This window comes from Telmatherina bonti (genome assembly GCF_933228915.1).
Source record: "Telmatherina bonti genome assembly, chromosome: 4".
NCBI lineage: Eukaryota > Metazoa > Chordata > Actinopteri > Atheriniformes > Telmatherinidae > Telmatherina > Telmatherina bonti.
The window spans coordinates 21,286,982-21,359,070 of NC_136622.1; the positions used below are offsets into that span (position 1 = coordinate 21,286,982).

At 38.5% G+C, this 72,089-nt stretch overlaps 5 protein-coding genes across 6 annotated transcripts; 1 reads left to right on the plus strand and 4 right to left on the minus strand.

Moving 5' to 3' along the window:
• Positions 1-4,834: 4,834 nt before the first annotated feature.
• Positions 4,835-10,416, minus strand: lamtor5 (late endosomal/lysosomal adaptor, MAPK and MTOR activator 5). The gene is made up of 4 exons (XM_079238843.1): positions 10,288-10,416; positions 10,127-10,188; positions 7,874-7,991; positions 4,835-5,248 (listed from the first exon to the last, which is right to left on the minus strand). The coding sequence occupies exons 1-4, from the start codon at positions 10,320-10,322 to the stop codon at positions 5,188-5,190; spliced, it is 276 nt and encodes a 91-aa protein (XP_079094969.1). The 5' UTR covers positions 10,323-10,416; the 3' UTR covers positions 4,835-5,187.
• Positions 10,417-14,142: 3,726 nt separating this feature from the next.
• On the plus strand, positions 14,143-15,668 carry prok1 (prokineticin 1; the record flags this gene model as incomplete). Its single annotated transcript, XM_079238852.1, has 3 exons — positions 14,143-14,220; positions 14,998-15,123; positions 15,549-15,668. The coding sequence occupies exons 1-3, from the start codon at positions 14,146-14,148 to the stop codon at positions 15,666-15,668; spliced, it is 321 nt and encodes a 106-aa protein (XP_079094978.1). The 5' UTR covers positions 14,143-14,145.
• A 5,846-nt stretch (positions 15,669-21,514) lies between these two features.
• LOC306755331 (zinc finger protein 335-like) lies at positions 21,515-34,345 on the minus strand. Of its 2 annotated transcripts, none has more exons than XM_079239688.1 (28): positions 34,228-34,345; positions 31,597-31,790; positions 31,217-31,493; positions 31,019-31,096; positions 29,684-30,805; positions 29,399-29,581; positions 28,979-29,143; positions 28,636-28,885; positions 28,368-28,545; positions 28,173-28,285; positions 28,069-28,087; positions 27,274-27,390; positions 27,095-27,171; positions 26,785-26,945; positions 26,486-26,706; positions 26,261-26,360; positions 26,077-26,165; positions 25,713-25,966; positions 25,451-25,565; positions 25,144-25,341; positions 24,784-24,926; positions 24,459-24,598; positions 24,159-24,256; positions 23,958-24,035; positions 22,632-22,715; positions 22,501-22,542; positions 22,291-22,396; positions 21,515-21,986 (listed from the first exon to the last, which is right to left on the minus strand). In XM_079239688.1, exons 2-28 carry the CDS (start codon positions 31,786-31,788, stop codon positions 21,865-21,867), a joined length of 4,722 nt encoding a protein of 1,573 aa, XP_079095814.1. In that variant the 5' UTR covers positions 31,789-31,790; positions 34,228-34,345; the 3' UTR covers positions 21,515-21,864. The 2 variants fall into 2 exon arrangements, with proteins under 2 accessions (XP_079095814.1, XP_079095813.1); XM_079239687.1 differs by having other exon boundaries at positions 22,501-22,545.
• A 2,971-nt stretch (positions 34,346-37,316) lies between these two features.
• Positions 37,317-40,346, minus strand: mmp9 (matrix metallopeptidase 9; the record flags this gene model as incomplete). Its single annotated transcript, XM_079239599.1, has 12 exons — positions 40,180-40,346; positions 39,917-40,065; positions 39,696-39,824; positions 39,432-39,605; positions 39,140-39,313; positions 38,871-39,044; positions 38,608-38,763; positions 38,315-38,522; positions 38,084-38,223; positions 37,784-37,934; positions 37,554-37,657; positions 37,317-37,441 (listed from the first exon to the last, which is right to left on the minus strand). Exons 1-12 carry the CDS (start codon positions 40,329-40,331, stop codon positions 37,317-37,319), a joined length of 1,836 nt encoding a protein of 611 aa, XP_079095725.1. The 5' UTR covers positions 40,332-40,346.
• Positions 40,347-51,652: 11,306 nt separating this feature from the next.
• Positions 51,653-54,720, minus strand: adora1b (adenosine A1 receptor b; the record flags this gene model as incomplete). The annotated part of the gene is made up of 2 exons (XM_079238490.1): positions 51,653-52,451; positions 54,380-54,720. 2 exons carry the CDS (start codon positions 54,718-54,720, stop codon positions 51,653-51,655), a joined length of 1,140 nt encoding a protein of 379 aa, XP_079094616.1.
• Positions 54,721-72,089: the final 17,369 nt, after the last annotated feature.

A 72,089-nucleotide genomic window follows, 5' to 3' on the forward strand; every position in this document is an offset into this window, starting at 1 on the left:
TGCAAAACGTGTTGGTTGGACACATAAAAAATGTGCATAAATCCCCTGCAAGATTCCTCTGTTTGTATACACCCTTGTTACGAGTACTGGAAGGTTTGGGCCAGCCACAGATGACCCATTTGGCACTTGACTGATCAACAGATATGTCAGGATGAGTTTCTGCAGTCAATGGCAATGCTTTCGCTACAAAACATGGATCCACCTTCTAGGAATGCAATGCTCTGTTCCAGTGCCAGGATCATCACATGGCTGGAATAACCTGCCATCAGTCTAGACCTCAATCAAGCTGAAAACGTTTGGGATGACCGTGGGGGTGCTGTACATGCTAGAGGATCCCAAACAAACGTGGAGGTTGACATATAACAACTCCCGGTTGCCACACCACAGTAAAGTGTGACCAGGCTGCCAAGCTATTGTGGCTTTATATGGATCCTCCATAAATTTCTGGTTTCCTGACGTTGTAAAATGAACATATCATAAAAGTTTTACTATAGTATGTCTCTTTGTTTCAAGATATTACTGTTGAAAAGTGCAATCATCCGAACAAAACAATAATGAATAACCAACAGGAGAATTTTATTAAAAAACAACAAAAGAAAACTATTGGTTCATAAAACCCACAGGGCATCAGTAACTTTTCAGCATGTAGAGTATGTAGAATATGTGATCATGCAAATGCAACCACACCTTTGAAAAGGTCGGAGGTAGCCCTGGGGGATCTAAAGACCCAAGCTGTCAAGAGCACAGAGCATGAATCCAGTAACTACACAACTAATGACCCCACATCCACCCAGAAGGCAGCAGAAACAAACTCCTTTTGCATAAGTTCCAAGTCAAAGGGCCAGAGCAAGAAAATGGCTTTTTGCTAAGCTTTGTATTTACCGACTGGATGGTAAAAGTGACAACGGACTGGACACATTATAACTGCTTTGTTTGTGTGACAAGTAAGAAAATAAATATTTTGGCAATAAAATAAGGATTTTTTTTTTTTTTTTTTTTTAATTAAATTATACAAAATTTAAAAATCTGTATGCAAATATTGGTGAGCAACTGACCAGAGTACAAAGTACAGTAGTGAGTGAGGGGTTTACAACCTGTTGCAAACCTTAGGTCTCTGCGATAAACAGTGTCTAACATCTGTAGAGAGCTGACACAAGCGTTAAGGTAAACAATTTCACCACAGTCAATAAGGTGTCAATAAGAAGCTTTTGTCTGATTTTAAATGAAAACAATACATTTATAAAAAATAAATAATAAAAAAGGAGCCCCAGTTCTAGTTTAACTTTCATTGCAGGATATTCAATATGGGGCTTTAAAAACATTTTTACAAATAAAGAAGAAATTATATAATTGTTTAGGTGTTAAAAAGAAGCCATAAGCTCGGTAGGTGCCTTGGGACATGGGAAGAACTTTTATTGTCTGAAAAAGGCTTTGTCTGTGTTAAATACTAATGCAAAAATATGTACAAGTGTAATTTGCATTAAGATGTAAAAATGTATTCATGATATGAAATAATTAATTTCAATCAAGAGTGGTACTTAACTGAGCCTTGAGGTACACCTCAGTGTGAGATTTTACAACAGTTTACAGAACCGTCTTCAGCAGTACTAACTTAACTTTTGCTGTATACCATTATTCATCTCTCATGCATTTGGGCCACTCTTTAGATTGTTGTTGCTGCAGCCCCCACTAAAAAAAAAAAAAAAAAAAAAGTTTTTCAATCGAGTTGAGGTCTGGACTTTGGTTGGGCCGTTGCAACACCTTGATTATTTCCCTTATCACCATCTTCTTGTAGATTTGCTGCTGTGCTTGAGATCATTGTCCTGTTGCATGACTTAATTTTAGCTACTTTAGCTCTTCAAATGTGACTGATTACTTTGGTATACAGAGGAGTTCATGTTCAACTCAATGGCTGCAACATTCACTAGTCCTGTGTTTGCAAAACAAACCCAAATCAACACCTTTCCATTGCCATGCTTTGCAGTTGGTAAAAGGTGTTTGTGCTGTTATGCTGAGTTTGGTTTTTGAGAAGCATGCTGTTATGAATTATAGCTGTATTGCCAATAACTTGAACATATAATGTGTTAAGGGAGGCCTGAACAGTGTGAGATGTGCCTCTGGATTGTTTTATATTTTGGAATATGATTACATGATCTGGTCTTGACTTTAGCTTGCCAGTTTGTCTGGAAGAGAACGTAAACTGTTTTCCACTTGTGAATAATATTTCCCAAAGAAGGTGATGGATTCAAATAGTTTGAGAAGCACTGTAAAACCCTTCGGTGAAATGCATCATTATTGGTGCCTTCCTCCTTGGCATTAGTCTGAATGCTGCAAACCAGCAAATGCTTTATTTATCCCAAAAGGTAAATTGCAATTGTGGTTAGATCCTATTGAAAATGCCACAGCTAAATGCAATTTCTGGCTAGTAAGTTAAATGCACTTTTAGATTTTGCATATTTCTTGAAAAAGCCTCTTATGAGTAAAGGCAATCTGATTTTACATCGAAAAAAAAACACTGAAATGATGCATAAAATGGCTGTTATTATAAAACAAGCCTGTCTGTGCTGAATTAAAAAAGAGCAGTTCATACCAATGGAAATCAAATTAGTTATAAAAAATACTTGATGAGAAATGACTGATTAAAATCTTTGATGTGAAAATTGCACCAATGGAAAGGCTTACTTACATTATACACTTGCTCGGACATGAATAAACACTTAAATAACACTCCATCTTAAATAACAAATCAAATCCAGACAAATGTGTGGACTATTGCCATGTCTGAAGTAGAGTATCGATGTGTTGACACCTGCTCACCAGTTTCTACAGGTTTTCAGACAGTTTCTTCCTGCTTACTAGCCTTATTTTTAGCAAAAACACATTATGTTTGCTTACATACATATATTCAAACAGCATCAAGAAGTTTCTGTAGTTACACTGATCACACACGTCATTGTTTTAACAAAACCTGCCGGAGTGAGACCGGACTGCTCAAGCCTGTCTTCAGATGCATAAATGCAGCTCAAACAGCATGATTAGAATATTGACAGAGCTTTGTTCTTTGAATGGGTGGTTCTTAAAGGCTTACAGCTAAGACAAGAAAATCAGCTTCTTGATAGAGAAACTTGTTCAAAAAGTGGGTCAAACAAACTGCAAACTTCTAAAATAGTTCACATTTTACTCCAACACTGCAAAAACATTCAGAGCTGCGGTGGGTTAGAGTCTGAAAAACTGAGACAAGAGCTCATTTATCAAATCTGCAAATCTCACTTTAATAGTAGACTCATCAAACAAGACTGCAAAGATTGATCTTCTTCCCAAATACAACATTGCTGTTGTCAAATGTAGCCTGTAAGATGTATCCAACATTATAAGTCAGTTGCCTGACAGTTTACAACAATGAGTAAAGATTAAATGTAAGATCCAAACCCTTTAGGTGATCAAGTCTACTTTAAACCTAAGTGGAGCATTTTGTTCTATGGTAGGTGCACTTCAGTCAAGAAAGGGTACTCATTTACTTACATGGTAAAATTATGAGGATCTGAGCATGTTCCAGACCCCCAGTATCCTTCTGTGCAGATTAAGCATTGATGGCTTAACAATTTCTTCTCCAGGATCTTGTTTTGTAAGCTGCACTAATTTTCTCCAGAGAAAGGGTCACTTGTTCTGTTTTTTTCTTTTTTCTTTAACATAATTTTGAAAGTTACTCTCTGCATCACATCCATCTGAACCTCTAGCAAACCCCGAAACCACATGGAGTTGTGACAAAATCTATACCTCTACATCAGTCCTGGGGAGTTGTGGGATTATGCAGTAAATGCAATGTTAAACTGTAAACTGTGGGCTCAGTCCTCCTTCAGCGGCATACACAAAACCGCATTATTGTGAGGAGAAAACATGGTGTTCTTACTGTGTAGCTGAGAGCCAGTTCTTATCTTCACTTGGCAGGCCTGTTGCATTGTACCCCTCGTTCAATTCAACACTGCGGGGAAGGCAGGAAAAACAGATACTTAGGCTAACAGACTCTTTTAAATGTCGGTTTCAACACGATATTTGGCCCGAAGGCGAAGACAAACTGACGCAATGGTGTCAAAAAGTTTTCGTGAAAAACAACTTCACAGATGATGAGCTCTGTAGAAAAGCAGTTGTTATATGAAAGTCTTTAAATTTACTCACATTTAAAACACTGCAGTAAAAATAAGTATAAAAGCAGCACATACCTGTTGTGTCTTTCTGTCGTCGTTGACCTAATTATATAAATTATTTTCTTTCTTCTTATTTTTTCAAATTAGACGTCAAACTAGTACGATTTGGCGGATATTTGGTTATCTCGCTGCAGGGCTGTGCGTCTCTGCAAGGCATGCCCGGAGCCAGTGCGGACCTTGGAGTGAAACTGCTGCGCGACTCTTTTCTCTGAGGATGACCGTGCCATAACTTCGCTTCTACGTGTGGGACCCGCCAGGTTGCATCTCACATCTCAGCCTCAGCATCGCTGGCTGAGCTGAAGAGCCGCAGAGAGCAAAGCCCTTACAGAGGAGAGAGCCACGTGACTCCGACGTAGCAGCGAACCCGGTCTGAGAGCTCAGAGGGTGGGAAGAAAAACAACCTCTGGAGCCACCGCACTGCACATGCTGGATAGGTGTGTTGTTAAAATAAAATAAAATAAAATAAAAGTAACGAATATCTTTGTGTTTGATGTCTCATTATCAAATCTGGAACTAGTTTTTCTATCCCTGTAGTAATGCACCTTGGGTGCCAAAGAAAATTAATTGGTTAACCATGTAAAAACGAGCAAAGGGGAAAATAATGAATACTTAACACATAAGAGGGCAGCTCAAAGTCAAGTTAAAGTTTATTAAGGTTTGTTATTCTGAATATCACTGTCTAAGATTGGATGACTTTTGAACAAGAAAAGACAAGACAGGCAACCACACAAAGTATTAATGTGACTACATATTATATTGTATGAAGCTGTTCCGTACATGGCATCAATATAACTGTATTGCGCACAATTTGCAAGCATCCTCTGGTTTAAATATGAAATCAGAATATAGAAAAAACACAGCAAATGACTGTGGAAACGACAGTTTTCTCTCTGATTAGTTTGGATTGTGTGACCATATGTTATCAGTTCACATGTACATTTTCTTTACAAACACAAAACTTCTCAGATACTTCTGGGGTTCGTCAAGATGCAATCTTGTGAACTGCTACTGTGATGGTCCCGTGGCTCCTCACCAGAATGTTTCTGCAGAACATTAAAAGACAAAATGGTAATGCACTCAGATATTCATCATCCATAAAGTAATAATGCTAAAGGCAAAGTGGGGTCAGTCAAAAATAAGGTGCAAACATGTTCTGGTGCACTTGTAAATGTTCTCAACATGACAGCCTTGTGTGACTATAATATAGTATGCTGTGAGCTAATATATCAATAATTATTTCCACTTCCAGAAGATCTGTGACTTCTGAGGCTTCTTTTAAACATTGCCCTTATGGTGGTGGTGGGCGTGGCTCCAGTCAGCTGCAAGAAGGAGGGGTGAAGCTCAAGTTCTGGGAGCAATGGCAGGTGAGGCAGACTGGTGCAGCTGTATTTTATATCTAATATCTATCTTGGTTTACATTTGTGAGCCGAAGCCCAGAAAGAGATACAGAGCTAGGACCAGACTGAGGCCTGTACTATGAAGCAGGATGGTCTCTTATCCAGGTAACTTCAGGGTTAACCCAGTGTTTTTTTTATCCTATGATGCTGGTTCACTTCTTACTAGGATAAATCACAGAGGCAACTTTTGCTGAATAGCTAATCTTCTCTGGAACTGGTTATGTTCTGAATAAGACGAGTTTTAAAGCACCACCTCCAGACCAATCAGTTCTCTTGGAAAATGGCCAGCCCATTTTTAGATCATCCTGTTGACGTCGTTGCGTGAATCGTGAAAGGAACGCTTGGAAGACAGGTTTTTAGACAGAAAAGCATACTTTTGGTGAAGAAATAAATCCTTCTTTTTCCCAAATCTGTCCATCTTCACTAGCGTAGCATTGGAAATGAAGCAAATAATAATGGTCTTAAATGGCATGAATGCAGAATCATAAATCTGATTAACAACTATTTAAGCCATCACAGGGAGGAATTAATATTCCAAAACAAGATGCGCTCACTTGAAGGCAGGGGGGGGAAATAAACTTAATGGAAAATATAAAGGAAAAAAACTTCCTGAAACATCAGTGCTGTAATAAAGTGACACAGCTTAATTGGGGTGCTGTCCGTTTATACTGTCCTGTGAATTACTGTATAATCAAAATGTATGCATTAACAGACTTGGCAATTTGCAAGCATTTCTTCCTGGCTGTTGCTGTGGCAACGGTGTTGCTTTTTGGCCTGAATGATGTGTTTGAATTCTTCATATATTTGAAGAATTTTCTGCTCCTCCATTTAACGTAGGGTGCTCTGCAGGGTTCCTCAATGTTTCAGATCGGTCAGAGGCTGCAAACTCCATCCTTTTTATGTGAGCGCACACTTCTCCAGATGGCAAACCCTGAACTGAATTACAGCTTCGTAGCAATGTTTATCAGGAGGTGTGGAAGTTTGCGTATGACAACTCAGGTAATGGAGCGGGATCCCTGGTATTTTAATCCCATTTTGTAGAACATGCATATCGTCTTTCCCTCATTTTGCACAATAAAAACCTGATAAATCAGAAATACATTTGAGGTGTTGCTCTGCTGGCTGAGTTCCTAAAGTAGTAACGCTGCTACAATCTTAATGAGGAGGAGAGTTGATGGTGCCAACTTTAAACAGTAATTTATAGGCAACGCCATTCTGACACAAACCAGTTTGCTTGTCAGGAGAAAAATTATCTCCCCAGGGGAGGATCTCTTGTCACATTCATTTAAAATGTGGCATTTGGCCAAACTGTCAGCTCACCAATTTATGCCCTGTTAACAAGCCGCCATCCAGCTAGTATGGAAGAGAAAGTACCAACTTCATCCCCTGCTTGCATGCAGTCACTCCAAGGTCTTATTTTAAATTACTTAAAATACTTTAAGAGATAATTTAGTGAATTTAGTAAAGCTGATGTCATGTTGGAGTCCAGAAGGTGGCAGCAGAGCCATGAAAATAAAATCCCAGACTAGTTGGCTCTTTGAATCCATGCTTTATCCTAGTCAGCATTATGTGAGCGAAGTCTAAGCCATCGACTTTAGAGAAAAAGGCCAGCAACAGTAAACAGTTTGCATACTTGCACTAGCTTTAATTAAATTCAACAATTCACTTTAAATGCACGATTTTTGGGTTAGGTGAGGCAGCAAGAAAACACAATGAAAAGGAAAAGGGAGGTAGGGGGACAGTAAAATGTCCAGGCTGAGGTTGGACCAGGAACATGTTTGCTGTTAGGAGACAATTAACCATTGCACCACTGTGTAACCTAAATTTCAAACACTGGAAGCTCATTCTGGTTTCTGGATCTCTAGAGCAGGGGTGCCCAAGTCTAGTCCCCGAGATCGACTATCCGTCCGGCAACTTCAGATGTAACCCTAACCCTAAACCTAACCCTAACCCCTTCTCCAACACGGATGAATCAAATGAATGTCTTGTTTCCAAGCCTCTGCAGAGCTGAATAACATGCAGATGAGGGAATAAGGCCATATGATTACAGTGTGTTGAATAAAGCTAAAAGTAGAAAAAAAACCAAAACAAGCTGTAGATCTCAAGGACCGGATATGGGCCCCCGGCTCTTAAAGGGTCCTCTAGAGTTATTGATCTCCCCGCACATTAATGAAAACACACAGTCCTACTTTAAACTGACTGAAACAGAAACATAGAAGAAAAACTACAAGTCTGTCAGGCAAAAAAAAAAAAAAAAAAAAAACCGCTCACCCTGATTCAGACTCCAGGCACACTGTTGGGGTATCTGTTGGGTCTTTAGTGAGAGCTGCAGCCTGTTTGGCCAAAACAGACACAACACCGCCATGTTCATCAGACAGTGACCCCCGACCTGGGAAAACAAACAAAGAGAAGACATTACACAACCAAAAAGTGCTGATAACACTTGCTTCTGCAGATGTTAGAGTATCTTCTTGTCAACTTCGATTGGTTTTCCCCCAATGTTGTAAACTACACTCAAAATTTGAGAAGCCAAATCAGTATTCTTCACTTAATCACAGCGCTTTGATACAGGAGACAATAGAAATGTATTGTCTCTAATGTTACTTCATCTGCCCCTTAAAGTAAACCCAGTTCTTTAAAATGATTGGTTTGGACATTAAGTGGCTCTATGTGCTCAGGACAATGATCATGTGTGCCTTTTCTGGTATTTAATTCACTCAAGTCTTCTTCAGCCAGTGAATACTCACTGTATTTATATCTCCGGCACAAGGCAAAGCATGACTGAGCCACCCCTATGCTTTGCCTTTAGAGGTCTCTGGTGTGCTCTTCACAAAAGTTTTTTTTCTTTTTTTTTTTGCTCAACGCTTTTGTGTATAGCAGCTAAAGCAACCAAACAAACAATAGAAAAAGTCAGTTAAGTTTCAAAACTAATAGTTTTGAGGGAAAAAAATTTGTTTTGAAACATTATTGCCAGAACAGATGAGGTTTTACATATTCATTTGTAAACATGTGGTGCTGAAATTTGAAGATGCTGGAAATTTTGTTTTTTCCGCCTGGGGTTACATTTATGTCTAACTATCTGCATAGTGGGATAGTGAACAAGCATTTTAGTCTGATGAATCATCCTGAGAATCTTTTGAAGTCGAACAGGAATTGTGATTTGCCTCTTCAGTTGTTGTAGCAGCGAGTCTGTTAGACAATTGTTTCTGGACTTGTATTTGACCTCCACCATTCATGCTTGCTGTCATTTCTTAACTGCATTATGAACTGAGGAAATAATTATATCCTTATATGACATTAACCTGCTTTGTCCTCATGAATGATTTCAGTTTTTGCATAACAACTGCTGACTCCAAGGGGAAAGTTTGTAAAGGACCTAAATGACTTAAATCCACATCATGTGGGCTTTTTCAATCTCTGCAAACAAGCCAATAAAGACCTAAGTGTGCCAAGCTAAAATCTCTTCTTTGGTTTCTCTAGACCTCTGCTGGATACTGCTGCTTACTCTAAAACTCTTCAAAACATAAAATAAATCTGTACTATAGCTATATGTTAAATTAAATGTTACATTATTTAGACACTAACTGTTGAACACAATATTCTTGAACTGTGTTTCGCTGAGATCCGTGTGCATTTTGCATACTGCATTCACAGTATCAAAAAAAGGACAAAAATGTTCAAAATGGTAACGATATCAAAATAGAAAAAAAAACATAAATATTGTTTCTACATTAAAATTTGATGATCTTTAAGCAAAACAAGTTTTTTTCCAAATCAATTTTGTTCTGAGTAACACTTCAATATTTTTTCTAGCTAAAGGTCTTGTGCTAATTTAACAGGGGCACACTGAGTTTTCCCCCCCTTCCTTTAGGTACATTGTACATAAACCCAAGTGTTGTATAGTTGTATTTAGTGAGTACTGATAGAAAAGTGCAAGTGTTCTTAGTTTAAAGCAGGGGTGCCCAAGTGTGATCCTTGAGATCTACCGTCCTGCAACTTTTAGATGTATACCTTCCTTCTCCAACAGACCTAAATCAAATGGCTGCATTTCCTCATCTGCATGTCATCCAGCTCTGCAGAGGCCTGGTAATGTGACATTGTTTTTTAGATCTCGAGGAGGTAGGCAACCATGTGCCTTTTGCTCTGCCGGGACACCATTGTTATCAGAGCAGATTATATCCAGTCCATTTGTGTCAAGTTAATAAATTAAATCATCAGTGATTAATTAGAGGCGTTTGATAACAATTTAAACTTTGTAAGAAATTAAACAAAAGAAAACAGTCGATGGTCCACTGTGCTGTATTTATACCTTACTTTCATTCAGCACTAGTAAAGACTCTATAAGAAATAGCTGCACGATAACTAAAGTCATTCAATGCAGTTATTTCCACCGGATAAACAGTTCTGTTATTAATGTTTCCCTCACAGACTCTGTAAACTACAAGTCAAGTTAACTGTCAACGGGGTTGAACGTTTTCCCATCTTAATTTAATTATGAACAAAAGACTCATCATGGTATCTTACAGCCCAGGTTGTGACCTTGTTGGTCCGCGCAGAGCACACCGACAACTGCTGGATTCTTCATGCTGCCAAAACAAAACCACAAGGAGCTAAAAAAAAAAAAAGTCGTCTGTACGGACACACAACTTCAAGTACAAACACATTTTTGAGAGTTTTACACATACGTATCATCGAGATGCTGTTCAAGGGTTGACTCCATCGTTCACAAATTGTGAATCGCAGAGAAATGCAAGATTATTGAAAAATTGTTACTGATGTTGTCTGCTTCCTTAGCACTTCCGGGTAGAGTCAGCTGACCGTCACGTGCACTCAGAGCTCCAATGAGGTGAAGGATACGAAGTTTTTATCAAATAATTATTTCAAGACGGATCAAGAAAACGTGACTCTAAAAAGGCTGTGGACTATTCAAATACATTAGACCTGCGCATTATTGATAGATAGATAGATAGATAGATAGATAGATAGATAGATAGATAGATAGATAGATAGATTGTTGTTCCTAGTTCAGTTAATTATATTTACTAAATTGTGTTGGTTATGTACTGAAGCCCTTCTGCTCTATATTACATCAATGGTCTGTCACTCTCTTCATTCCACGTCCCTGAAAAATGGAAAGTATTATTAAGAACTGCATAAATGCAAAATCAGATTACGTTAATTATTTTTTCTCTTTAATACAAATTATATGGGTAATTCAGTTTGCTCTGTGTTCTCCTGGGCTGTACATGCAGTCATATTCAGATGACTCATTATAAATTGTCTGAAATATCTGATGTTACATGTTCAGCAGCCTTGGAACAGTTATAGCTATGAGGTGTTACAGAGAAGTGAACTCTAGCCATCTCAATGAGACCAGCTAAAGTGTCATCATTATTATTTTTTTAAAACTATGAATCTTTCAGTCTGACAATTACTGATCTAATCTGAACTAAACTTTTTTTTTTTAATTGAATACAGCACATAATGTTCATTTTATAAGTTAAAAGAAAATAATCTTGATTCTTGCAGATTCCCATTAATGAACTTTGTTATGTGCTTTTGCTTAAAGTTAGCTTCTGACCTGAGGCTTCACCTTTCTACATTATTTCTGCTGTCTGTCCCAAGACGGTGAGGCTTCAGTGTTCTTGCTGACAGGGCAAAACTTGGTGAATGTAATTATGTGACCGCTGCATTGGAGAAATCCATCACTGCTCAGCAGCAGCGTAATGTCCTGCTGACTAACCCATGGGCTACACTCCCCTCCTTTCTTCTAATTCTTCTCTCTTATACTCTCCTCTTCTTCTACACATATTTCTCTTTTTGCATCTTAAATCAGACCCTCCCCGCTTCCACTGACAACCAGCTGCCTATAAATGTCTGAGGAGGCACGTAGGCAAACATATGTACAAGTGCTAGCTTAAGCACACAGAATAATTAACAAGCGCTACATGTCTTTGTGCCTATGCTGGTCACATGCTTGCAGGTTTATGCACACAAACATACAAATGCATGCAAGGAAATCTTTATTATTTATAAGAGGAGGCTGGCTTAAATTTGAAATCTTCTCACTTTTACACAAGTCCACTTTGCAAGTCTGCAAATGAACCCAAACAGAATTTTGACCCAAAGTCAATACATTTTCATCCTTATAGCCACTGTTCTCCTGGAAGCTCAAGACTCATTATTCATATTCTCAAATAATTTAAACAACTGCTTGATAAGCATTTTCCCTAAACAGTATTATAATATTATGTTCTTAAATAAATCAGCAAAGTCCTGACCCAGAACCTGAGAGATATCTCTGACTCTTTTGATCCATTTCCTGTTAACAAAAGCTGTAAACAAAAGGTCAAGAAGGAATGGAACAGAGAACAAAGAAAAGGTTCAAATTATAAAAGAACTGAACTGAAAATCGACAATTGGTTCTGTGGAGCAATTAATCCTCACTGGAGTCTTGGCAATCACTGGTTTAGTGTGAGATAATCTGGAAGAAAGAAACAAAACGCAGACAACATCCAATGAAGATGGTAAAATGCCAATCTAGAATACTGGAAAATTATATCAGAAAACTTTATAGAAATTTGAAAACTTTCCTAAAAGGGTCTAGACCTGGGCTGTTCAATTTGATCCTACAAAGGCTACAATCCTGCAGGTTTTCAATGTATCCCTGATTCAACATACCTGACTCAAATAAATGGATTAAGTTTTTATGAAGTTCTGCACAATGACTCTTTCAGCTGTGTCAGGTGTGTTGGAGCAGGTATACATTGAAAACCTTCAGGACTGCGACCCTCATTGAACAGTCATAGTCTAGACTGTGTTGAAGAACAAAAGTGGTCATGATAAATAGTGACTTTCAACCTTGTTAGAATGGTGCACACTTTGTTTTTACCTTATATGCTGTATTTATATTTGCAGGGCAGCAGTGCTTCAGGTGGTAGAGCCGCTTGTCTTGTGACCTGATGGTCTGCAGTTTTTTTTGTTGTTGTTGTTATTGTATCTCTGCTCCAACACACCTGATTCAAATTAATGAGTCACTGTGCTGAACTTTGTAGACAGTTGGATCCATTTATTTTGAGTCAAGTGGGTTTGAGCAGGGAAACATTTAAAACATGCAGGTCTGCAGCCTTTGTAGGACCAAAGAAATATGGTCGACAAAAAAAATCCTGCATAATGGTGATAGTTGGTCACTGAAATGTTTGGTGAAATTAAATAGAATAAAAACAAGAGTAGAACTCTGTATTATGTTTAATAGTGAAAGTAAGATATTTTCCAAATGCACAATGCAAAGAGAACTCATGGGACTGGTCCGAACAGCAGATTTGCTTTTAGAAAACCACTAATCAGTGAGGCTAACAGAAGGAGGCCATGTGGTCTGATGAATCCAGACTTACTCTGTACCAAAATGATAGGTGCATTAGGAGGCAGATGAAGTGATGCACCATCATGTCGAGAGCTTAATGTACAAGACTGTCGGGGAAGTCTATGATCTGGAGTTGCCACAGTTGGTCAGGTGTAGGTTCAGCTACATTATGTGCCCAAAGAATGAGGTCAGCTGACTACCCAAATATCTTCAAGCTTCTTCCAAGATGTATGCCAGGATTAATAGGGCTTATAATTGTGAAAGAGTATTTCAGGGAGCATGTGACATCATTTTCAAACACTACATAATCCAGGCCTTAACCCCACTGAGAACCTCTGGGATGTGCTGGAAAAGGCTTTGCACAGTGGTCGGAGTCTCCCATCATCAATGCATGACCTCAGTGAAAAACATATACAACACTGGATGGAAAAGATCTATTGATATTGCAGAAGCTTACTGTAACCATACAATTCCACAGCGACTGTGAAAGTGATTGCATGCCATAATCAAAGCTCCCAGCAGTCCGATTAGAGTGTGTGTTTATTGTTTTGTTTTGTGTTTTTTTGACCAGGTAGTGAATAATGATAAAGGAACATCACACATCTGCCTGTTATTTGAAGACTCGTCCTCAAGTCAGTTTTTGGTTGAAGTCATCCAACTTTGATTTGTAATTAGTTTATCCTTGATTGTTTTAACATACTTTAATAATTCTAAACTTGGTGACATCTCTGCTTTTTCTTTTTTTTCACCTTCATTTCAGTTTGTATACATTTAAAGAGCTACTGAGCTGTTTGCTGTGTATTTTTACTGAGTTTAAGCTACACGAGTCCAGGAAACTATGACAGCATGAGCCTCAGAGTTAAGGAAACATAAAATCAAACCTCATGCAGAATATACATGTGAAGGGCTACAGAGAGCTTCCATCATCTGGACGAGTAAGATGGCGAAGCTTTTGAGCTGACGGGTAGAGAGGGCGTGGGGAGATTTCAGAAATGAAGAGGGAGGAGGGAGAGGTGGGTGGGGGTCGCAGGTAGATAAAGAGAAGGAGAGAGAGAGAGAGACTCTCTCTTACTGAGGAGTTCTTCAAACCTTCATGACTGTTGAAGAGTCTAGGACCCAGTGCCGCAAAGTCTGTTAACAGCTGAGAGTGTTGAAAGAGTCCAGTTGTCCTGTTGCTGTCATGGACCTCAGCGCAGTGTTACTGTCCTTCCTCCTGTTGTCTCTGAGCTGGTCCAGAGGAGCTGTCATCACAGGGGTAAGCAAGATATTTATGGCTCTGATGCTTGCAGTTTTCATCTTCTTTTTTTTCTCAACTATTGACAGTCAATGCTTTACCAAAAAATAAAATATACTATTTAATCTGAATAATCTTTTTATTTTTGTAGATTAAAAATTATGCTAATCACTGCTCTGATCGTAGGAGCAATGCATTGCTCTTTGCATTATAGTTTGCTTTCTTATTCAGTATTAAAGTATATTTACATATTGTCTTTATTTATTATCATTTGTGTACTTCATCATGAAGTAAAGATAAGTTTAATAACTCTATCTATCTATCTATCTATCTATCTATCTATCTATCTATCTATCTATCTATCTATCTATCTATCTATCTATCTATCTATCTATCTATCTATCTATCTATCTATCTATCTATCTATCTATCTATCTATCATGTTAGATTACAGTGGTCTATATTTATGTAGTTGCATCAAACAAACTGCTCAGCAAGACACTTAGGATGAATTTAATTACACATGACTCATGACAGCCCACTTCCTTCTCCACTTCAGTCTCCTGGAAAATCCAGAGGAAATTATCTAAGTCTGTTAATTGGTATTCATTTGTAAACGGATTAAGGAGATGACAGGATATTGATAAAATGGCTGACATTCGATGATTGTAAGAATACTCTTCCACAAGTAAGTAAATGTGAAATTTATGAGTCTAACTAGCTCTTAACAGTTATAAAAGGAACATTATTTTTCTTTTTTTATGCACTTCTGCCATCATGTGTCTGTCTGTCTTTTAGGCCTGTGAGAGAGATATGCAGTGTGGTTTTGGTCTTTGCTGTGCCGTCAGTCTGTGGCTCAGGGGTTTGAGGATGTGCATCCCAAGAGGTGTGGAAGGAGATGAATGCCACCCCTTCAGCCACAAGGTGAGCTGAAACATCATTTCAGTGATCTTTCGGCATCATAGTCTCAGCCATGTATACACAATCACACTAAAGCACAGAAACAGACACAGTCAAACTCCTTTCCCCCCCCTTTCTTGTCACTGCCTTCAGACATTCAGATGGTATCAAGAACTGGCAGGTTGGCTGAAGCTTTAGAAAAAGCTGCTGATAACTGCAGAAACTATTGATCTACTTCACAGCGAATGAGGCGCTTAGAGTCATAAATCACTCTGATTCTATGGACAAATCAACACTTACTTCTGCTAGCACCACACACATCTTAGCAGTTCAGTAAAGAGATGCTTTTTCAGACCCACAGCTTTACTTGATATTTCACAAAGGATTAGAATTTCACATTAACCCTAACCCACCACCACTTTTCACCCTTTTCTTCTTCTGAATTTCAGGTGCCGTTTGCGGGGAAAAGGCTACATCACACTTGCCCGTGCCTCCCTCACTTGGTGTGCACCAGATATGCTGAGAGCAAGTATAGATGTACTGAAGACTTCAAAAACATGGACTATTAACAGATGTCCATGGACTGAAAGGAAGATGAGCTCAGCAGAAAATAGGAGAGCGAAGAGTTGAATGGGCCGTGGATCACAATCATCTTCAGTGAATGTATTCTTCATCTGTGTACTCTATGCACTAAAATACATAGTTGAGATTGTTCTGGTGCACACTTCAGCAATATGTAAAGAGAAGCTGAGACAATTTAATTTGTTTACGAAGAGCTGGAGTATATCTGAGGTGATTTATGAGTTTCCTGCTGAGGAGCATGTGCACCATTAGAACATCTGCTGTTTCTTTCATGCTCACTTTATCTTTATTTATTAAGAGAGATGTACATATATTATTGTGAATAAAAATATAATGACAATACCATGTTATATGTTTCATGTTCAGTACGTGTTGTTTGATCAAGCATGGAGAGTGTTAGGGGATTCATATAAAAAGGGATTATGATGAAGACCATGATCAACATGCTACATGTCAAAGTAGTGCAGATCATATTCACATGCAAACTCCAGCAGGATGTTTTTGAAATCCAGAAATGATCTCACATAATTCAATCAGAAACTCAACAAATCTGAACAACTTCACATTAATATCACATCAAAGTTACATCATGTTTGAAACAGTGGTCTTATGGAAATTTAAATTTCTTGAAAATGACAGCGATATTGATCTATCTTGAACATATTAGCAATATCTTTGAGTTCTAAAAGTAAGAAGGCCAAGATCTACAGAACTGAATTATTATTGATATAATGCAGCTCACTAGAAGAAACTGCAGCTCTAATCACAGTGTTGGTGTTGTGAAACATGAGACATGTGTGTGGGGAAAATACTCAAACACTGGTGCAGCTTATAGATAGGTGGACTAGCGTCACTTATTAAACCTTTTAGCCAAATTCTTTTTTCTTTTTTCTTTTAAAAAGCTTCTTTTTCTTATACACAACTTATGACAAGCTTTTAAATTACAACTTTGAAACAACATAGAGGATTAAAAAGTAAAAAATAATATTTTACATCACCAATCATTTCAAGGAAACCTATTTATTTATTTCATTCATTCATTTGTGAATGAGTCACCACTGTAATAAATCATTAATTGTGTCACGAGTTGTGCCTTTCATCAGGCATCTCCTTTTGTAGGTCTCACAGGGATATTTGAAAAACAGTCGGCTCCTTGATTTTTTGTTTTTTGTTGTTTTTTTTTACACTGTGACCGGCTCAACCTTGTGAAGTAAAATCTTCATCTTATGTTCCTGCTGGTAAATCTAAAGGCCATCTTTGTCTGTCTTAGTTGGATGAGAACACGTTTTCTCATTCCTTAATGTAATAAATGTAGACATTTTTATTCTTTATTCCACTCAACTACATTTAACTATGCTAAATTGTTTAGATTAGGAAAACATGCTGACAAGGGCACAATTGATCAGACTTCATACAGTGCATTCTGTATTATTTAGAACAGCAGCAGCTCCAGTTTCACATGTTGCATCATAGTATGTGAACCTATAATAATTATCTGGCTAAATTACTATATAAACTGAAATGAACAATTCTGCAATATCATCAGCTTTACTTCAAATACAACACTAGATATAAGTTGTACCTAGAGAGGGTACAAGCTGTATAACATTGCCATCAAATTCATATTCTATAAATATTTATAATGTGCATAAACCACAAAGAATTCAGCCCACAATGGCCCTTAACCTTTAAATGGAGTGACCGACTCTTGTCTTCTAGTACTGGCAACATGACTGTATACTTGGTCAGCAACACTGTTGAGGTAACTGTCACCTTTGGACAAAATGAAAAGACTATTTAGACTTCAAATAGGCATGTCCCTCTGCTCTGCTGAACTGTGACTGGCCGGGTGGTTTCTCTCTATCCAACCAGGTGTTTGGAACATATTAAACAGAGGAACCCTTCATGGTTCCCATGCCCACTGATGGCATCCTGGGATTTGCCGCTGTGTGCTTTCTCTTAGCAACAGTGGAAAAGGGTATAAAGGGCAGCAAAGTGTTATTTGCTGATGTTGACAGCAGACTCCACACTGGACAGACTGCCTCGATTCCTCTGTCCTCCACCACTTCTTACAAAAGGAGAGGTGTCCAAAGACCCAGTGACTCAGAACAAAACTGTTAGAATTTGTAGTAAACATAAATTCCTCCAAACCTCTTGGTTTGAAAGTAATTCAGCTTCTTTTGCTCCTCTTCACAGTGTTAAAACTAATGGACTGTGACCTGCCCTGGAGGCAGGCAGCCCATCACTGACATGGCACCTCCCCGATTGTTGGCTCAAGCAGTGACATTAACAATAAATACCTGGGTTGCAGCCTCAATCAACCAGGACAGAGATGTTAGTCATGCCATAGCATTTGGCAAAAAAAAAATCCCTTTTTCTGATCCCAGAGAAAACAGATGTTGAGTGCTCTGACGTCAAAACTCTAATAAAAATAATGAAAGTATGACTTGACTGGTTGCTTCAGCTGTAAACCTGTAAAACACCAATAAACATATATTCAGCTTAGTCATAGTCTTCAACTTGGTTCTTCTAGCATCCAGAGAAAAACCTTCACTGTGTCAGCATCTGCTTGATCCTGTCAGGTCAGTTAGGTTGCTGCTGCCATCAACTGAACTAGAAAAGGAACATAACAAAAATTTGATGACAGAAATCCTCTTGTCTTGCGTCTCTCAACAGACCCCTTAAAGTTGCAAAACAGTCTTTGGCTGAAGTTTCTTCCCAACTCTGGATCTTGGGAGAAGTCCTTATCTGGGAGTATTAAAAGTGCTGCTCTGGCTAAATCTGCAAGATTATTTAGATGTATAATGTGCAAAAGCATTTGGGAGACTGTAAAAAATTAAGAACACATTTAGCTTTCTTTGGTATTAAATACCTAACTGCTGCAGGATTTCACGCCTTTGTCAATTTGACCACCAATCCGAATCATACAGCATGACAAAAAAGGACTCTTCTATGCTATTCTGTCCAAATGTCACAGATATAAGAATCAGTCTCGTCTGTTTTTTCATTTGCTTTTCAGAGAAAGTTGACCTTCGATGGTTATAAAAAAGACCACCAGCCTTTTGTTCTGAATACGACAGCCAAGGAGACAGATATTGAACGGCTCAGAATAGTAGAGGGAAGTTGCCACAGATGTTGGAAAGACACAGATAAGACCAAAGAATGATACAAAATAAGATAACCTGATGACATGAACTGACAAGTCGGCTATGATCTCAACTATGATCTCAACTGAAAAGTTTCAAAGCCAAAAAGAAAAACCAACCAAAAAATTCACCTGCGTTTTCTTTAATGTCAATATTTAACTTTGAATGCAGAAAGTACATGAAAGACACATTATGTAATTCTGCAGATCACAAATATTGTCAAGAATAAAAACATTAATAGCTATTAAATTACATTTTTATAGGGGTATAAAGCACCAATCAACTACAGAGCAACCAACTATCTTTATAATGCACAATTTTTGTCTAGTAATTCAGAGTATGTTTATTTGTAAAGTACATTTCATGTACAAAAAGATTCCTAAGTACTTCATAAAACAGTTAGTATAAAATAAAATAAAAATAGAAAAAGCAAAAACATGAAAAGATAAATTGCAAAAAAATAAAAGTTAATGTGACGGATTAACAGCTGTGTACATGCTTTGCAATGTAAAGTGACATTTTAAAAATACCCCCAAAAAATATAAGTAGGAAAAGAATCAAGAAAAGTAGACCACATATTTAATCCTGAAAACTAAAATCAGGGCTGGATTGCAAGCGTGGAGTACTCCACCAGTTCACTGCGAGCCATATCCGGGATGCCTGCTTGCTTTTTTTGCACCCTCAGGTTTGCATACATCTCTTCAGGTTCCTGGTGAGCGCTGAAGTTTACGGTTGTGTAGACTACAGCATTCATTTCCTAAAAAAAAAAAAAAAACTATCTTTGTCAATAGACAGTGTTGTAGAGGAAGTCTGAAACACAAACATGTTCTGACAATGAATCACAGAGACTTCATGTCCCCATTTGTTACCTACCGGAGCTTCTTGTGTCAGTGACTCAGAGTTTCTCCATAAATATCTAAAAAAAAAAAAAACAGTAAGAAAAACATCACACTGGTTGTCTGTTCTCATAAAGAGAACAATTTGGTTAAGTCAGAACTTTAGGATGATCATTTTTAGGAAACTGCTTACCCGACTGTTTACATTTGGCCTTGACTCTGCAACAAACAACAGCAATCATTGCAGAGACAAAAATCATCACTATAAGGGACACAATGACAGCCAGTGGCAGACCAAAACTCCAGGAAGCTCTGGGGAAACAAAATAGTGACAAACAGTTTCTTGGAAAACCAGCGAGCAACACAAACGATGATCTGCGGAGAGGAGACCTGGTATCATCACTGAGGTCCTGAGACAGAGCAGGTCCAGAGGAGTCTGGATGTCTCATAGAGCTGTTGGGGACCTGGATGCTTGTTGTCAGAGAAGGCTCAGGCTGCCTGCTGTGATCTGAACCATCAGCAAAATGAAACAGCATTGATTTACAAATCTAAAGCTAAACTTAACTGAAAATTAAGACATTATTAAACATTATTAAAACTTAAAAGCTGAAACAGAAGCATAGATAATCTGTAATATTTTTATGGCACTGTAAACACGCAGACATGAACACTTACCAAAAACCTCAACGTAGTAGTCACTGTAAATGTGGGTTTGTGCTCCCAGAATGCTGCATCTGTAATAGCCTCCATCCATAAACTGCACATTTGTTATTTTAAACTCTATCCAACCATCTTTCTCTGTTTGTGTAACCCTCCCTCTCAAGAGATCACAGGTATATCCTGCACTGTCCATTAGTTTGTAACATCCTCCAGGATACAGTTTGCAGCACGACTTGTTGTAGCTGTTGTAAAACGGAGGAAAGGAGAGTCTCAGCGAAACATGTTGAAGCTCCTCAATCTTCTGCTGCCCTTTTAGATAAGGAGTATCTGGAGACAAAGCATAATTTGTCAAAGCCTTTACATGCACCAGATAGTAAAAAAAAAAAAAAAAAAAAAAAAAAAAAAAAAAGGGGGTTTTCAGCCTTACCTATGAAAAGAAAGAGAACAAAAGGAAACTTCATCTTCAGGGCAATAGTCTCAACACTTCATGACAATTCTCCTTTCTTGTCAAATAATTTGAGGCACCACCTCAAAAAAGAGGAAGTCATATGTTCACCAGACAGAGAACACATATAGATGTGCTCTTCACATGTCTGTCGTTCAGCATACAGAAACAGCTTTCACTCACGTTTAGAAGTGTTCACAGCATTTGTTCTGAGTTGTTCGCCTAAATCTTTTTGCAAATGACTGCATTTCATATTGTGTTAAAAAGTTTGTTATAGTAAAAATTAGCTGTTTCAGAATCATATTGACTGAAGTATTCATTCATTTTTTAATTTGTGTAGATCCTGGATTAGATTTTATTTTATACAAGCTTATGTCATTATACAAGTCTTCCATGCCATTTATACAATAATGTTTAGAAATACCACAATATTCATTATCACTGTATGATGCAATAAGTCACATCTATGACTGTAAATTACTACGTCTGAATCAACTCTTGTGTGTAAATGGAGTGAAAAATTATGGACACTTAGAGCAATATACACATATGTATACAAAGGGATTTATTTGGTGTCAGCTTTTGACTTATACACTTTGTTCCCACTAAATCAAAACATATCATCCATAATACAACATAAGACAAATGCAAAAAGTATTTACATCAGTATTCTTTAAACATGTTGTATCTCATGTTTAATCTCAACAAGATACATAAATTATTATAAATCCAAAGTAAACACTCCCTTTTAATTTCATTCCACTCAAAAACTAAAATATTCAACATTTCCTAAGACATAGTTTAAGCAATTTTATTTTATTTGATCACATTGTCTTGCAAGTCAAAGCAGTTGAGGCACATAAATAGTTTCAATAATTACAGAATAGACAAACCTGGTTCTGCACAGGCCCTGTGAGTAAGTCAAAAGCAATGAATCCTAAAACCTGAACTGATCAAAAGCAACTGATGTTGAGTAAAGCAGCTGCCGTGAGCAGATGATGCTGCAGAAGGAACAGGGTTTTGCTTCAGCCAGCTCAGTGCATGAATGCATACATTTGTTGAGGTCACCTTTGTAAACTCATGGTGGTTTCTATTCCTATTCGTTGGTGAAAGTAATGACATCATACTGAATGCCTTGTTGCTGCAGCTGCTCAAGCTGTTCAGGGGTGGCTTCAGCATAGACGGTCTGGGTCTGCGCCATGGCTGCGTCTGCTACGGCTGCAAAAAATAGGGATTACATTTTTAGTTTGTTTTATGGTCTAGATGATGTTGTCGTTACTCTTCTGCATAATACTGGCTTCATACTTCCATTTAATACCAAGCTTAAATGACGTCATTGGTGACTTAGGAAAACTGGTAAGATTGCTCATAAAAATCTAATCTGTGGTCACAATATTCCAGTGTATTAAAGAAATGTAATGTTTCATCAGTGCAAAGTTTTTACATTTAGCTCTAATTGTAAGCACTTTAAAATATCTTAGATATCTGACAAATTTATATAAAACGGAGTATTTTTCCAAACCTGTGACAGCCGAATGAGCAGCAGCCTCCAGGTCTTCTGGATTTATTATCTGTTGCTCTGAGCTGACAGGTAAGTATTGGATCTGGCCGTCATGACTCACAGCAATCTGCACACATGAATAATATGAAAAAGTAACTTTCTGACAAAACAAAAACAAAATTGTTATTTAAGACAAACCATCAAGTTTAACGTGTTTAAAACCTGCCTCACCTGTTGCTCGTGCTCATACTGGATGATCTGTCCGTCTGACATCTGCTGGACAATTATAATGTAAACACATTTTCACCGTCCAACTCTGAATATTTCTCTAAAAATGATCACTTTCAAGAAAACAGACATACCTGTATGTTGTTACCATCAGCTACAACTACGTACTCCTGAGGAATCAAATGTGGCACTCCATCTTGTGAGATAATGTACTGGACCTGAAACAGGCAAAGTCACAAATAACATGAGAGGAGAGCTAAAAATATTATGCAGAATTACTTTGTATAGTTTAGAAAATATCACAAAATACCTAACAAGTAGCATTTCAGAAAAAAAGATTCCTTGCACAGTGTTTTTTTTTTTTATATGTATAAGATGTTTTTGTGCTGTGAGACATCATAAATAAAGCCCATTGTTAATATTAAAGGTAGTGAATTCTGCTTTTAATTTGCAGACCTCCAAGAGTCACAGAAAGACAAGGTCAGTATGTTCCACAAAGAAGGCTGAAGTGGCCAATCATATTTACTTGCAGGGTGAGACTTTGCTGCCAATTTGGCTGTAATGTGAAGGGCCTATAAAATGGCAAGATATGACAGAGAAGTTATGATAAAGTAGGTTAAGAAGACAAAATAAGCAAGGAGATGCAATTTGATGTTTTTCGTAGACCTTGTATACTTCATTTATAACTGTGACAGATTTGGTTTTTGTAAGCCTTCGTGTCCTATAGATGTCCTCTAGCTTCATAGATGCTAAACTGACAGGAGTGGATTGAGTTTATACAAAGCTACTGTGGTGTCCCATCAAAATAGCACAGAGAAAACATGTGTCAACCAAACTTGACCAAAAAAAAAAAGCAAAAAAGTATTGCCAGTAAACAAATGATCAAATGTAATGGTTTTTCATATGTATCAAAGAGATGCCTCAAGTATGGGAAGGTGGTGAAATGGTAAATGGATTACTTCCAGTTTTCTCTCTTTGGCTTACTGTTTGAAGTCATTTCTGCAATGAAATGGTGCATCCTGAGAGCCACAGAACCTACTAGCCAAGAAAATCAGCAGACCAAGTGAACAAGGTCGCATGTATTTATAATTTCGCTGAAAGAGATACATGGTGAACTCATAACCAGGCTGACACTTGAACTTGTCAGCGACACTATAATTTAGACTCGCTGTGTTTACAAGCATGGCCATTGGACAGTGCAACACAGTCAGGACAGTCAGGGGCATCTGCTGCTGGGCTACATTAAGCATATTTACAGAACCCCATTCACCTCCTGAGTTTCAGTTGCTGTTGAATGGATATGACAAAAATTCTGCACAAAGATTTTTAAATGTATAGCAAAGGATATAAAGTCATTTTCAAAGATTCCTCTAATTTCATTACTTTTGCAATTCAGTTTGTTTCATGTACAAATAAAAAAGGACTGGAGTTCAAAAGAAAAATAAAAAAGGCTCAGTAACCTGGTTGTCTCCAGTCATCAGGTGCTGAACAGTCTGACCATCGATGGTGGTGATCTGCTGGATGTATGTACCATCGTCCTGATTGATAAGGATAATTCATAAAATACAAAGTGCAAATATATTGGATGAAAAATCCTCTGTTTGATAAAGAGAATAAAAAAAAATCACTATGTTGTGTATGAAGTTAATTAATGCTGTTACCTGGTCTGACAGCGCCTGCTCTTGAGCAACAATAATGTGATCCTGTCCCAGGGCCTGTAACCTCTCTGGAGTGATCACAGTCTGGTGTGCCTGTAAAGCTGTTGTTCACACACACACACACACACACACACAAACACACCGTAACACATACATGTATAGGTAATGTTTATTTTTGGGATGTGATTCTGTACCTACATGAGGCAAACCCAATTTGAACCCAACTATTAATCATCATTTAACCAGATTTTTGAACCCCAACGCTGCTGCTGGCAGTGGGTTGTGTAGAGTTCGGTTTCTTACACTGCAGTGTGGCCAACGCTTCCTCATCACTGTTGATGATAATAGTTTGTTGAGGTGTGCTGGTACGGCTTTTGCGAGTGGGCTGATCCTGACAGTGGAGACGCTCCATGTGAAACTTCAGATGGCCATTGCGGTTAAATCTGAGGTCACAAACACACACACACACACACACACACACACACACACACACACACACACACACACACACACACACACACACACACACACACACACACACACACACACACACACACAAACATCAACACTGATGGCTATTCAGCACCTTTCACATTCAAATGCAGCTGATAAGATGTTATGGACCTACTTTTGCCCACAAAGTTTGCAAGCAAACGGTTTCTCGTTGGTGTGAGTCATCATGTGTCTGCGTAGGTCCTTTTTGTTCTTTGAGGCAAAGCTACAGCTTGTACACTTATGAGGACGGAGGTAAGAATGTAGCCCCATGTGATCCTGAAGAGAACAAGATAGAGAGACACATGAGTCAGCCTTATTTCAACATGCCTCCATTAAAAAAACAAAACAAAACAACACATAGATGAGATTTTTCCACCCACTTAAAACCAAAACATCAAAATTTTTCCATAATATGAATGTCATCCAGTGGAAACTCCTTCAACAATTTGTGGCAAAGAGACACAGTTAAAGAAAGAACAGCTGAGAGCCCTACCTTGACCTCAGGCCAGGAGGTGGAGGTGAAATCACAATCGGGACATTTGAAGGTGTTGGGATCCAAGTGCGCCCTCTTGTGGTTCTCCATGTCAGAGCGTCCATGGAAAGACTCCATGCAGATGCGACAGGAGAACCTCTTGGTGCTGAGGCTAGCAGAGCTCACTGCAGAAGGTGAGGCTGGAGCTTCGCTGCTTAGCTGACAGAAAGCAAGCAACACAGTTAGGTACGAGAGAGAGAGAGAGAGAGAGAGAGGGGAGCTGACATGTCTATGTGATAAGAAACTAGAGGTTAGAAGTTGTAGTTACCTCTACTTGTTGTAAAACACCATCAGCAAGTGCTGATGTGAGATAATACTTGTCACTTTTCAGGCTGTCTGACCCAGACACTTCCAAAGGCTGAGAAGGACTGCTGTCATCATTACTGCAAAGACATGTTTGTTAGGATTTACAGACTGTAAAACATCACAGGGGATATCAAACTGTTAGTTTGTAGTCTGATCAATTAACACCTCACGTTAAGATAAGTCTTTCTTATGAGGGAAAGTCTGAGGATTGTCAGTGTTGTTACCTGTATTCGGGACTATGGCTTTCTCCAGCAGCCTGCTCCACCACACTGTAATCTCCCTCCTCATAAGGTTCAATGGCGATGTGTGTGATCTCTCCTGTTTCAGAGGTGGCGGCCTCGAAGGCCTCTTGTAGCACTGTTTCACCATTCTCAGACACATGGAAGGTCACAATCTTTTGAGCCTGGCCTGGTATGGTGGTCACAGCACTTAATGCACCTTTTTCCACAGCTTTCCCTTCCGACTTCAGCACAGCTACCTGAAAGGGATTAGTTTGGTTTATAGGTATAAAAAATATCTCTCAAAAATGCTTTTGACATATAACAATAATAATAATAATATAATATGTAAAGAATAATCTTGATGAACCTGTAGGGAATTTCCAACTAGTTCTCGGGCATTGCTCATATTCAGCAGCAGGTCCAGGGCGTTCTGAGCAGACATATCACTGGATTCAGCTGAGGAGCACACAAAAAACAAACTTGCATTTCCCAATAAAGCAGATTGCTTCATTATAAATGTAGCAAACCCATCTTGCAAAAACCTTACTGACCTTGTTCATAGATGATAGTCGTATTTCCCAATGCATCCTGGGACACTGAGGCATTTTCTATACCTTGCATTGCTTGCAGTGTTGCAGGATCCACTGTGACCTGGTAAGAGACAGAAAAAAAGGACTAAAGCATCCTATCCCCCAGTACCACAAAACATCACACATAATAAAGTCAAGTGCCTATTGCATCTGCGCTAAATAAGAACAAACGACAAACAGACTCACAATGGTATTCTGAAGTCCCTGTGTGTCATCATGTTGCTGTTTAAGCTCATCTATCTGCTGCAGGGTGAAGAAAGGTCTTCGGCGTGTTCTCACAGGGTCTTCAGGGTGAGCCACAGACCATTTGTCAAAAGCCTCGGGATGGCGACACTGCACATGAAGGCGCAGGTTCTTCCTGTGCTTGGTCATGAAGTGACACATATCACAGGAGAAAGGCTTTTCGCCTGGAAAGAGGTACAATGTAACATGACTACATTTTCCGGTGAGGATGAATACATGAAACCTTATTGTAAGACACTCACCTGTATGTTTGATGGCCAAATGGGACACCAGAAACTCCTCTTTGGATGTGGAGTATTTACAGTAGTCACACTTGAAGGGTCTGTCATTAGTATGGGACAGCTGATGGTTGAGCAGCAGCTTCTTGTTTTCACATGTATAATCGCAAAACTCACACTTGAACCTGTTAAATTCATATCCAAGAGTCATTCAGACGTCTCAAATCAACGTCAACAAAATGGCATTTTACTAGAAAGTCATGGTTCCTGTTGCACATCATTTCTTTTTCACATAATAACAAGTACGTGACACAAGAAGGTTTCTAGCACTCACTTGTTGTCTCCAAGACTCTGGATATGCGTCAGTAGGTGCATTTTGAATGTGTAACGTTTTTTAAAGGATTTACCACACTGCAAACACAGAGAGACGTTGTCAACAAGAAATGTTTCAAAGAAGACAGGAAGGAGGATTTAACAGGAATGTTGTTGAGCTGTATTATACGTTCCCCTCACCTTATCACACATGTGCGGCTTCTCTGAGCTGTGGGTTTTCATGTGCTGGGTCAGTCTTTTCTGCATGGGGTATACCCTGCTGCACACAGGGCAGGGGAATGCTGACACTTTTGGTCCCTGAAAGAATGAGGACAAGATGCACAATGCTGACTGATTACAGTAAGCAGTCAAAAAAAACCCCAAAACAAAACAAAGAACTATCAGCCACTACTGAAACCAGCAGCAGTGATTTCACAGCGAAATGATAAATTTACATTACATCAGGCATGACATTAAAAACCTCAGAGTGAACAGATCATCTTGTCAATTCATTTTTCTATGGCTAAACTGTGACTAAGCACTAAGCTGGAGGTTATTCAACACTACCTTCCACCTTAGCACCCAGTACAGTACCAGTGTATCTCCCATGGCAGCACAAAAATGGCTCCGAATGGCTCCACACTCCCTGAAGAATCATCGCAATCAGCTCAGTCATCCTTAAGAAGTACCATGACAAGTCTACTCCATGGAGTCTCCAACCCAGAAGATCTGGGACAAGACCATGATGTCCCATATCCATGCTGGGAATGGTCAGAGCTGCTTTATTAGCATAAGTGTCCCACACAATGCTCCGGAGCCAGAACCTTGAGGTATTTTGTAGTACAGCATTTGCATTTACTGTTTATCACCTTCACATCTTCACAGACAGAATATAACCACCTTGTCTATGGCAAGTGGTTGTCATGTCATGACTAACCATGACAAACAGTTACTCTACTCATATAATACTCAGATGTAGCAACAATTAAGTCTTACCAACTCTGTCTTTCTTTTCCTGCAAGATAAAAAAAGAAATAAAACAGGTCACTCAAAAAATCCAAAGTATTTCAGATATACAGAAGGTTGCAAGAGTTACTCACTTGTCTTTGTTGTGGACTGCTGAGTGTCGAATGACATCCTTCTTATAAACACTTGTGTAATCGCACTCCTCACATTTGAATGGCTTTGTGCCCACATGGTTGAACATATGTTCCTGTAAAACAAATGACAGTGGCTGTAAGTAATGCACTATGAAAGACAAAATAGCTTGTAATCTGCACTTTATGTCTACTAGCCTTGAGTGAAGACCAGCGCTTGCAGTGATAGTTGCACTGCAGGCATTTGAACAGCTCTGGGTCGTTGCCTTCATGAGAATCAACATGGAAGCGCAAATCCTCTTGAGTGAGGAAACGTGAGCCACAGATCCAGCAGTTGTGAGGTCTCAGGAGAGGTTTAAGAGATTTATAGTATCGACTGGATGGAATACAGTGAAGGAAAGAAGACGTAACTACTTAATGAAACTCACTTAATACCACTGAGATACCACTGAATAATCGGACTTACTTTCGATTCATGTACTTCTTATATTTTTTGCGTAGGAAGCGCTTGGATGGTCTTCCGCGCTTCCTTGGGAAGAACTCCTCTTCTGGCTGCGAGTTGGACGAAGGGTCTTTGTTCTCAGAGTCTGATTGGCTTATTGCTCCCTCGGCTGTGTCGCCATCAGTTGGACCACTGCCTAAACCAGAAGAGCTTGCTTCTTCTGAAGTGCTTGCATCTGCACAAAACCTCGACTTCTTAGCGAGACTTTCTGCTTCTGTAACAAACATTTAAAGCAGAATGAAGTTCCCGTTGTTGAAAGTTTTGAATTTATGCTTTTGTTTTTTCGTCCATTAAACTGAAAACTCACCCTTGCTGCCGTAGCCTTCATTTGGAGCGCAGTACTTCCTTGGACGACCAACTTTTCGTCGTGGCCGCCCTTGTGAAGAGGAGGAAATGGGAGTAGCTGGTTTCTTCACAGTAACAGGTGGTCTTCCTTTAGAATCCTCTTCTGCTGGGTTGTAGTCGCTGTCCTCTGGAGATAAAGAGAAGATCATAAGAGGGTTAAATGAATACTCTGGGTGAATAAATATCAAATAAACTTGAATAAAATGGAATCCTTTTATTGTCACGGCATAAATTAGCAGTCCTTCTGAAACAGTGCTAAGTGTTTAAAAGACACCTTAAAAGACAACCATGTGGATTAAAAGAGAAGGAGACATGGAAAAGGAATGTTAAATAAAAACTCTGTAAATTTTAGGCCAAAGAAGTTTTTTTTTTCCTCACTGACCTTCAGGATCATCAATAGCTCCAGCATCCACAATATCATCCTCCTCTTCCTCTGCTTGTTGGGGTGCAGCAGCCTTCCCCTCTGCTGATTTCCTCTGTTCTGCTTCCTCCCTTTCTGCCTTCTGACGGGCTAACGTCTCACTTTTAGGAGGCCGTCCACGTTTACGCTTCTTTGGCATTTCCCCTAAAAACGGAAGAAGGAAAATAACAAAAACCAGAAAATATTACTGTGGCTGCAAAGTCAGCCTAGCAATATATGACTGTCATAGACGATATGGAATCTTACCGGCAGGTTTGAAGTGTCTGTCTCTCATGTGGTTAATGAGTGTATCTTTGGAGGCACTCTTGTACGGACATATCTTACACTTGAACTGCTGTACGATCACAACCTCCATCATCTCCTCTAACTCAGCCAGGTTTGGTGGTTGGTCTCCAGAGCCCTCCGCCACAGTTGATGTCTCTGTGTCCTTGGACAATCTGGTTTCTTCCTGGGAACCTTGGGGCTCTTCCTGACCTGGTGAACTTTGTTGGGCCAGTTCAGGGTCTGGATTTGCTGTATATGTACCACTGCTGCTGATGTAGAGTCCAGGCTGGCTCTCACTGCATTCCAGTGCCTCGGGAAGCCCACCTGAACCTGCTGTATCTGCCAGTGGGTGGTCTGAGGAAGAGCTGTCGTCTACATACACAGAAGTCTCGGGACCATTGCTGTTCTCCATATAACAGGAGCGCTGGGGCTGCTGTTGAGAGTGCTGAGGTTGATCTGGATCCTGGTTCCGTTCGTCATCTTCATCATCATCTCTTGCTTGGTACTGAGAACAGCCTGGCTGCTCAGAGTCTGCAGCTGCAATACATTCTCCCCCATACTCAGCAACATATTGCCGACTTGTCTGAGTCCGGTGGTCTGCACTGCTGTCGATGTAGCTGCGTGAATGATGTGATTGTTCTGCATCATCCACTGCACACTCAAGATAGCCAGTGCTACACTCCACCACATAGTGACTTCGGCTGGTGTGATTTGAGTCAGCTCCACTACACTCTACATATCCAGGCAGGTCCTGGTCACTGTTGTTCCCACTGTAGTCAGGAAATCCTGACCGGGAGCGAGTCTGGTCAGGCTCCTCAACTGAACACTCCACATAGGAGGAGGAAGACTCCTCCGTCTGGTCTGGACCATCTGCACTACAGTCCATGTACTGGGAGGGGTGAGAGTGTTGGGGCTGATCAGGCTGATTGCTGCTTTCTTCTGGGTAATGTGAGTGTCCAGGCTGATCATCAGGCTGGTCTGGCTCAAGATTGCCCTGCAGGTCTCCCTGGTCCTGACAGGTGGATGTGGGACCTTCAGCGAGAGCTTCTATTGCTACCCGATTAGACAGGGCCGAAGATGACATCTGTGCTACCATAGGAGCCCCTGCACCACACAAACACATACAGAGGGATTTCACAAATTACCATTAAAATTTTTTTTTTTTAGTTTTAAGCATTCAGCTTCATTTTAAAAACAGAAATAAAACTTAACTTGTTAGAGGACTTAAAAGTTGATATTTTAAATGAATATGTTTTGACACAAAATGCTGCCTGAAGGCAACAGTGATGTTTGCAGTGGGGTGAAGTACACACTTACCATCATCTGGTCCTTGTAATATCAGATACTGGGTAGTTTCGGCCCTTCCGTCCTCTGCACTGGTCACTGCTATACAACCTTACCAGAAATGCAGTAATCAACATTTCATTATCCGATTTGCATTTCAAGATAACAAAGCCTCAAAGCTGCCCAGCGCACCAGGATAAGATAGAAAATACTTTATATAAGTAAAAGTACCATTCATAATGTCAGGGCCAATAGTAGATTCAATGATCTTGTCAATGGCAGACCCCAGATCTGATGAGGTAGAGGCCGTGGAGTCAGAAACCATCATGGCTCCTTCAGACACAGCACTTGAGTGGACTAGTACTTGTGCCGATTCAGACACCAGCACCGACTGAGTCACTGTGGAGACACTGGATACACTGGTGGACTGGGCCACAGAGGAGGAGTCTGGAAGATGGACTGATGAAACTCTGACATCTGTACTGGAGCTTGTTTCTGGGATGAAGACCTGGATGAAGAGAAGAGAGAATATGATGAAATATCTACATTGAGGGTTTAAGTATGCTTCTGTTTTCTTCCAATGATATAAATACAATGTTTTTAAAAATTACCACAAGTCCCTCTGAGCTCTGTCCCACATGACAGTCAGATTCTGGGGCCTGTGCATGACATGTAGCAGCATCACTGCTGTCAGCAGACATGGCCTCCGATGACTCCATACCCATGCCACTTTCAGAAGGCTCTTCCATCCCAGAGGGACCCGCATCGCTGCTGCTCTCCACCTCATTCTCCTCTGAATCCATTACTATTGAGAAAAAAAACACCAATAATCTTAAGTGTCATCTTTACATATGACTTAAAGTTCCTGTTTGTTCATGGTGTTAGGATGAATGCAGCTTTACTATGTTTAGTTGGCCCATAACAGCTGTTTGTCACCAATGTCCCAAGTGTTTGTATAAGTAGCAGTGTTAAATAAAGGCCAGCGTTGTCATGAATTACATAGCAACACATGGGGTAACTTTATAGCTCATTAGACTTTTGAATATCAACTAAACTTGATGATCAGAAGGAATTAGTTAGCCATATACTCAAAGTTATTTCTTTCTCTAGGAGATTTACTAAGGTGACGTTTAGCTGAAATTTTTAAAAAAAATCAATCTATCCCTTCTTATAGCTTTCTTGTTGGTACACAATGGACAGACTTTGGCTGATGATCGCATGCATAACAAAGTTGGATGTTTTTTTTAAATAATCTTTTTGAGGCCCATGAGATATTTTGCACAACATTTCACTGATGAAAAACTGGTATGATTTCCAGACACGGGACTTTTCACAATGAGACTTATAAGCATGTTTCACTCTGTTGTAGCAGACTGGTTTGAATCACTGTGTCCAGGGTCTATCAAATAAATGATCATATGACCAAAGACATTGCAATCTTTATACATCCCAAAGACTGAATTTATGGCTTTTGTGTTTAAAGTAGAATAAACTAAATTGTGGGAATTATTTAAAAATATGTGGCGCTTTTACTGCAGTTGACCACTAAATGTCACCGGTTTGGTCTTGTACTGGAGCTTCAAATCTTCATTCATTCATTCATTTTCTGAACCGCTTATTCCAATTCAGAGTCGCGGGGAAGCTGGAGCCCATCCCAGCTGGCTTTGGGCGACAGGCAGGGTACACCCTGGACAGCTCGCCAGTCCATCGCAGGGCCACACAGAGAGACGAACAACCACACTCACACTCACTCCTAGGGGCAATTTAGAGTGACCAATCATGCATGTTTTTGGATGGTGGGAGGAAGCCGGAGTACCCGGAAAGAACCCACGCATACACGGGGAGAACATGCAAACTCCACACAGAAAGGCCACTGACCAAACCAGCCAAGGATCGAGGCCACAGTGCTAACCACTGCGCCACCGTGCAGCCCGCTTCAAATCTTGGTTTTTTTTTTTGTTTTTTTTTTTAAATAATAATTGGGTATTAGTCTCAAATGCTTCACAAGGCTCCATCTGCCCATCTCTTAGGATATCCCTGACTTATGGATTCCAACAAGTTGATGCAATTAAATCACTATTTAGGGGATTTTCTCCAGTCTTTTATAATGTTGTGCTCATAGCTATGCAAAAACATACGGGTATGAACCATTTTAAGCCTTAAAGTGATTGTGCATGCAAAGAGGTTTACTTCTAGATCAGGGCTACTCAATTTGGTCCAGCAAGAGTAGCATAGTCCTGCAGGTTTTCAGTATGCCCAGTCCCTGCTTAAACATACCTGATTCAAATTAAATAGACCCAACAGCCAATGGAGTTCTGCATAATGACTTGTGAATCAGGTGTGTTGGAGCAGGGAAACACTAATAACCTAACGGGCTACAGTCTTTGGAGGACTGAACTGGATAGCCTTTGTCTTGTCCAGGGATTCTCATAGCTGGTCCCTGAGGGCCAGTATCCTGCAGACTTTCCAAGTGTCCCTGCAGTAACACACCTGATTCGAATCAATCTGTATTTAGCAGACATCTGCAGCGCTTGTCTGAGCCTGAATCAGGTGTGTTGCAGCAGGGACACTTGGGAAACCTGCAGGACACCGTCCCTCGAGGACCAGGATGGAGGATCCCTGATCTAGTCAATGCCTTTCGTTTTGAGAAGAAATGGTTAGCTCCTATCAACGCTAAGTTCAGCTTCTCTTTAAATGTTATGTTCATTCCCATCATATTTAAACAAATTATCTTATGGGGGAGATTAAAGTTGTGTTTATTTTCTGATCATCTTTGACAACATTCGACATAAATTGCACTTTAGTTCACAATGACTGGATTAGACCGCTAGCCTGTTAGCTTAATGCTAGCTAAGGAGCTCTACCAAATTCATGCTTAACGACACCAAAACGCAAAATCCTCTTCATAAAGGGTCACTTGTGAGTTTAATAGTTGCATGGAGTTGTTCATATGATTTACGGAACAACAGGGTATAAATAAATGGTGTAAAGATGCTCAGAATAACATGTGAATAACTGAAGCGTTTAGCCGTTTATCGTGGGCCTAGCTGTCCCTCATCCTGCCTGCTTCGTATCGCCATTCCACACCAGACAAGCTTCTTTTCCACTCAGGCATTCTGTAAGCTCTCCTGGTCTGGGGACCTCGAGGGCCTCAGCAGCGGCAGACCGCCCAAATATTCTCCCTGAAGAAAATGAAAACATTTTCTCTTACCGACATTTGTATCGTTGCTCTTTTTTCTCACCGTATATTTTCGTTGGGAAGCGTATCCTTTAGTGAGGAAGCGCTGAACGGACTACCAAATTGGAGCCGAGAATCGTTGGTTCTTTCTAGTCGGGCGCCATGAGTATCTCTTTGCTTCCTGCCCGTCCAACCGGATCTTATTTATTATTCTTGTTTAAAGCGGTGTATTTTTGATGTGATCATTGGAATAAAGTTTTAACGTAACAAAATATAGTTTTTGAATGAGCGTGAATTATTATGTGCTTGTAATTATTTGGTGGCTATACCGTTTAATGGACTATTGTTTATTGAGGAGGACGTATTACGCAACGGGGTGCGGAGTAATATGTGTGTGTGTGTTTTATATATATATATATATATATATATATATATATATATATATATATATATATATATATATATATATATATATATGTATGTATATATAACTATTGTATGTACATACTTTATTCATATAAATTGCATGAGATCTTTTCAAATGTGTTTCTACGAAATCTTTAAATATCCAATTTCTGCAAGCAGGGCTGAATAAGTTTTTTCAATTATGGAAATAAATAGATAAAATTACCATAAGGTGGTGCTAACACCAAAATAATCCAATACTATGAAGAGGGGCTGTGCAAGCCAAATAACAAATAAATAACAGAAATTACTTTATAAACCTAGAATTTAACTGATAGTGCACAAACATCATCCAGCAAAGGCTACACAATGACAGAAGTGGGTGGGTACTGTAACGGGGACAATTTCTGCTTGTTGTCCTGTGTGTTCATCTCGGTAACAAGTAATTGACATATCTCCACATTCATCCCCTAACATACCTTCAATTGAAATCCACTGGGCTTTGCATTATCAGTGGAGACAAATGATTTTAGTAATCTCTGGAGATGAACAAGGCATCTTAAAGTGAGTGTCCAACTATATGTTTATTATTTCACTGAGAACCAGCTGTGTTTTGAACACTTACATTTCGTCCCTGTGTTTAATGACCTTTCATATTTTTCTGTAAAACTGACATGATTTGAATATACAACAATTTCTTTTCTCAATATTGCAATACGGAAATCTGTTCAGGCAATTAGTTCCCTGCACATCTTGATTGGACACAGATTGTTTTGGGGTTTCAGTCTCTTCAAACGAAACTAACCATCTGCTGCACACCACTACCGGCTCTACAGAGACACACACTGGGTTGGGGGAGGGGAGTGGGGGCTCATCCCAAAGAAAAAATAAATACAAGGCAATGCAAGTTTTTTCGTGTAGTACATTGCATGTACAAGACAATTCAAAATGCTTTACATAAAAATAATAAAAACATTAAAAATATTACAGATAGTACAAAAATCATTAAAAAGTAGTAAAATGCAGCAAAAATGATCAAAATTCATAATAAAATAATAAATTAAAATGATTAAAAGAAAGATAAGTTCCTTGCATATTTTATGCATAAATACACAAGAAAATAAATGTTTTTGATTTGGATTGGAAGGGGTGAGAGTTTATTTTCCACTGGCACTTTGTTCCATTTGTTTGTAGCATAACAGCAAAATGCTGCTTCCCCATGTTTAGTCTGGACTTTGGCCTGACCTGAGTCTTTTGATCTGAGAGTTCTGCTTGGTTTATATTCTTTAAAGGCCTAAACAATTATGAGATTTTTAAACAATTAGTAGTGTTTTAAAGTGTACTCTGTAGCTGTGTTTACAGTACACATCAAATTGTGCAAATCTAAATATTGCAAATAAAAAAATGCTAATGGTAACACCTATATTTAAAAATAGTCTCAAATATTGCTCAAAAGCTTTTACGCTCTCATGAGGTGTTTTCTTTTAGATGTTTCGATATAAAAATACATTGCAAAAGTGTAATAGAAACACTTTTTCTGCATTTGTGTCCATGGACATAACATGGAGGGGGGGCATTTCAAGAACCACTGGTGTGGCACTGGCAATAAATGCATAAATGAGTTTCTCCTGGTTTCTTTGGGAGACTAAACTTTATTTTAGTTATGTTTATGAGTTGGTAAAAGGTTGTTAATTACCACATACCAGGAGATGTACTACTGTGTACTGATGCAGAATGTAATAACTATACATAATGCTCATACTACACATGAGGACTCACTTGATTGGTGATGTTTTTCCTTAATGGGTTTCTTTTTTTCATTGATTTAAAGGGTGTGTTTTGTCTGTGTGTATACCTCTGGCTGAGGTTGTGTACCTTGTATTTACTCATAATTTAGCTTTTCTCACTTAACCTCACTCCTACCCACATTTAGCTCAGTCTTTCTTAAATATCAACAGGCTGTTTTATGGTATTGTGAGTTTTTAAAATTTGAAGTATAAATTTGCTTGACATTTACATGACTTGACGTTTCTTTGTGCAACTGACAATTTCAACTTTCAATGGGTAACTAAAAATACATTTCAGCTTTTTCAGTGTTGTGGTGAATGAATTAGATTGCTGACAGAGGTAACTTGTTCTCACCAAGCGTTTATTGCAGTGAAAGGTAAAACATTTATGCAGAATTATTTATTAGTTTCATAAATAATTTAAATGAAGGAGACATGTTGTCTTCCAGTGCAAGTATTTGGCTTCAAAGCCATTTCCAGAAAAACACATTTAATCATACAAAACAAATAAGCTTAAGGCACAAAAATATTAAAATTAAAGTTAGATATGGCTATAAATACTAAAATAATCTAATACTGTCAAGAGTCTGAACCTGTCAGACCCAGAAATTGCACTGCTAATCTGGAATTTACCGCAGATAACAGTTATTTAAATTATGGTTAATGGTCTCAGATTTTTGGCCACTATAACCATCAGTTCACAGATAAATAGACTGAGGGCAGAAGAGTGCTAAACATGGCAATTTGCTTTTCTGTATTGGGCCATTGATTTATATTCAGTCCATGCCATTCATAATTAGCCAACATCAATGAGGGCCAATTGATCACGCCCCAGAGAGCGCAAACATCATACAAGAGGCGCTATACACAAACACTGCATGACATCATCCTGGGCTCCTGAAGAGGGACAAATAGATGCTGCAACATTACAGACAATTTCCAGCTCATCTGTGCAAACATCTCAGTAGCGCGTTCTTGAAGCATCGGCACAGTTGAGGAGGTCATATTTCACGTAGCCAACGCGATCCACCTGCCTGCGAGTATTCATCCGCCAGTAGAAACGATCCCTGCAGAAGTAGAAACTCCCTAAAAGAGACACAGTGTTATTAAAAAAAAATAGAATGAGCCTTAACAGTGCAGCTGTTTGTTAATTTGTTTATTTAGCTTAATTAAAATATGTTTCTTTTTTTTTTTTTACCTTTGTACAGAAAGACTTCATGGGCATCATTAGGTATGCCACCAAAGACGCTATCAGTGTATCTTGGGTAGCCTTTGTCAATGGTTTGGGCCTTTACATCTAACCTGCATTCAGCAGAAGCAAACAAACAAAAAAAAAAAACTTAAATCAGAGAAATCAAAACTTTGGTTTTAAGCATTTCTGCAACAGAAATACATCTCAATGATATTATAAGCTCATATTTAACTTGCCTCCAGAAATTTTCCCCACTGAAGAGCAGGACTTTGCCCTTCCCCCTCTGCAGCGCCCCCTCCACCTTCTGAATGTCATTGGATAGACCAAGCTTCTCAATGCTGCGGGGACCCAAAACATTCTGCCCAGTGTACACCCAGAATCTGGTTCCTGCAGAGACAGGAAAATTCAGTTCAATTCAGCTTTATTTTTCAAAATTTGTTTGTCATTTCAAGTCCGTTTTAATAATCATAAGGAATATTAAAACATTTGATTTATGTCTTGGTGGTCTGACCAACACTGGCATAACGCTTTATTACCTGAGAAGAAGTATAATTTCTTTGTCAGAAAATCCTCAAAAGCAGAGTCAATGACAGCTGGTAGAGCTGGCCACCTCTCAGAAATAGAAAATGGTCCCTTGGGTCCTGCATTCCCCTGGCTGGGCATCCTCCAGTATTGTCTGTAGATCAGTGTGTACCATTAAAACATTCACACTGTTTCTTTATTTGATAAATAAGAATCTCGTTGAGTAGAAAGACCAATTTTCTCACCCATTTTTGAAGAAATGAAGGTCTTTTTCAATCACGGTGATTGCATCAAATGCATTAATCTTGCAGGCATCTTTGCTTGGATCCACAGGTGGGATGGTTGTGGTGGGTTCAGGTTCATTAGTCGGGTCTGTCTCATCGGGGTCTGGGTAAGCAGTAGTGGTAGGGGTGTCGGGCTGAGGGCGTGTGGGATCAGGGTTTGTTTTACTTCCTGAAAAAAATGTTGGTTAAAGGAAAATGTTAAATATATATTACTGATATGATTAACAAGATAAAAAGGAGAGTCATATCCTCACCATAAAGATACTGAATGCCTTCAATGTCATCTTGGTGCAGAGGAAAATCTTCCACATAGCTGTACATGGGGTACATCAGAGCCTCTCTAATGTTGGAGTGGTCCAAGCCTAGAGTATGTCCAAACTCATGGGCTGCTACCAGGAACAGACTGTAACCTGCAACATTCCCAGTAAAACACTATTAATAAATTATGAAGAATAATTCCATGTCTATTTAGTTTTAAACTGGTTCATTTTGTCTGTGTTGATTTTGTTCTATTGACCTTGGTCAGGACAGAAACCCCATTTCTTGTCATTATCGAAGTTGTCAGTAGTAGCACACCACAATTTGCCATCTCCTCTTCCCTCACTTGTGCAAGAGTCATATTCTTTTCCCAGGAACACAAAGGGGAAGTGGCAGGGCTCTCCCTCAGAATTTCCTCCAATTACAGCAGAATCTGGACATACGGACGATATAGCATTAGTTAAAGAATGTAGCAAATCACAGTGGCAGCACTTCACAGTGATCATATATTGTGTTCCCTGGACTCACCACGACTGGGACAGAATCCATATTTCTTGTCAGTGTCAAAGTTGTCTGTGGTCGCACACCAGCGGTAGCCATCGTTACGGCCCTCTGTGGTACAGCTGTCATACTCCTCCCCCAGAAAGGTGAAAGGGAAGACACACTTTGCGCCTTCTGCATTTCCTCCAAATGTGTACAAAACTGTCAGAAAAACAATATAAGATGGAAATAGGTGAGTTCGACTTCTGTACCATAGGTTAGTGAGATTTTAGTTGCTGACTGTCCAGCAGTTTGCTTTGGAAAGTATGTTGCCACTTACGTTCACTTGGACAGAAACCATATTTCTGGTCTCTGCTGTAGTCGGCTGTGGTTGCACACCATGGCAGGTTGTCCGTACGACCATCAGTGGTACAACTGGTGTAAGTTTTGCCATTAAAAGTAAAGGGGAAATGACACATGGCACCCTCTGCATTCCCATAGAGTGTTTTTACAGCTGTGGCAAGAAATAACAATCTGCATTAAATACATTCTCTAAAATGAACACTAGAGGGAGTAAACAGCCTTTTATGTGATGTGTTATTACCTGGTCCTTTTCCAAGAGTCCAAAACTCATCATCATCAAAGTGGGCATCTCCCTGCACACCCTCACCAGGAGGATAGGCATGAGCAAGAAGACCATCCTTACCATCAAATGGATATAGATCTCCATGATCTAAACAAAACAAAGGTGTCAGTGATTGATAGTTCAAATGTGACTGTGTGACGCTGATGCATAAAACAAATTAAATGACCAAAAGCACAAACCTGCTTTTCCAAATGATATCATGATGTCAGCTTCGCCTTCAAAGAGGCGGGTAAAGCTAAGAGGGGTCACATCACTCCACACCTTGAAGGCTCTGGCAAAGGCATCATCGATCAGAGAGCTCTGCATGTCTGGAGAATAGTTGAGGATCCTGTGTAGAACAGCAGTAAAATGAGCATTTCCAGGCAAATTACTCACAGATTTTGTCCTATCAGAAACTTAAGAAAGCTCTTTATATGATCCTTCTTTGATAACTTCCCCTTACCTGTAGGTAACATCACGATGGTCCCATTTGAGGTCTCCATCGAAGGTTTTATAATTGGCAACATCAGGAACTCCACAGCGAGGCTGTTTCATGGCATCCAGGGTTTGCTTATCCAGCTCGCCCGTCTCCTCCAACCCAAACTGCCTCTGCATCCTTTTCAGCGACTTGGAGGTGGACACCATGGACTGGAAGCCGCTGCGCTTTTCAGTGTTTATGTAGCCAAACTTCTTTAGATAATTCTGCAGAAAGATAAGACAAACCTCATCAGTTTCCAATCATATCAATATAAATGAATACATTTGAACGCATCATATTTTACAACTGTGTTTCATAAAAGTTAAAATTTCTCTATAAAACTCTCCTGTTGGTTAAGTTTAGAAAGTAAATGTTTAATCAACATTGTGGTGCAGATCTGTCATCAGGCAAATTATTCTATGAACAGCTTGAGTGGACCATGTTTTGGGAGTTTGTATCAGTCAAGACAAAATGAACCATCTGCTACTCACTTCTGCCAGCTCTCTATCAGTCATGTTTCTGATGACATCTCCTGGGAAGGTGACAAAGACTGACTTGAGGGGAAGACTCCATCCATCTTGTACGCTTATCCCCAAAAGTAAACACACAACTAGAACACAGCATCTCATGATGAGATCTACTGCAGATCAGTGCAAAATGAAACAAAAGTGTAGGCTACACAGAGAACTTGCAATCAACAAAAGCACAGTTACGCAAAAACAAAAAGAGATAATTCTCTGAAGATCAGCGATGCTTCTGCTTCAGTCTTGGCTTCTTTCTTTGTTTTGATGGGTGCCTCTTGTCTGTCTCTCGTGCTTCTGGTTGGGGCTGTGGTCCTTGTATTTATGCAGCACAGTCTTAGTCACTTAACCTTGCTCCCGCCTACAGCAAACCTCAGTCCTCCTACTTTTACATCTTGACAGGATGCATGGGTTGAATGGGCCTGGGGAATTTCCGAAACATAGACATATAACTTTACCTAAGACCTAATGACTAGTAAAACAGCTGTTTTTTTTTTTTCTTTCTGTAAGGAAGTCTTGGTCCACAGTGTGGGATGAAAACAATGATTGCAAGTTGAGATGCTTGCCTTATATTGTTTCTATTAGATAGAAGATAGAAACTGAAATTGTACAGCAATTTATTAAACGACTAATTATTTTAGAAGCTGTAAAAGTTGTTTTGATCACTGAAATAGTTACGACAAAACTATGTGGAATATTCAAATACTCTGTTTTATTGTTGCCCTTTTAATTGTACTTTATATGCTGGTATATTTACAGAACTTGCTCATGGGACCTAACCAGACACTTCTGCTATTTCTACCCTCTCTATTTATATATATATGGCCTATATTTATATATAAAATCTTTGGTTCTCCTTTTTTCTTAGAAATTTGTTTCCTCTTTTCTGACAAGGTAAAACCAACACTAAAGCAGAAAAAATGGAGGAAAGCCATTTCTGTTCACTATCCTATATGATCAGGTTACTTTTAAAAATGCATTTAATAAGTTAGTTGTGAATTACAGTCAGATTTGTCAGACGTTTGGGAACTACCTGCTTTATTTCCACAGTGTTTGCTGATGCAACATCTCCAATGGCTTCATCTCCCAAATTACTCAATTGATATGTCTTTTGATGTTGCACCACATGCTTTTGGTGTTTTTTTCCCTGAGAGAACAGCATGCTTCTGTTTCTCACGCACATTTCTGCGTCATGACTTCGTGTGTGTATTAAAAACTTACAAAATGCAAACATATCCTTACTTCTTATTAAAAAATATATAAAAATATAAGGAGTTTCTCTGTAATATTGAGAGTAGGATGGCAGTGGCTTGTCTTGTGACCTGATGGTTGGCAGTTCGAGTCCTGCTCCCCTACGCTGCCGCAGCCCCGTGGAGGATTGTTCTCTGCGGACTGGTCCCAAGGCCTGGATAAATGCAGAGGGTTGCGTCAGGGATGGCATCCGGCGTAAAACATGTGCCAGTTCACCGGAGCGATGATTTGCTGTGAATAGTTTGTGAGTGATGACTAAATGCTGCTTTAGTACATATTAGGAAATGAAAAAATCAAAGTGGAGAGATATGTTTTCAGGTATGTGATAACTTATTCCAAACCTACATAAATATCTTATCATGCAATCGCAATTACTTAGTAGCTCGATCACATTTTCTGAGTTAAGAAAGTAAACAAAGCTTTGGAACAACCATACAAGCTCTTGTGTAATCATGATATATTAAATCATGCAAGTGCCCTATAGTTTTGACATTCTGATTTTAATTTAATGGAAATAAACCTCATTACGTTGGCTTTTAATGTGAGGCCACAGTGCCAACCACTACGCCACCGTGCAACCCCAGAATTTACTGCATATCTCTAAAACCTTTTTAATTTGCCTTTTATGGTAACATATGTCTATCAGGGAAGAGGGGGCTGTAACAATGCAGACCTGTGACTTACTGAGGAAATAATGATTGATGAGTCAAACATTTTGACATGCATCCTTCACATCCCCTATTTACAAATTTACTGTGCGTGTGTCTTAGATATGTTGTCATCTTCTTTTTATGAAGCATTACCACAAACACACATACACGCACACGTCTGTCGAGTTTGTCCCCAGTCTTAATATCATATGTCTGAGCTTGAAATAAGAATGAACATTATTCTACAATAATTGTTCACTTCTTTTACAAAGTCTGTTGGCATTCTGAGAAATGAACACAAATTACTTGTAGAAAATACACAAAAAATGTACTTTAGTTTAGATGTAGTTTAAGCACCTTTGATGCTTATTTATTTGGTTGTTCACAACATGTTTCAGCTACTTCTTCCAGCCACAAATCCCATTCTGACACGAAGTCCATCATTTGCTGCCTTTTTTTAAAGTAACAATCACAAGGTTATTTCTGTTATATGTGGTTCCCAAGAGCATCCCTAGTTCTCCTTTGGAAACATCTGCCACTGATTTCATATGGCGTCAACACTTTAATGAAAATGGCTCCATGCATTTTAACGAATGCCACATTTCATTTGGTTTTGCCACTCTGCTCCCAAAATTACATCTGGGCACAGAACCTTGAAAAATACACATTCTGCATGGCATCTTTCCCAAAAGTACACACAATTCTAGCCCATGCCCATTAGCAAACATTATGTATGCATATGAGTGGGCAAACTGTGTCATCACAGAACTGGATAATGTAGTAGAGCAATGAAACCATTACTGCTCACGTAGGATTTTTTTTCCTTTTTAATTAGGTTTACCATGTTTAGGACATATTTATGTTTTCCCTTTAGCTTTAAAAACATACAGAGATGCATCATGCTACAAAAACAGCCACATATCTGAGGCAAGTTCTGGGTGTTGGCATTTTAAGGTCAGTGGCAGCTTAGGGAGAAAACCCTATTCCATTAAAACTCACTTTATATCATGTTCTCATTTTCCTTCAATTGACCTAAATTCAGTGTTTACAGTTCAGTGCTGTATATCAAGTTTTGAAACTTTGTCCTTATTTGTGAGATGCCCTGTTTAGATTCAACGTATCTGTGTTTATGACCCATGGTATGTTTCTAGCTGGATGTTGTAAATGTAAAAATCACTTCCTGTCTGTTGCAGCTGATGTGGTTTTTGGCCAGCTCTCTTGTATTTTATGACGACTGGCTTGTTGATTTTGCGGTGGGACTGAGAGACTGTGCCACATACAGGGCTGTGACTGTATATGATGTGGAGAAAACGCTACCCAATCAAGTATCAGGTACTTTACCAGGCCTTGCTGATTCTGCAGTGCCTTGCAGTTATTCTGGGAATAGTTTTGTTTTCGTAACCAACTAAGCATGTTTTTAATCATTCTATTTGTATTTTCTTGATTTTTACTATAATAATAAAAAACAAAACCATAATGAAATTAATTCTTTATCTTATATGTTAACCCGAAATATTTGTAAACTTTTAAAAATTAACATTTATATATGTTTAGGTGATCCTAAAAGCATAAATAACAAAAAAAAACTGATCAAACCTAAACAGGAAACACAAAACAAACAAACAAATATACAAAACAGAACAAAAAAATAAATAAAACAAGCAACTGCTGGGCAGAAACAATGCAGTGACTTCAACTTTTTAAGTGATGTTTACAGGGCAGTTTGTCTACAAAGAGCCGTGTTAAGTTGTAGCCAGCTGATTGAGGCTGTAGCAGTAAAGGAGGTCATTGCTTTGACTCATTTTTCCTAGAGGAAACAGGCAGGAGTGTACTTCTGCCTTACCTATCACTTCATCAAATCCAGACTATTAGTCACTTCTTGGAATATTTCTATCTTAATGTGCAAACACAAACACACAAGCTGATGTGTTGAAAAGATCAAGAGAAAGAAAGAAAATTCATATTTAGGAAGAAGTCCCACCCTCCTTTGTATTAACGACCTAAAAATCCGTACATGATGAAAAACTTTACAGAAGGTAAAGAAACGGATTGTGCAATTTTGGAACAGTTGTATCACTTCACCCATCTCAAATTAGCTGATGATTCCCAGTTCAGTATGGGAAAAAAAGAAACTGTACCACACTGCCAGAAATTAAAGTACAGTGCCATGCAGAGCAGATGAAAGCTGTTAAAGCCTGCATGCCTTGTAAACCATTACTTCTTATCACTGTGTTCTTTCCTGTGCTGCCGTGGAGTCTTTTAGTGGCAACTACATACTTTCCTCTGCTTCCACTCAGGTACTCTACTGAATTGGGACCACTGGCACTAATGAGTGAAACAGGATATGACTGAGTTCTCAGACTGATGGCTGCATAGTGTAGTGATGCTCTCTAAAGCATAGCATGGATATGATCTTGATTCTAACAGTTTTGGTGCTTTTTTTGGGCAAGAAGTGGCTTCAGGAAGCAAAAATGTAAACTTTATTGTGTCTGACGGACACCAGTCTAAAATTACCATAAGGGAAACTATCATAAGGTAGATAAAGATGCCTTATATAGATAAGGGAAACATAAGGAACCACTGAAGTAGCAGAAGTCCCAGCAGGGAGTAAACTGAGGTTGTTGTGGTCATGGTTGGCATCTTAAAACCAAAGCCATCAGTCAAAGCCTGTGGGAGATAACATTTAGAGTGATACTATTGGGATTTTTGTAGATCATGTGTATTATATAGGCTACTATTGTTAACAAGCAACAGGCAAACTTAGCTGAGCGTCATTCACAAGGGCGTGGACTGCATTTGCCTGCTAGCGCAGAACAAGTTGAGGCAGGCGGGGTTGTGTTGGTTTTATGGTCAGGCATCTTTCTTCACCACCACTAAAAGCAAATTACTGCCAGTCATAAGCAGTGACTTTCATGGGTGGATGCCATCCAAAGGACAGCCACAGGGAGTGAAACCAGGGGCCACGACAAGAGCGCTGATTGCACCAAAAATTATTATTGCTTGTTTAACTGCACATGGGAGCAACGCCTTCATAAACTCTTTTAAAAGAGCTGTTTTTAAAAACTACCACAAAGAGGGGGGAAAAAAAGGCTCTGTAAAGGCCACCCCCGCCCCCATCCCCACCCCTGAAAAAGAATTTAGTAGCTATCCTTCCTCAAAATGTACTGTAAGCCTATTCAGCAGCTTTTCCAAATCACTGTTTCAGAAAATGGGAAAAGAGACGGGAAATTCCCCTCCTTGATAAAGGACAAGCAGCTGATAGCAGGTTAGAGGTGAGTCAAGCGCTGCTCTTCAGCTGCCTCTGCACACTTTGGTGCAGACTTGTTGAGGCAGGCAGATGCCTCTTCTTCTGATGTGTGTTTTGCTGGGTTTTCTTTTACCACATGTAAGCTTGTTGGGGGTTTGAACTCACATGACCTCAGATAAATGCAACATGTTCCTCCAGGAAAAAGACCCATTTGCTGTGGCATACTCTGTGCCAATTTTCCCGTAATGCAGCAAAACAACTTGAACCCTGACATAATGGTTTGTGGGTTGCACATGTGCATGATGACTCTGCAGTTGGGTCCAGTATAGCAGAATATCAGACACAGCATCAATAACATATTAAATATGTTTGAGGAGTAAAGCTGTAGACAGGATGCACACCATTCATTCATAATGTAAGTACACTATACTGATGCTCACAAGTGGGTCTAGTGGAAAAAGAAATACAATTTTAGGCATTGAGACAGAGTGTGGGGTGATCCTGTGTGGATGGGGGAACATTTTCTGAATCATACCTGCAAGATCTTTGTGATAATTTGTGAGTGGCTTCAAACAGTGCTCACATATCTAAAAAGATAAAGAAAAATATTGTTTATGATTGAGTTGGGTGATGAACTGTGTTTTTATCTTGTACTATAGATTCGTTAGAAGTGCATCTCTTGATTTAGTTTTCAACGCTTCTGAAATGTTTGAAAGACTTGTTCAGGTTACCCACAACTGTGTAAAAATGCATGTCACGTGGCAGTTACTTGTACGGAAAACATGATGAGGCATGTTTCATTATGATTTATTTAATATTATGTGTAATAATGTTTTAAATTATGTGGAGTTTTTTTTAAGCTCCTTTATCTCTGCACTGTGATTTAATGATATATATTCTTTCATTATGTTCATTAGTTCCTGTCACAGAGCCCTGCTCAGTTTTGGAACAGCCTTCAACTAATTTTTAATAAAAGGCTCTGGACTCTGAACTGGATTTGAGCCTAATTTGAGTCAATAGCAACTCTTGCCAGTTCCACTCCGTTTATTTAAACCATTGTTGTTGTTTTTTTAAATTTCATACCAGCAGGTGGCACTCTGTCACAGGGATCGCAAATGAGGCCAAGCAGAGGTAGAAATAAGACTGGTTCTGGAATTAGTGCCAAGTAAGAAAATGCAATATCAAGCTTTCACAGTCACATAGCCCACTGTCTGTGGAAAAGTTATAATTTTCCAAGGATATGAATTACACAGCTAACAAAGCAGCAAATCATCACAGCTCAACCTAATCCATAAAAAACAGTTTTATTAAACTCTGTGAGAAATCTCTTGCATCTTTTCTTTTTGCACACATGAAGCAGCCCCCCGTAATTTACCACAGCGCTTCAAGGCTGTGTTTTCCAGATAAATCCAGAAGCAATCATTTTAAATAAGATGAAATATTAATGCTGTTCTAATTTTAAAAGCCTGTTTGCTGAATTATTGATTAAAAGGGGACCAAAATTCCTTTTATTTACTGCACTCTGAAGCTGTGAAGAGTTTTCTCACATGCCGTGAGACCTCACAGCTAATGCTCTGAGGGTCAGGGGTCTCTTGAAACATTTTCTAACGGACTGCAAATAACAAAACAAAACAAAATGATTGATGACACAGTTTAGGTTCAGTTTGCAGAACAAAGCTGATGATGGGGTTTAATCTGTTGTAGCAACTGTTTAGCTAAAATGATGTAAATGTTGCACATCATTACACATTCCGTTGGCAACATTCAATTGTTACTAAATACAAAATTTCCATCTGCTTGATCTACCATTTTTAAAAAAAATGTCTTTTTCCAACCTTTAAATCGTCAAACTCATCACTTTGGCTGCAGCTTCTCATTAGCTGCAAAGCCAGCCTGATTTATTTTCATAACACAGATGAGTCAAACACAGATGCTCTCATAGCAAAGGCAGAAATCCCAGGCCTTGTTTTTCATGACTGATTGGTTGTCTGTGAAGTCATACATGTGGGACAATGCCAACATTAACTTCATGTAAAGGAGAATCATGTTCACTGCTGTACTGAATAACACCACAGCAGTGTTAAAAGCCTACAGTTCCTGGCCTCCTTTCAGGTCCCAACTGCCTGTGTTACAGCTGTTCCCTACAACAGATGTTGCAATGGTAAAGGTGTCTGACTAAGAGCTGCGTTTCCTGTTGTGGTAGCAGCACTTGGGGCACACAACACTTGCCTTATTCATGATGCCTGGATGATCAGAGCCCATGTAGATCAAAGCCGCTCCTCCATTTTTAATGAAAAAGCTCTTTACGGGGATATAAATATCATGGCATGCATTTTCCACTCAGCTTGGGCCTGTTGGAGCCACATGGGAGTGCTTTGGGGGATTGGTTCAGCAAATACAGAGTTATAATTGACATGAAACATGAGTGAAACAAACCAGCCAAGGAAATATTGATCCACATATGTGTGAGTCACCAAGGGCAAGTTCAGAGGTGTGGCGGTCACTTGCTCTCTTATTATCACAAGACTATAGGATATTATTCATTTATATTCTATATTTTTCTTGCAAATGTTTGTCAGTGCATTACAGCAACTGTAGTTTCATCAAATCTGAGGTAGCCTTCTCAGATTTACAGCTCGGTTTACTCAGAATAATAAACAGTAAAGAGTCCAATTTCACTCGTCAGGATGTGTGGTTAAGACCAAGATTAGCCTGCAGACACTTGGTCCCTGCAGGGAAGGTGACCTCTGCTGTCCAACAGGAAACACAGCGCCAGTGTTTCCTTCCCTTGTATGTATTATTTTTATCTGAAATCTTTTCCACTTGATATTCAATATTTCTTTACATTTCAGAGGATAAGAAGAGTCACAGGCTGAAATGCTGGTGCTTCACCATGTAAAACATGTTATTGAGCTTGGTTATACATGCATGAATGTTTTGTTGGTCAACAGTTACTAGACAAAATTGGGGGCACACAGGGTCCATCATCCTCGGTGTGGATTCTGGGCATGTATTATTGTATCTCTGAGGAGAATAAGTGATTCTGTTGACAGCTTGTGAGGAGACCTTGCAGACACAGCACAGAGTGAGCAGCCTTCACTCGGATTATATGATCTATTCAGGAGCTTCACATGTTCTCACATATCAAAGGAATTCCCATTTTGTGAGGAGAAATGGGTTGTCAGAGCCGTGACAACTCTCAACTGTTATCTAACAGCCACTCACAGCATTACTGTGCCACATTAATGAGAATTCTGACAGTCCTGCTGAGCAGCAAGGTACCAGTGCAATTTTGGTTTACCCCGAGCTTCGGGTTTATGATTGCTGTGGAATAATTGCAAGTCAGGAAGTAATGAATCATAAAAAGAATCACACAGATAGGAAAAAAAAACCCTTCTAAAGCGGCCCTTTTTTTCAGAACTCAGTGGCTTCACCGCTAATTTCTTTTACAAACCTTTGCTCCAATTTCTAAACTTGCAGTTCCTGATGCTTTAAGGAAATGTTGTGGCAGCAGGAATGTTAAACAATAAAAGTAACTGATATGTGAATACTAACACTTAATTGCACATTAAAAAATGTGCATTAACATATTACTTCAAAGGTGATTCCAATTATTGACACTTTGGTTTGAATGTAATAAAAAACTAAAAGAAAATATAAACAAAAAGAAAAACAAAAATTTTGCCGAACATTAAAAAGTCACCTTAAACAAAAAGATGAGAACTTAATTTATCTGTAAATATGTATGGTGCCGCAGCTTTAACTTATTGAATATATTGATTCTTTCAGGTTATAGCATTTTCTACTTTTTCTTCTGTAAATGATGTTTTTATTAAATTTTGTTTTTGCTATGTTTGTGTTGTGCTTATGTTTGTAATTGTACAAACGTGTAACACCCCAGAGTTGTATAGCTGTGGGTGTTGAACAAAAAACAGACTTTGACATCTTATTGTGGGGACTACATTCAAGCTCTGAAAAAAATGCACTTTGCTCAAACTTGACAGTAACTGCTCTTTTCTTCAAATCTTAAACAATGGCTTTGCATTATGACAAATCACAGCTTTATATTTTAACCAAAGTGACTTTTTCACTCTAAGATGTTTAAAAAAATATTTAATATTGCTGCAGTTAGTAATAGTTCATAAGCAGATATTAAATGTGTAGTATCAGCAATTTGCAAATTAGCAAGTGGATTGTTTTACATGATTTTATCTCAAAATGGACACAATATTTGGTCTAGCTTTCTTTCAAATACACATTAGGTGTTGGAAATCAGTTGATGAATACAATTTCTAATACACAAACTTGGATTGTGCTATCAGCAGTAACATTTGTACCAAAAATTTGCAATAAAATTATTAAGATGATAAGTGGATTTCACTCTTCTAAGATAATCAAAATGGCAAACAAAAGTTAAAAGAAATTATACAGAAAAATCACAATATTATACAAGATTAATCATTTTTACCTTTTAATCTTTATATTTCTGATGCATCCCTCCATGTACTCTATACACATTAAACAGACAAGTAGGGCTGACTGCTGTGAGGTTTCTTCCAGCTTTTATGCATCAAAGTGTTCACCTTCTCTCCCTGCCTGTGCTGTTTCAGACAGTTATAGAAAAATGTCAACCTTATGAGAGAGATTGTCTTAAATTTAGAAATCTTGGCCTGAACAGAGTCTGTACAAAGGAAAAAACAAAATAACATTACATTCTCATAGATTTCGTTTAAGTGAGTGGCATTTAAAGTAGTTATTAATCTACAGATATTCCAGTTTGGCAATATGTAAAATGTTGAGACTAGGGTTGTAAATAGTCACAATCTTCACGTTTTCATTTCTTGGTCAGAGAGTTCAGTCGTTTTCAGTCAAAATATCAAATAAGGCCATACCAGCTACAGTCTGTTGTGGTAAATGTTGATGATGTTTTCATCACTTTGGGAGGAAGTGGGGGAAAGCCCATTTTAACCACCACCAGGTGGGATGGAGACTGGACAAGCTGGAGCTTTAAGTGCATCTTGTGTTTTTCTCCCATGAGTAGCTGCTACAAGGCTCCTGCATGTAGCCTCTAAAATGTTAAATCCTCTCTTTGCTTTCATCTGCTTGTTTTGCATCTCTGTCCATCTCTCCTGCAATGGAAAACTGCTGTTGGATCAAGGAGGGCCTGAGGTCCAGTGGAGAGGAGTCAAGAAGTTAAAAAACCTTCTCTGCAACATGTTGCTACAAATATCTCTCCTGCGGTGCTACTTTCCTCTAGACATTGTTGTGCATTTAAGACCCTGAAGAAGAAACAAGGACTCACAGCTGTGCTGCTACAGTCTCATATTTACATTATTACATTCATATCATTTTGCCACTGTCAGTTTAAACATACACAGTATTACAGCAGCTAAGTTACCCTGCTCTATTGAATTTATAAGTAGTCAAGATGTTACTTTTATATCTGATACTGACCAAACACAATAACTACTATTGCACATTTTGTAAAGTTTACACAAACAGTTTCGCCATATTTAAACAAAACAGTTAAATTTAATGTTTCCAGTCTGTGACTAAGATAAACAGTCAAATGGATTTCCATTATTGCCAGTTTATCTGTATCCTCCCTACATGTTTTCATTTTGCATTGCCATTAAACTTTGAATGAACACATTCCACCTGAGGAAAGATAAATGAATTACCGGCGTTCCAGGCTGCCTCAATAGACAAGACATTTCGGCCCTGTGTTGCAGTTCATGCTTCTCATGAAGCTTATTGTGCACGGAGCTCAATCGGAGCTTTTCCTTTGCTTAGACTGCATTCTGCTCCGGTAATGGTGGATGTTCATTAGTTTCTTGAGGCATTTCGGTCTTTTGATCCTGTTGTGGCTCAGATGGAGGTTGCTGTTGCAGTGAATGTAATTTAAGGTTCTCCGTCTGAGTGGACTGGAGTGGTGAAGTCTGCAGTGGCATCAGATTAGGCATCTCCTTCCTGTCACTGTGCTGGAAATCCAAAGCCGGTGTGTCTTTGCAGCAGAAGTACTGCTGCCAAATTTTCTGGAAGGCTGAGCGGAACTTCTTAATGCGGAAAGCGTAGACGATTGGGTTGACAGCAGAGTTGCCGTGTGTGAGCAGGATGGCAATGTAGAGGAGGACCATGGGCTTATTGCACCCAGGACAGAAGAGCGTGATACAGTTGATGATGTGGAGGGGAAGCCAACTGACTGCAAAGAGAAAAAGGACCAGAGCAAGAGATTTGGCAAGATTTAGCTCTTTGTCATAGTACTTGTTGGGATCTGAGTGATTGGTATTGAGTTTCTTATTGTTCAACTGCTTGTGAATCATGTAGAAGATCTCTGCATAAATGACCAGCATTAGCAGCAGCGGCGGCAGAACCCAGCCAAAAAAGTTAAAGTAGACCATGTAGTCCATGCTGATAACATTTTCGAACTGGCAGGTGATAATGAGGTCTGCACTGATGGAGCCGTTCTGCTGGAGGCGCCTCAGGTTGTTCCAGCCTAACATGGGTGTGAGCCCCACAATGAAAGATACCGTCCAGCATATCACCACTGCCAGGCCGGCCCGTCGAGGGGTCACCACTCGCTTGTACCTGCAGGAACAAACATCATGTCAGCATTTTTCCTCTAAGCAATCTTCAGGCATGACTTTTTTCTTGTGACTTCATTTTTCTTTATGTCCTTGGGCTGCCAAAAGGTATGCGAATAACTAGAAAGATTTAACGAAAAGCCCTTGAATGCTTTCCAAATCGCTCCCTGCAATACATATTTCAAATAACTCAAGTCACGCAAGCTTTATCAGTAAACTTTGCACTTTGCAGTGTTGCTGCGCTTAATGCATCTTTTGTTGAGAGAAAGACCGAATTAGTCCAGTGTTACTTCCCAGTTTAGGCAGCAGCGTAGTAAAAACAAGCTATATTGGGGTGGCTGTAGTTCAGGTGAGGAGAGGTCGTCCTCCAACTGGAAGGTCAATGGATTAATTCCAATGCTTCCCCTGACTTCATATCTAAGTGTCCTTGGGCAAGACACTGGACCCTACAGTGCCCCCCTATGTACCTATCAGGGTTGTGTGAATGGGTGGCTGTGATATGTAAAGCACTTTGAGAGGTTGACATGACTGGAAAAGTGCCATATAAATACAAGTCCATTCACCATTTGTTTGGCACACTGCAGGCTTTACAGGTTTAAGTAGAGATTATCTTTTACATCATCCACTGTAGCGCATACAGGCAGGTAAAATGACGCAGGAGCCCTAAAATCCTATTAATGCTGCCTTGTCTTTGGACCAAGAAGTAAAACAGAGACTCATACTCGCTTAGAGGCAGAAATCAAAGTCGTTATCTGATCCAGCTCATACTAGAAAGTATGCTGGACAATGATTGGATCTTCTTCAGATTATCCTTGGTTGATATTTACTGTGTCTGATGTTGTTTTTGCGGAGGAAAAGTTTGCATTAAGATAGCCTAACCTTTGCTGAAAGGTAGCCTGAGGGCAAACTGGACCTGCAATTTAGCACTAACGTCACAGCTGTCATGTGTTGGATTAGTATTGATTAAGGGGCAGATATGTTAACTTAGGTTTGTGTCTGAAGAGCAACGAGAAATAGAACCTGCCAGAAGAGATCAGATTCTAATCTGACAAGAGTGAGTAAAATGGAAAAATGGCTAAATCAGTCATTTTGTTGAAGAACTCTTATGTTACACTGATCCTGGTTTTGTAAAGAAAAAACGAAACAAATGTATATGTATATATATATATATATATATATATATATATATATATATATATATATATATATATATATATATATATATATATATATACATACATATACATGTGAAGCATTCTCACTCATCCTTTAATGAAAATAGACCACAATGTAAGCTAAAGCTACAGTTTGTGTAACAAATTGCAGTCTATTACTAGCAGTTCTTATCTAATCAGCCACTCACACCTCTGACGCATGATGGACTGTGTACGTGTGCTACTAACATAAAGGGAGAAAACTAAACATCACTGACCCCAAACTTGACCCTTTTTGTGCAACTTGACAACACACAGGACATAGTAATGAAGCTGGTGGTAGATCAGCACACTTTTCATGTTCAGAAACAAACAATATAAAAGTATCTTAACGAGTGAGACAAGACCTTTGTAGAAATCAATATTCAGGAAGACAGATGCTGGAGCTTCTATTATAGGCCTATATATATATCTATATCTATCTATCTATCTATCTATCTATCTATCTATCTATCTATCTATATATATATATATATATATATATATATATATATATATATATATATATATATATATACATATATATATATATATATATATATATATGTATATATGTGTATATATATATATACATATATATATATATATATATATATATACATAAAACAACTGAAACAGCAAAACAATCTTAACAACCACCATCACTTCAACAGAAATTCTTAATAGTATGTCATCAAAATCCACATGTCGTATGTGATTCGGGGAGAACCCTTATTACCTGGTCGGGATCTTGACCCTAAGATAGCGGTCAATCGCGATAGCCAGCAGGGCCAGGATTGAACTTTGAGTCAGCACCAGCACCGTGCACGCCACGAGCAGGCAGCTGTAAAAGTGAGTTTTAAGTCCGATGCTGATGGTGATGGCCAAAGGGATGACGAGCGCCCCCACTGCGATATCCGCCAGAGCCAAGGAGACTATGAAACAAAATGTGGTATCTCGCAAGGATTTATTAATTTTCACCGCCCAAACCACCATCACGTTCCCGACCACAGAGGCGAGAGCAATCACCACCTCCATTCCTATGTAGAGTGACTCGGCTGATAAAAGTGCTCCGCTCATCCTTGCTGATGATTAACCGATCTCCTTGATAAGAAATTATTTCAGTGGTGCCAACAAAGCACTTCCAGTTTATTGTTCTTTTTTGCTCTACAGTGTTTTCCAAACGATGTGTGTGGGTTCATCAGCTGAAAGTGTCCTCATTTTCTTGGCCATGAGCTGCAATTCGGAGGCAAAAAAAAAAAAAAAAAAAAAAAAAAAAAGAGAAAAATCCAGTTATTATGAAGAAAATATGCGCGTTAACCAGCAGCTGAAAGAGAGTTTTCCTTTGGAGTGGTCCCAGTCTGTTTCCAGTTCCTCCTTCATGTGTCTGGATACACCTGCTTCTTCAGAGCGCAGCATCCTTTCCACGCGCTTCGATTTTCTCCTGGAGGCTGCTTCTTGTTCGACAGCCTGCCTCTTCTACTTCTCCAAAGCAGGTTTTACCACTACGAGTACGTTTTGCCAGAAGAGGCAAGGGCGACCAGGCAGGTGCTGAAAGAGATGCTGGGTTTTCTTTTGTCGCGGGTTGGTTTCCAAAAGGCAAAATGTTGTCTTGGTTTTGGTGGGGAAAAGAAACCCATTCAGTCTGCTGGCTTTAGTGGGCGTGCGTACGTTTCCATTTGTGGGTGCGACTTCTTTATGCCCCCAAGCAGAAATAGTAAATATGTCACCCTCGCTTTCTGCGGGACTGTCCCAAAGAAGCAGAGCAAAGGTAATCTGAACTCAAGTTTATGCCCTCTATATAATGCTTTGCTTGCGTTTCTTACTCGCCCACATCACACATTAACGGACCTTGATCATCCACGCACTGTTCTGATTGGCTTGATGGGTGAGTAGGATAGACAGATAATAATAATAATAATAATAATAATAATAATAATAATAATAATAAATAAATAAATAAATAAATAATAGTAATAATAATAATAATAATAATAATAATAATAATAATAATAATAAAACAGAAAAAACCTGACAAGCTACTGAAAATTACATCACTTGTAATGCTTGTGACTTCCTTAATGCCATGAGAAAGAATATCATTTTAACATTTGATTTTGACCTGATTGGAGGGGCAGCTCATTTTTTTGTTTTCTGAGAAACACACCTTGAATGTGCACAGGTGTAACATGGCAAACATAACCTAGATGAGAACCACAAACAACAGGAAACATGTGCTACCTATCAAGAGTTCAAAGGTCAACAACTGGCAGTAGCATGATCACAGATAGTGGATCCAGGAAGGTAGAGACAGTTGCTTTGGCTGAATATGTAGGCATCACAGATGGTACATTGTGCTCACTCACATGGAATATGAAAGAAGCAGCTGCAAAACTCCCAGGTTTCAGATTACTGTTGACAGCATTCGTTGTAAAACAAAAGCAAAAGGCATTTCAGGCCACTAATGTTATTGAAAATGATACTACGAAGGCCAGTAGCCAATCAGCTTCACTGAAGACACTTTCAATACGCGAGTCGAAAGTGGTGAGTTACAAAGGTCAGCTGGTCTAGAAATAGGATAAAACATTTAGATTTTCTATAGACTTCATACCTGTTTAAATTGCCTTGCATCATATGAGATTGCAACTAGTCGAAGGGCTCAAGACTCTCATTTTAGGACTCATATTTTACTATGATTCTGATTCTGTTTGTGAACCAAGGTTTGTGCTGCATGTGGCTTCACTTTTTTGTGACTTGCAAACTAATGATTTAGTCTAACTTCTGTTCTAAGCCCTGGCATGTCTTACTAAAATAATATTTATGTAAATTGATTTGTAATCTTTTTAAAATGAAAGATGGGAAGTATTGATCGAGAGGTCTCTAAGATCTTATCTTCAGTCATATTGAAAACTTTTATTATCGGCCGTGTAATGATTGATTTCACAAATATGACAATCAGACTTATGCTGATGATTTTCCAGGTGGGTTGCAAGCTAAGTGCTGCACAAAAGACCATATGGCTGTTTCCTTCCTCCTTCTAGACCAGCTGACCTTTGTAACTTACAAAAACCTTTCAGACCTCATAACACCCAGTTTATTTTTGTATGCTGTCAACCCACAATGAAGATATTACTGCGGCTGAAATTAAATGTTTACTTTAACTCAAAGCATTTTTTCTTTTTTTAAACAGTGTTCACGGATGCATTGTCACATCGCCTTTGAGGCTTTAAACATATCTATACATACATATGACAGACAGTACAGTTAAACTAACTGCCATGCCAAAGAAATGCTTCAGTAAGCGTTTGTCAGATTTTTGTCATTTGGGGCCGGTGAAGTGCAGCGTGCCTCAGTTGTGGGAGACATATTCAACAGTTCAGTGCTCTTTTCTGTATGAATCCAGAATAAAAAAATACAGAAGTTTCACAAAAAGGATTCTTTTGTAAAGGAATACAGAACTGTGGGTACTCCTTATCACAGGATTATGGCACATTTGCAGGCTTGCATGCACTATTTTCTGAAGTTTTCAGATTTTTCCCTATTTTCAGATTTTCAGTTTTTGATGACAATAAATGAAATCCACCTCCAGTGGTGCCGAGCAGCACAGGGCAACGATGAACAGGTTCAGTGGGCACTGGGCACCGAGGTGCAGGCTGCATGGGGAACCAGCAAAACCAAGAACTAACTCCCGGCACAGCCCTGTCTCAGAACCTGACATGACCCGACTGCCTACAAACCACCTCTCCCATCCATCAGAACCCCATCCACCACCCCTAGAAACCTTTTCTAACACCTTTCAAGGCCCTAAACCAGGCCCCCTCCCCACCTCCTCAGTGTAACTAAACAACCGTCTATAGACTTATATGTTCTGACAGGAGCTGAAGATGGTGCCTCAACAGAAGCAGACTTCTCTTTCTCTGGAATAATATATTTAATAGCATTAAACGTGATTTTAAAGATGGAAAAGCAGCATAATTTGAATGCACAGGCAGTGCATTTACCGTTATTAAACAGTTTATCCATGTGACCCAGATTTACATTTCACCAAAATGCAGTTAAGCTGGTTGGAGTTGCTGCTGAGCCTCATGCGGTTCAGCTAGATTATGATCACAATAAGTCATGAATGGAAGTGCTTCTGTTTCGTTTGATTTTCCGTTTACATTCAGAAAACTGTGAACATAAGATTATGAATCTCTGATCCACAATCTGTCTGAGAAATTCTCCACTCCCAGGCCAAGTTTGAGCTCACAGAGTGAGAGTAAAGCATGTCAACACCTAACTTGGCAACCTGATGTCTGGAGTGACGCAAACCTCACTCTCCATCAAAAGTGGTATGCTGTGATGCGTAAATCTGTCATAATGTCCTGCCAATGTTTGGGCTTACTGACAAGCCTGTGGCCAGAAAATTAGAGATGTAACTGGTTGTCCAACTTTTTGTTTGGTTATAACACATGAATTCAGTAAACTGTTTTCACTGCTGAAATAAATTCACTTGTGATTATTATTATGATCTACATGCTGTTTTAAAACTTAGACCCATCTTGCAAGACTCATTAAAATCAACTATAGTTCTCATTTTAGTCAAGAACCAACATATAACATAAACCAACCCCAGTCCTTGAGATCTGCCATCCTTCATCTTTTAGATGCATCACTTCTCTAACACACCTGAATGATTTGGCTGAATTCTTTGATCTTCATGTCATTCAGCACTACAGAGGCCTGGTTGTGAGTCATTTGTTAGATTCAGTTGTGCTCGAGAAGGGTTGCATCCAAAAGTTGCAGGATAGTAGATCTTGGACTTGAACACCGCTGACCTAAAGCATGAAAAGCCCGTCAGTTAGTATAGCTATAATTAACCAAACAACATGTAACAGTAACAAGGACATCACCTCGGAGTCTTCTGCAGTCACAGCGGCCTGGTTAAATGACAAGACTAATCTGCAACCTCTACTTTATACTGCAGCTCTGTGTGAGTCAGGTACCATTGAAATCCTGTTGATACCCACAATTCTTTTTTCTTCCCTTTCTTCCCGTTTATCTAACAGTGAATGACATTTTACAGGCATTGCATGTTTTCATGTCTCATTAAAATATGCAAGAACTTTACAAAAAGCAGACTGTAACATACTACAGAACAAAAACGTGGCTCTTATAGAAGTGGTTTCTTATCCTTATCAAGGCGTGGTTTGTTTATTGGGTACATGTATTATTCTTTTTAAATGCTGCTCTTGACTGCCAGTGAAAATGAACCATTACAGAAAACTAAATGCAACATATACATGTAATGCAAGTGTATGTTTATGTAGAAAAAAAGAGTCCAAATGAATTATTTAAGTTTCTTTTGTCTTTTTGAAATTGGAAAAAAAATGTTTAACATTTTACTTATTGGAAATGATGTCCCCATGTGGTGGTTAAAAAAGCAAAACAAACAAGATCCACATTTTGTCCTCTCTTTTGACTGATATTAAAACAGTGGCGTTATTTCTGGAAACCACTGGTTTGCATACTGGATTCCATTGATATGGGAAACAAATAACAGCTGACAGGCTGAAGACAACTTCTGACTCAGATCAGGTATCATGAAACAGGTTCTCTTTAGATCAACACACCATATCAAAACAAACTCCTAAAATACCAGGACAATTTTTTTTCTAAGAAAGTGAATTTATCTTCTTATTGTTCTATCTGACATTTTTCATCAGGTTATGCAGAAAAAATGCAGCTCTGATGTCTATCAAAGCTGGTGTAATCTGCCAAGCAATCGGATTTGATAAACACAGTAGCTCCGAGATTATGTTTACAATTAGATGTATTCAAACAGACACAATACAACCCATGTAAAATGAAAATCAGTAGATTTATAAAGAATAATCTGACTTTAAAAAAAGTCAGAAACACCAACAGTGAAACCCATTAAAACACAGTATATGATTATTTTTCATAGCATCACTTGTTTATCTGAATTTTGACAGCGATAATGAGCACAGTGCAATATTCCCTGGGTACAATTTACCCAAAGCCGTAAACATCAATATAGACCACAAAGATGACATATAAAGGCGCCATTGAAAAGTGCTTCACTGAAAAAGTGTCCAACTGGGAGTGTTTGGTTTTGCTGCTTGATTTTATATCAAGACTTATCAAATGCATCTTTAAAACAATTCTTCACTTTTCCTAATTGACCTATATCGTCAAAAGGAAGGTTCAACTTTGGGAGCTTGTTCTTTGCAGAACCAGCTAATCAATTCATTTATGTAAAAGGGAACAAAATATATTCTACCTACAAGCAGGTCAAAGATAAGATCAAGATTTACAGTTCTTTCATCAAGGACTTTTTTTTTTTAACTAGGTTGTTTTTCAAACAAGCACCATTATGTTGGTTGTATGTGGTGAATAACTGAAACTGTGATTAAAGCAGAATTTTAGACAAACAGATCATTGTGAATATTTCCATATTCAAACACAAAGACGACAGCCTACAGTACAGAGCATTTTATTGTGCTATCTGAAGAACTGGGATTAAGAGTAATAATTTGAATCCAAGGTGGAACAAAAGGTAAAACAAAAAATGTTTCAAAGCAGAGACTACAAAACTAATATTAATGAAGCCTATGCTGAAAACTAAGAAACTGATGTGAAAGGATATCCTTCAGAGCAACTAATTATATACTTAAATAACCAGAGTGGTGCCTGCTGTTAGAGACAGAAATAGCATTCAGTTTTCTCACTGACAAAATGATTTTTTTTAACTGCAGTATAATAATTTGTTTTAAGTTACTTTTTAAAAAGAACTATTTTTAAGAACAGAATAAAAGAAGTTATGAATGAGTCCAACAGAGTGTTAAAGACAGGCAGCATATACAACAATATTTACATACATACACATAAACATTTACATGCATACAGATGTAGACTAATAGATAGAATAAAAGAAAAGGGGACAAGAAAATGTCAGGCTTCATGTCAGCCCCATCGTCATACATGTATCTTTTCTATCAATCAGTCTATAACACAGCTTTCATCGGAGGAAATTTTTGCTATTTTATCATACCACTTCCCAACCAACATATCTTCTTGAGTATTCCAGTGTAGTAACACTGTCCTGCATCTAGTAATAAGTTCTGTTGTACACTATGAGATTTGGGGTTCTTTTAACACACTTCTCTCTGATAGCACACCTTCAGTATGGAAATTTTGACATCATGCAAAAAACCAACAGCTTAAGGTTGTACAGTCAAGTATAACTTGCAGTAAAACAGATAACATAATGTCATATACCCCATATAATGTCAGTGTCAATGTCATTATGTGATGAGACTACAAAGAGATCAGAGAGATCAGTGAAGCACAAATATGCCATTTGTACAGAATATGAAGACTTCCCTCTGGCCAACTATTATGTGCATCAGCAGGGACCTGAGTGGGATTTTAGTCAAAGCAGCAGCTGTAGAGGCCATAAAAATAGAAAGAGCAGAAAGATACAAAAGAAAGTGCTACAAAGAGATGCATATTGACTTCCAAACAACCCCCATTAATCCCCTAACATATTCTCATAATTTGTTTCCACAGTGCAGGTAAGAGACTCGTAGAAACCTAAAACGAGGAATCACCATTGGCGGTCCGATTATTCATAATGAAATGACTTATTTTAAGATATTACTGCTTTGTAATAATTTATGTAGATGTGAACACAAACACACACACTCATAATACCAGTTAACAGTTGGTAAGGAGGATCAGGAATAGAAAATCTGAGCAACTAATAACAAAACACTTTATGAAACATCTGACCATTCATTCATCCATTCATCCATTCATTCATTCATTCATTCATTCATTCATTCATCCATTCATTCATTCATTGAATGAAGTTTCCAGTTCAACGTTTGATGTTTTTTGGGCTGTTTTAAATCAAGTACATAAATGTAATGTATTACATTTAGTATTCTGATTATTCTGGATGATGTATTTTGACTCAGTTATCTATTCAAGACATATTTCTTGGGAAAACAAATTTTCTTTTGCTAAAACATCTTCACATCTGGTAATTTAAAGAGATTTTAATAGATTTATTTTAATTTACTTAAATAGTCATTGAAATAGATTTAAGGCTTAGTGCTTCTGCACTATTTCTTACTGAAGTTTTATTGTCTTTCGTCACTCAGCTACTTTGAATAAGAGCACCAGTCAAATGACAAAATGTAAATGCATAGAGCAAGGCAGGCTTTTTTGCTCTATTTTGGACTTTAAGATAAGTTAGTCTCAGATAATCATTTATTTGATATAGTTTTATACTATGTTTTTTCCCAGTGAAGTAAGAAAAAATGTATTTTTATAGCACCCATCAAGATAAAAATCACAAAGTACTTCGCAAAGAAATACAATAAACAACATAAGATTTTAAGCTCCTTCTTGAAAACAGAAACTTAAAACCAGACTTATTTGATCAGTCTGGTTGAAGAAACACTTCATCAGTCCTTAGATTTATAATCTTCCTCCTTAAATATTTTAGGATATATCTAATATCACACAATCCAAGTCTACATTGTAAATCAATATCTTCTTTTAATTTAATATCCACAAAAGCACACACTCTAACAAAAACAGTTTGTGGGTGTGTGAAGCAATGAGTGAAAACCTACTCTTCATGTTCCTGGTAAAAGGGAGTTCCAGAGAAATGAACAAAGAACTGACAGGTAATGCTTTGCATGTAAGTTGTTCCTGATAGCTCCCATACTGCAGATGAGTATTGTACAGCTCTGAAATACTATATGAATGAAAAGTCATCAGACAATGAGTAATTCATAACTATTTTGTAATTCTACTTTTGCTTGGAGCTAAATGGGATATTTGACATTTTGTCATTGTTTGAGTTTTTTCCTTTGGTGTTTGGTGCACTAATTATGAGGAGGAAGCTCGCTCTAGCAAAACACACTGAAGCCAACACAAGCTCTCTCTAATGTAGGCCTGCGGTTAGAATGTTTTTCTGTCATCCAACACCATCACCAAATAAGATTACTGTGCAGAAAACACTGTGCCTCTGAAAACCTCTGTTGTAGCTCCCATAGCTCGCTGATCCATCTGTACACACGCACACACACACACACACACACACACACACACACACAGATAAAGAAAACTATTGAGCATGGCTCTCTTCTGCTCTTAAGAATAAATATTGAATTTGTGTTCTTGCTGTCATCTTTGATACGTATTCTTGTCATCTTACTGACGAGTAGATCTGGAGAAAAATTTTCAGCGGCTCCTGCAGCTGGTTTTACATCTGTGGGAAAATGTTTTGCAACTGTATAAACAGCAACACAGAATAAGTCTGAGCTTTTGTAGGAGAAGAACACACTCACGGTTTCTATGAAGGGGATGGACTTTTCTTTCTCTCTTTTCTTTTGGATACTTATTGTGTCAAATAAGGAGTGGTGTTGTTAGTCTAAACCAGCAATAAGAAAAGTCCAACAATGCTACATTAGGAATTTAACCCAAAGAGATATTGATTTAAGATCACCAAGAGATGGTCAGGTTCAGCAAAATTCAGAGGATTCAAGGTATAAAAAGATTTATTTTAAAATGTAGTAAAAAAAAACAAAAAAAAACAAAAAAGAAATAACAAATAATAAAAAAATTAAAAAAAACAAACAAGTTTACCAGCAGGGAGGCTACCGGCAGGGAGGCTGGCAGTTTGGAAGGAGTAGCATTTCAGTCTCACCCATATACAACACATGTGCTTCACACCCTCAGAGAAGAGGAAAATTCACAGCACACCAAAGGAAAGCGGAATAACACCATCAATGGTGGTGCAGCCTCTAGCACTTGGATCCTCAAGCACCTAGAGAAAATAAATAAAGTTATGGATAGAAAAGAAAACAGTTTTCTAAATATTCAAAAAGAACAATTAAGGTTTATTACCAATAAATAAGGAGTTCACCCAGGGTATAAAACACGCTTGGACCACCTCTACAGACAAGGGTCCATTTCACTTGAATGAAGGACAAAGGGAGCATGTGACTAGCTTGAGCCTATTCAGCTAACCTCTTCCTAGGATTCCACTTTTCTACTGGTAACGCATGGCAAAATATCATCACAGTCGGTAAACATATCAGCCGTGACGCACATGTCTCCCAGGGAGGGTTTGTTCCACAATAAGCTATGAAGAGAGACAGCTACAATAAACCACTGCTCCACATAGCCCAAAAAAGAACAAAGCTGAAGCAGCAGCAGACTGTACCTGCAGCTCTTTTCGGAGATAGGCAACCAGAAAGTAGGCAGAGTCTTGTAACTGACTGCACGCTAAGCTGGCAGCAGCAATTATACATTGGCAAGCTGTGGGCGGCATATCGTGACACTGCAAGCAACACTGAAGCAAACGACATGAAATAGTCCTCTTTCTACATTTACTTTGTCAACACTGAAATAAATCACAAAGGAGGGGTGGTAGACGGGTAGTCACAGAGGTGGGCTTGGGTCTGGAGGACTTGGGATCAAGCATACCCACTCCTTCAACTGCTCCCCCAGCCACCAAAATATTGCAGTTCCTCGAGTAAAGATTATAGTGATGGATGAAATACAGAACCTAATCCCCAAACTAAAATTTAGAAAATAAATACTGCTATTGAACCATTATGACCAGGCCAAAGTTCCACTTGAGGTTTGATACTGTTGGGTTGTGGATGGAAGCACTTTGACATAAATATACAGTATGCAGTGACATCCCTCTCATGGTCACAGCTTGCACAGGTAACATATTGATGTTTTACATTAAATCAACTGCTCCCTGCTAATCTCCTATCAGCCAACACAGGCGATGACAGGGGGCTACAACAAGTATGAACTGTTTTGCGCTTATTAGTGAATGGACATGGTTCACCCCATGCAATTATATCATTTTGTATTCAGGGGAAGTGTGAAGAATAAATTAAGACCTGAATAATAGAAGCTTTCAAATAAAAGAGTCAGCAGTTCTCTTTGAAATTGTGCTCCTGATCTCATTTACCCCAGCAACACTGAACTATCTGAATATAAAGGCAACACTGAGGAAATTGGTAGAGATTCAGTGCAAAGCAGAGAAAATATAATTAGATAAAGAAGCAGGGGAGAAGTACTGTGCAGCGACCAAGACATGAGTGAGGATAAAAGGAAATTGAGTTGGAGGTGGAAAATCCGTGGAGATAATGACAAAACTCTGAATCTAATCTGTTCAAGAGGTGTGGTCAATCAGAAACCAAAGGGTTTGATGTGGCTCTGTGTGCATTTGTCAGCTTTGCACATCTCTTTTTTTCCTTTTTCCTTGTAAGCAGCTGCCCATTTTGTAGTGATGATCCTTTGAAAAGCAGGTCTAGGCAAAGAAAAGGTGAATGTGTCAAACATGTAGGTTTTGCCAAATGTCCTTTTTCAGGAACGCTGTGGTCCAGCTTTGGCCTGTTTGATGTCTGTTCAGTGAATTTGGAGGCTGTCGGGAATCAGGTTTGGAAAAGTAAGGATTAATAATCCAACCTAATTCTATAAAAGGAGACGTCAATAATGTGCACAGTTTGCATATGAAAGACTGCTTAAATTACATCCTGCACACACACATCATTGTGGTGTATCACACAATAAAATAGTGTTGGGAGTGTGGATCTACCATGCATAACAGTTTGAAAACCACAAGTCGTATGAAGACAAATTGAAAAATATTGCAAGCATAAATTAGATGCTGCCAATTTTTGTCGCCTTTTTATTAGGGATGGGAAAATCAAATAGAAAAATCGAAAATCTGGATTTTTTTGTTTCACAATTTAAAAAACTTTTTTTTTTTTCAATTAAATAGAATTATTCCACCATAAAATTTTTGTCATTTTTATTGTTTTTATTGATCTTTTACTTGTCTTCTTAGGCATTATAGCAGCAGAATGATGGTCTGGCTACTGTATTGTTTTTTCCTAACTGAAATTTAAAAAAAATTATGAGCAAAAGAAGTTTATAAATTTATTTTTGTTTTTAATCTACAAAAATCAGCAATATCAAAGAATTTTGAGAATCGCAATTTATATCGAATCGGCACCCCAAAAAATCGGAATCGAATCGGGACAAAAGCATATCGTCACAGCCCTACTTTGTATCTTATCATTTTGATTTTTGTGACTTCTGTGTTTGTTTCATTCCTCATAGCCTCTGTTATAAATAATTTTTGTCTTTATTTTTAGCAAAAGAACGCCGTTCATTGCTGATTTCTATTGATTCTTCTCATAAGTGTATCATTTTGCCTGAAGACAGAAAGCACACTGTAAATAGACTCTGGTGAGGTGATTGTGCATTTGCCTTGGTTCAGCCATTGTTTCCCTGTGAAGAAACTATTTTTCTTTTTTTAATTACCTCTGTCAATGTAAATTAACATAATGATAAAGCTTTTATTGATTTTTAAAAACTTGTGACCTTCTTTCTGTTTAGTGTCTTAATTATGGTCAAGTTTCTTTGTGACCGCATTTTTCAAACCAACTTCCCACATATTTGTGACATTCATTGCACAGAAACCCTGAAAAACGTATTGATTTTATGACCCTCAAGGTCTCCCTGTAATAAGATTCAACTTCCAGAGCTGCCAGCTACACTCATGGCTGAGATGGAGGGGTTATTCCCCACTCTGTAGCTTCTGTACATCTGCAATATAGAAATAAAAATTTAATTCTTGAACCATAACAGTGTGAGTTGAGAAAACATTCATATTTTAAAAGCAATTTGTCCAGTCAGGTGTAACATTAGGTCAGATACCATTTTATAGATGGACAAATTGCATAAATTTTCTTTTAAATTGGAGGACTGGTTGGGCAATTTATTAGATGAAACAGTTAATATAATGTATTTTTCCAACAGACCAAACCGTTGTGGTAATAATGTTCTCATTTTATTTTAAAGCGCTGTTGATTAAATTTTATGATCATTTTATGAATGCTGTATGTTTAGCATTTATTGAAAAATGTTTCTCAGTCTAGCTTCGTTGAAATAAATGGAAACACACTACAAATATGTATAATTTGTTTGTCTCCTTCTCTGTGTCTTATGGGAATGTGAAGCCATCTAAAACAAAGTCCAATAAAAGCCCAACAACTCGTGCACATTATTGCATAAAAAAATTAACTTCAATGTCAACATCTGTAAAAATATGAGCCAGCAAGATTTCTTTAATTTATGTTTTTAATGCATCCTGCACCCCAGCAGGCTCCACCAACCACACACACACACCCACACACACACAATCAGTTGTCTTGTACATGAAATCTACCACACAAATAAACTTTCCTTGCCTCGTATGACTGGATTGTACTTCAGTCTCCCTTGCCTGTCAGTCTATGAGATTTTCTACAGCACTGTTTCTGATCAAGCCGTCAATCACAAAACTACCCTAGTTAGGTTGAGCAGAGGAAGCTACAGAAAGGAATTGTGATTGAATTATTGTATGTGAGTCTTCTGAGGCTGAAAGACAATGTGAACATTGCAGAAAGAGAAATTTTTTACATTGACTGCTTCCAGCAAAGACACATTTCAGTGCATGAGAATCTTCACTTATACTGAGAAGCATAGTTCTTATAGAGATGCTTTGGAAACCAGGACACTTCTTGGCCTCTCTGATGCAATTTTAAAAACCTCAAAAATAACATAATCTGAAAAAAAACCAAACAAATAAAAACATTTATGTCCCTAAAAGGCGGTGAAGTTGGGAAAATTGTTTTTCTGTTTCCTTCCTGTGAGTTTATTGCACAGTAACCCTCCTTGCAGTCCATGAAAAACAAAATAAAGATTCATTTTAAAGCCCCTGCAGCCTAGGAGAGCTTGAGAGGAAACAAGATAGTTTATTAATGAGAAATCCCTGCACTAATAAGCCTGCCGTTTATTACAAATATTGTAACAGCGCACATGAAGTTGACTATTGGCAGATGTGGGATTACAAAGCAGCGTTGGGAAAATGATTTATGTTCATATATCAGAAGTGGAAAATAAGACAGGAAATAATCATATCGCCATGAAGGTCTTCGTTCTTGCTGGCATGCTGGAAAGCATCAGGGAATAAAATGTGAGTGTGATTGTCAATGGGGGAGAAGAAAAAATCCCAGAGATAAATGAGGATGAGTTAATATTCAGAGGAGAATGAGTAGTGTCCAAAGTACTCTGGCATTGGAATTGTCATGATTGAATTATAAAGGTAATTAGAGTTGTGGTTTGTGTCCTACATCTCAATGGAAATAAACTAGATTTGACTGGTTTAAAGTATATAGGTTTTTATGCCCTTTAACATTTGAAAACAGTTTCTTGGGGGACATGAAACATCATATAGTCTATTGACCTTCTTATTATGATTAATAGACTTTGAAGTATATGTTACAGATATTGTTGTAATATATTTTTCTTCTGTCATTCATCAGCCAGTCTTCCTTCCTTCATTCCATTTATCCAACACTTCACCTATCCATACATCTTCCAGTTCATCCATCGATTTCTTCACCCAACCACCCAGATATACATCTTTCCATCCATCCATCATCATCCATTTTCAATTCATCCTTCATCCATCATTCCTGGATCCATCAATTTTGCTGTCCTCCATCTATAAACCAGCCTGCATCCATTTGTGCATCTACATACATCTAAATGACTTCCAACCACTCAGACAGCCATCATTCCAATATTATCTACTAAATGAGTTTATCTATGAGTCTTACCATTAATACATAAATGCTTTAATCAGGATTGGACTTTCATTAATTAAGCTGATTAACTCTCAAACTGGTATGTTGTTCTCTGATGCCGTCTTCCATATTATTTGATTTGATATGCAGATTGCTTCACGGCTTTTTGAGTTTACTTCCTGACCCCGTGACCTGAACAGTGTATGTGACAGAAAAGATGGAAATGCTCTTAATTAAGCGTATGGCTCAAGGCAAAATGCATTCTTTATCCACTGATGCATGCACCCTTTGTCATCTGACACCCTCCCAAGTGGGATTACTTGTTTGTTCCTATGGCAACGGATATCGGCAGATGGCTTGATGTATTTTGAATTTTGTAGCAAGGAAAGATTTAGTAGTAGCATCAATAATGTAAAACTCTCATACAGACACAAGTTTAATAAAAGCAGTAAAGTGACAAACTGAATGTTGTAGCTTGCAAGAACATTATATATAAACACACTGCAAAAGAAAATCAATTAAACAAAATAAAAAACAAACAAACAAAAAAAGAAAAAACAAAAATTCTAATTTGCCTCAAATCCTTTTAACCCAGGCCCCCAAGCCGTGGCTGCAAACAACTTAAATGTTTTACACTCGGGAAAACCATGTCAGTTTACACTGCACTGGAGAGGCTAATGCTTATGACAATATGAAAAGAGGAGCTGTTCCTCAGGGATCAGGACATCCTGTTTGTGGGTGTATATAGATCATTAATGAATGATAGAAATTGGATGTGCATAGTGGAGTAGAATATTTGAGTAAATGTCAAGCCAAGTGCAGAAAACTGTTGCTTTTTCTTATTTTTAAATAAAATGAGATTTTATGTATAAATGACCATCCTTGTGAATAATTACAAAAAAAAAATCTTTACTTGGCAATGGTTTCTTCAGGTGGTTGCTGGAGTACCCACTCTTCATTTCACAGGTGGTGACAGAGGGTTTATCCGTCACTACAAAGATCAGCTGAAATGCATTAAGGACACTGCAGGCCTCAAAGAAATTACTGTCAATGCTTGCAGTGCACAAACTGCTGACCCACTCAGAGCTGCTAAAGCCGGGGTGTTACAAGACTGTGAAACACCCAGTGGCATTTTTCTCCTTTATTAGCATATTCATGTGTAAGAGCTGATTCTGTATGACACAAGCAAACACACACTTCACATTGCAACCTGTGCTTACCTTATATAGATTGTATTTAAAGTGGGAAATGTTGTATCTTCTGGACACAAAATATGGTCGTCTGCTTATGTAAAGATAGATGTTGAGAAGAGATATGTAGAGGCCAAGCATTTCTTATTTGCCAATTTTTAATACCTTCATTATAAAAGTTCATTTCTGAAATGCTACTTTGGGCAATGAAGCATCAGCTGCTGGAGTATTTTTCATCAAGCTAAAATCTCCGTTGCATTTTACTGATACTCTCAATCACTGACGAGATCTCTGCGCATAAATTATACCTTAGATAAGAGAGATTGATTTCCTTGGATGAAATTCACTCTTTTCATTAGGCTTTAGAAGTTGCCAGTGTACTAATTGCTAAGAGAGAGGGTGGAGTAAAAGTAATAATCAAGACAAAGCTGTGCCTTTCGAAAACAGATTTAGCTCCAGGCTGTAGCTTCTGCATCCGCATGAGGACTTGTGGCTCATTAAAGAAAATACTTGAAAACAATGTCTGCTTCGATGTAAATGCTCACATGAGTTAAGTTTCCCTCCTGCTGTTTATGCAGGCAGACATTTAGAACACTGTTATGGGTCATTTCTAAAAGAAGAAATAATCTCAGTTATTCTGATTTCAAAACTTATTAAATATTATTTAAAGACATTTTTATGATGCCAATTCAACTGTTTACTTGTAGTATCTTTATACTGTCAGGCTTTGAATGGCTGACATACATATCATAACCAAAACATCGCCCACACAATTTTAAGTTGTATTGAAGCTCTCTTTCTTCAACTGATTGCATTTTGGAGTAATTTTGAGGCCAGAAGTTAAGATACAGCTGTATTTTTCCCTCATGTAATTCTCTTTCAAATCGACATGTCAGTCACTTTTGTATACATTCTGGTTTGTTATGCTGCAGAATAAAAAACTGATTCAATCTTTACCCTAGATGTTTGTATTGTGATGTGCAATGCACTTTGCATCCCAGAGGAATACCTGATAGGGCTTTAAAATTCTAGCCTTGATCTCAACGTATTTAGTTGATTTCTGTGTCAGGGTGATGATGCAAATCTGTTCCTTCATTCACCTCCACTTTTTATTTATAAAGGTATTTTGAAGCCATATTTTTACAAGACAGAAAATTTATCTTTGTTTTTTAGCTGCCCAGTCCTCTTAGGAGACGCATATGGACAGTCACACATCGTGTTATTTATTGCCCTCAGAGATTCTGTTCTCATTATTCATAAAAATCTCTGCAGCATGGCACACTAAACAGAGCGCTCCAAAAAAGAATGAGATTGTCTTGGCCGGATTTGTGTTGTATGGTTTACGACAAATGAGGGTGCAGATAAACACACACACACACACACATCTATACACACACAAGCACACACTGCTCCCTTACAGATACCAGGATGATGCAGATCATCTCATCACTGTTAAGGTATCTGATGCAGTTCTTTGATCTGGTCAAGTCTGCACAAGCTGCTTCAGTGTTAGCATCCCCCTCTGATGCCATACGGGTGTAAAGGAGGACAATTCTAATCTCACGTCGTGTATTTTGCTTCCTCTTTGCAATGTATTCATATCAGTGTTTGCAAGCTGTTTTGCCATTTAGTTTGAGGAGTCCCTTTTATTACCTCACTAGAAATATACGTGAATAATACACGCCAAGGTCTTTTATCAATTTTCTTTAAAGCATCTATTGAGGTGTTCAGGTCATTACCCAAGGGCAGGACATCAAGAACCTCCTTTGTCTGCATACTGATGAGTCACAGCACAAAACCTTTCATAAGCAAACTCAGCAAACACAGGTTTAACATAGTGGTTGGCCACTCATACCAAAGTTGTTGTTGTTTATGGTATTGCTAAATGTCAAGTTTTTATCATTATTATCGTTATTATTGTCAATAAACCTACAGTACAAACTATGGATTGTAGGTAGAATGAAAGATATAAAGCTGACACTGTTTGCCCACTGATGGCAGGTGTTCATATCAGGGAGGTACAACGACCATACAGACAACAGAGGAGAAATGACATGCTGTCATGGGTGAGAAAATTAAGTGTGTTTGCTCTAAAGGTATTCCTTCCAGTGTGGATTGTAAGTATTTAAAACAAGTTTCTGTCAAATGAGTCATGGTGTAGTCTGTCTAACATAGTCATATATCCATAAAATTCCTTGTTCGTAATTGTTTACGAATATTGAACCAATATGTGCCACGAACATCTAAATAAGTGTTGACACCACATGTATATGTTATGTATTTCTGTAATATCAGGTTGAGCAAGGAGGCAATTAGGACATACCACCACCTCCTGCAAGACAGCACAACACACAAACTAGCAGGCAGGCTAGTGTATAGAGCATTACAAGGAGATTAAAATGTCAGTGAAAATGTTTGTTTTTCTGGCTAATATTTAGGTAAAAGAGAAGCCTGTACAGTAAACAGCAGCTGTACTCTATTGGCCATATAACATATAAGATGACTGTCATACTAAACATGTCCGCTGAGCATCCTTTAAACCCATTAGCTGCAATATTTTGAATACTTCTCTGGTCAAGAG

Coding starts and splice junctions, on each gene's coding strand:
- lamtor5 (XM_079238843.1), bottom strand. CDS start 10,322: ATGGAGTCAACCCTTGAACAGCATCTCGATGATAC. Junction 10,189..10,287: donor GAACAGCATCTCGATGATAC/GTATGTGTAAAA, acceptor TTGTTTTGGCAG/CATGAAGAATCCAGCAGTTG. Junction 7,992..10,126: donor ACAAGGTCACAACCTGGGCT/GTAAGATACCAT, acceptor TTGTTTTCCCAG/GTCGGGGGTCACTGTCTGAT.
- LOC306755331 (XM_079239687.1), bottom strand. CDS start 31,788: ATGGATTCAGAGGAGAATGAGGTGGAGAGCAGCAGCGATGCGGGTCCC. Junction 29,144..29,398: donor AGCTATTGATGATCCTGAAG/GTCAGTGAGGAA, acceptor CTTTATCTCCAG/AGGACAGCGACTACAACCCA. Junction 25,566..25,712: donor AGCCATAGTCCCGAATACAG/GTAACAACACTG, acceptor ATGTCTTTGCAG/TAATGATGACAGCAGTCCTT.